A 64038-nucleotide genomic window follows, 5' to 3' on the forward strand; every position below is an offset into this window, starting at 1 on the left:
TCTTTACAAGTTGTACATTATAATTCAAAGAAAAATAAAGTTGTACAATATAATAAGAGAAGAACTTGTTTACCCAAAAATAAATAAATAAATAAATAAAAACTAGTATAAATGATCAAAGTCAAACACAATAAAATCTTCCGCCATGAAAAATAATAGTTCTATTTTTTTTTTTTTTTAGTGCAAAGAAAATAAGTCTTGATTACATCTAAAAAGAATATCATTACTAAATATATATGAAATTTTACTAATTTATACAATCATATTAATGATTACAAAATTTTCTTTCTTAAGTTTAAAATTTTTCATTTTTCTTTCCATTACTTTTCCTTGCAACCAAATGGAGCCCCCATTTGTTGGAGGTCCAAAATGCCCCTCAATGTTCCTTATCACACGTCCAAATGTAATGAAGGTCCTTGCACTCCTTTACCAAAAAAAGATAGGCCCTTGCACTCAATAAAGTGATTGCTCTATCACCATAAGTGAAAGAAAATCTGATTTTAGACCTTATATGTATGAGGCCATGGGCGGGGCAATTAAGCGAATTAAAAGAGAGATGTACCTTGTAATCTCTTTATTTGTGATAGACATGGCAGTTTTTGTACTGCAAGTTTCTTCATGAACGCCCATCACCCTGTCTAAACGACCTTTAATGGATGGAATATCAGCCACACATTTCCTATAGAATGGGTTACCAAATTATCCTCAACTTTTGTTATTAATTCATATTATCTAAGGGGATTACAATGGAATGAGTTTCTCTTAGGTGAAGATATCCTCAATCTTTACTATCATTGGATCGAACTTTAGGAACAAGGTAGATTTCATATGGTAGGAGGGGGGGAGAGATGCTCGTCAATTCTCTTCACTAATAGAAACTTTCTAATGGCGAAAGTTTCTTTTCCCTTGAGAAGGAAAAATCCTATCATCACAAGTGATTTGACATTGTAATTGAACTTATGTGTCAACATACACTCTCACAACCCTCTCTTCAGTTTAATTGGATAAGACCAATAGCAATTGTGAGGCCTTCTTTCTTCACATTGTGGGTGAAGGAAAACTTAGCCCATTAATTATACTTCAAATTTGAATTTATCATACATTATCTGACAATCAAAAAAGTTACATTACCGTTAATCTTAATTAACTCAATGGAGATTGAAATAATCAATCAAACATATGAGAGAGAGAGAGAGAGAGAGAGAGAGAGCAACAATTGGATAAATTAATGCAATAGTAAACTTTCTGTTTGTGATTATAGTGAAGACTCCTGTTTTGAAATGGTTTTACACACTTCCCCTCTCTAAAACCTTACATTTGCCTTGTAAGGTATATAAGTAAAATATTATGTTCTATTCAAGGACCAAGTTTCTCTAAAGCCACAGTGAATGGGAATCTAGGTCATCTACACCATAAGGGAGGGGGACGGGGAGGGGGAGGGGGACGGGATCTCATCCCTTTGATCGTAAGGTGATGTTCACCACACGGTGAAGGAAAACTTCTCCCTCTATTTAATATCTCAAAATAAGGATGGTTAGCTGTTAATTCCTATCTACTTGCTAATTTCCACTTCAACAAAACTAATGAATAAAGAGGATCACTGTATGGTCTCCATGTGATTGTTACATTGGGAGTTACGTTATAAAGAAATTAAGTGGAAATTTTTGTCACTTATAAGATTGGTGGTCCAACTATATTCCATCAGCAATTTTGACTTGGCTATATCCTTAAATAGTATATGAACGATCCAAAACTTGTTTCTCATGTGATATAATAGGTAGCGCCAGCTCGATACGCATTAGTTTTTGGTAAGTTGATTGAACACAATTGATGTGTTCAGACTCAACGACGTCTCTTGATCATACAAAATGAATCAGCAAAGTAAAACAATAATTTTATATGGTCATATACATCAAATTGACTATTGCATTTCTCATGCCATTACTTATAATTAGACTAATCCTTTCAGTGTTCTATATTAAACCTAGCTAAATTAGGGTTTTCTGACTTATGATTATATTATGTACATGAGGAACTTTTATGGATATTGATTAAGAATGTGATTATCCGGTAATTTCATTAAATTTTATAGATTCTAACTATGTGGGATCCCCATCGTTACTATCAATACTCTGACTATAAGAGCCCTCTTATTGTCGAAGTCGTTGCCCATATTATTCTTCCCACACTCACTTTTCTTATGGATATTTCATTTTTGGTGAGTTGGAACGTAGAAGTCAAAGTCATATCCTACTAGAAGGTATAGAATGTGTAAACTATGGTATCGTTTGATAACGTTTTTAAACACTTGTTTTTTTTGTTTTTGTGTGCTTGGAAACGGAAAAACATCTCAAAAATTGTTTGATAAACCTGTTTCGTTTCATCTGTTTTACGAAACTAGTTAGACTTGTTTTTACGTTTCTTGGAACAACTTCTGGGTCAAAAAGTCGGTGGACCCTCGATGAAAAGTCGTACCTCCCAACCCAGCATTTATCTTACCTAATGGCTTTCCAAAGTTTGAAGATTCTCCAGGCAAGTGAGAAAGAATGTACCGAATTTTTGCATTGCTAGTGGAAGCCTTAAATTTACATCTATTCCTTTGTGGATCGTTGCAATTCTCTCCGATCTCTCATGAATTGATTATTGATCATTGTTGAGGATTGAAATTCAAATTCTTCAGCAAAATGCATACTAACATAAGGAATCTACCCAACCTTATTCAATTGGAGAAACAGATTTATCAAACATAAAAAAAATTCGTTTCTATTTCCAAAAATGTGAAAACTCATTTATGCTATTTTTAGACACAGAAATAACAAAAACATAGACAAAGAAACAACAAAAACATTATCGAACGATGCCGGAACATAAGATAAAACATTTTGGAAAACTTAATGGGGGCTGGGTTTAGTAATTTAGCGCTCTTCCCTAACGGACACTTTTATTTTTTTAAATAAAAACAGATCGATGTTTCTCCTTGGGTTAAGGACAAAAGACACGTAAAGCTATCGAGAAATTATGCATATTGCACGTGCTCATTATTAAATTCCATGCCGACTGTCCGATTGAAATTGGCGTATCTATCTGATTAACTATTCTAATCTAACGTCTCACAGATCTTTCTCTACACGTGCTACCTAAATCATTGCCGTTTCTTAAAAAACCGGAGCTTAACGTAAACATGTAACAGTAAACACAATTTACTAATAAATTACAACTTTACGAGTAAAAGGTTTAGTTAATTACTATTTATTAGGGATTAATTATGGGTAGTGATTTAATACGAATAATTGCGGTAACGATTCCAATCTGACGCTCAACTATTCAAGATCACCGTGATCCTTTTTTTTGCTGTTTGATGTGACGTGACAGTGTAAACGCTGTTCATTGGTACTATTATATGACGTCATAATCATGGAATCTAACGGTTTAAATTTAATGTGTCTTATGGAATTACCGTACGGTATATACTTTTTTTTCAGAGAAACCGAAGGAAACGGGAAAGTAAATTCTCTGAAAAGCAAACGCTCGCGCAGGGTTCGGAGTGGACTTTTACAGTGGGTCCACTTTACAGTGGGCCCCATAGGTAAGGAGGTTTCCAGACTCGTGTCGTTTACGTTCATTGAACAAGTAGTCTATTTATTTACCTTTATAAGCAGTTTGGAAAATAGGAAATTTTTTTATTTTAATAATCGGAAATAAGATTTCTCTCCATAGTCTCTAGTCTCTACTCTGTCGCTGTTCTTCGTTACTGTTTCCCCCCCACTTTACTGTTCTTCTCCCCGGAGCTGTTCCACAAGGGTCCTCCAGACTTCAGAATCACAGAACACAGGATTAAGCAAAGCGAGAAAGAGACACTCACAGAGAGAGAGACAGAAATCAAATCTCTCTCATACAATGGGGTGAAAGTTGAGGAAGCAGCTGTTCTCACAGCTGCGTGTAGGAACTCCGAGACCAATTCTTGATTTTATGGTGAGATTTGATCTTTCAGTTCATGAAGACTGGATTTTGATCCCATCTCCATGAAAAAAAGCCACCATTCTGTGTTAATTGGGCGGGGAGTCTCTCTGATCTCAGTTTTTTTTTGGCTGGGTTTTGTTGATCGGTGGTTCCGGTGCTGTTAAGGTTACTCTGGTTTAAGCCCTTTTCTTTCCTGGTTTTGGTGAGTGAGGGAGTGTTAGTGTATTTGGTTCCTGGATTTTTTTTTTTTTTTTTTTAATGTGATTTCGATCCATTTTATATTGTGAAAATCTGCAAATTTTTGTAATGTTTTATCTTCTGAGATTCTTAATTTCAAGATTTTATGCTTTCTAATCTTCTATTTCAGATCTGGTTGTTGATCAGGAAATTTTGACGAGTTTGAAAACAGAGGAAGGAGTTGTGGTTGTCGTATGATTTCTGAACTTGTTCTCTGTTGATCAGGTAGTTCACATTCCTAGTAAGGAATTACAGTCTATGTAGCATGAACTGAAGAAGCTTATTTCATTTTATTCGTGGTTCTGAAATTCATATTTTAGTTCGATCTTGTGTGTTAATTTTTCTTTTTTTCTGTCGGCACTGCAGACACAAGGACTGAGAGATTATATTTCTCTTTTCACTACCAAATCGGGTGTTTAAAGTCCAATCAGGTTTGATTCTGGCTTGGATCTCTTATCTGAGTTTTTATAATTTGTAGAAGGATCGGCCAAAACAGATAGGGTTGGGGGTCTTTGCTGCAGTCATGGCATCCTTGTTACATTCTGAGTCGAGACGCTTGTACTCTTGGTGGTGGGACAGTCATATAAGTCCAAAGAATTCCAAATGGCTTCAGGAAAATCTTACAGGTATTGCTCCCCATTCCGGTTTGGTTGGCAGGTCTTTTTTTGACGAGTTGTGTGTTGCTCAAATCCCTTCCATGTATTTTTCTTGAGATCAAAATAGCATCTGTGGGTCTCAAATGATACTATGGAGTCTGAGCACTGGAATGGAATTAAATTTTGATTTTTCTGATGCTGCATCCTTTGATTTCTGAACTGCAGTTTAGCTATCACTTTGTAAGAGAGAACGACTACCTCTTACAGGCCATGTGCATTAACTTTCCTTGTTCATTAAAGAATAAAGGGAATATAGATAATCTGTCCTTTTTTTAATCCTTTAGATTTTTTTATTTTTTTAGTTTTGGGGGAGGGGGGGGGGGGGGGAGGTTTGGGGGAACAAGTCCATATTTGGTTCAATGTGACAATGTGATTTAGTTCTTCATCAGAGTTTCCATCTGGATGCTCTGTACTTCCTATGTTTGAAGAGAAGGTATGTTGAATGGGCTTTAGCTCACATCAGGTTTGTGGTTTAAGCCCAGGTCTGTTATGATTCATGGAAGCACTCTTGGCCATCAAGTACCCAACCAACCTCCCTCCTCCCCCCAACCCGAACACCCCCCCACCCACCCCCCAAAAAAAAAAAAAAAACAAAAACAAAAACAAAAAGAAAGTTGTGACTATATGGTACTATCATTTTCTTTTGGGGTTCAATTTATTTATTTAGCATGATGTTATAAACCTCTTTTACCTCAACTTAAAATATCATTGGAATGTAACTCTGCTTAATTATATAATGCAATTCTATATGCATATAAGATGCTTAACCAGCCAGAGCTAGCCTACCATTTTTTGCTTCCAAACTTGGTTAGATGAGTTGGGAACTTCCCCTTATTGGTGTTATGAATGATTCCTGGCACAGTTCAATAATTGGTTCATATAGAGGTTCTTGCATTTCCAAGTTGAGTGGGCATGTCAACTTGCTAATTTCTTATATCTTGTCTGTGAACCGAAGTAATAATTACTTGACAAGCTTACGACTTGATTTCCATCAACCATGATGGGGGTATGAGGCATTAATTTGGACAAGTCAAAGTCTTGCTCTTAAAAATGCAGTGCGAGTAACTCGCTTAGCCTTTTCCCCACATACGTAGTTATCAAGATTTGATTTGTCCTTATCAATGGAATATATGTATTTTGAGTTGAAAAGGTGGAACCATTTTGGAACTTCTTGTAAGGAAATGGTCAGCTTCTGTAATTTATGGATAACAACCACTGAATGGGTGGGGGGTGGGGAGTGGGGAGTGGGGAGTGGGGAAGAGGAAGTTTATCTCCATTTCTTAAAGGAAATTCAGTCCATAAAAGTTTCATACAATATGCCTATTAAAAAAACAACATAGGAATCCATAAAATATGCCTTCAAAGTCCTTAAAAAGTCCTCTTCACTGAACTGATCTTATTAGAAATGGTGACTATATTGCAAATTGATTTGCTAATTCTTGACTAACAAGGAAACATTGAAAATTTATGGTGAACTCACAAAAAATCTAATCTCAAAACTAAACCTAATCCCATTTAAATGGGTCGGCTACACAGATTATGTTTCCGATTCAACTCTGGTCAAAACCATGCATGATAACCTATAAGTTCATTCCTATTTTATCATTTTCTAGTTTTTTTTTTTTTTTTTAATCTCTCATCCATCTCAACATCATCATTGGAGCTACAAAACACTTTATTTGTTTGTTGTTTCTTCACTACCCAATATTCTGCTCTATATATCATTGCTAGTCTTATAGCTGTTTTATAACAATTTCCTTGAGTTTTGGTGAAATGCATTGATCACATCACACTTGGAAAGCACCTCTTCACTGCATCCACCTTGCTCTAATTCTATGTGCAACATCATCCTCTATTTCGATTTCTTTGTTAATGATTGAATCCAAGTATCCAAAACCATCACTTTGAGGTGTCTCTTCTTATCATCAATTCTCATCCCCCTACTTTCAGTCTAATTTTTTCTAGAATTACATCCATATGCTCTGTTATTGTTACATCTTATACTCCATTTTTTATCGGCTCATCTTAAAACCTACCATGAGTAAGATGTGATTAGTGTGGTGGCAGACCCTGAAAGTTACAAATTCTATTAATTGGCCACCTCTCTATGTGAATGAATATGTCAGTACTACTAAATTAATACGTGGAAAATAATTTCTATACAATAATGGATTCTTCTAAGGGCTTGTGCTTCCTACATGGGCCGTTCAGGCAACCTTGCCTAAAAAGCCTACATAAATCTGCCACATTGCAGATCAGATAGGGTCCAAATTTTGTAGACAGGTTGACCCTGAGGCCCCATGCCCACTGCTCACATGCCAAGTTTCAGCCCAATTGGACTTTTCTAAGTGAAAAACAGAGCTCCAAAAATCCAGGACTATGGGAGAGTGCACAGGAGTGGTCGGAATACTGTAGAGATGCATGGATATACATGGGGATCCTTGCCAAAACACAGAAAGGTATTTGATTAACTAGGTCTGAAATTGGACATGCACCTAATCCACAACACTTCCTCTCTTTTCAACAGTCAAAATTGCTGCATCATCTGTCCACGTGGCACAATGATGGTGGACTGTGAAGGAAGCGTTTCTTTAAATGCCTATGTAAATGAATTTTTGCCTTTTTCTAGAGCTGATTAGAATTTTCATGATATATCTACCAAAAATAGATGCTGTTATTGATGATTCGACATGATCTTGTAGTGGGTTAGAGATATGGTCTGACCTTGTTAGGGCCTCATAATTATTTAGAAGTCCTTATATCGAAATGCAGATTGGGAAAATGTTGGTGGGCCTCATGTTGTCAACTTTGGTGAGGGGTGGATGACCTAGGCACTGTATGCATAAATGATAGAAAAGGCACCCTCTCGCAGTACTGCTTAACAGGACCCAAACAAAGGAGAAAAAGGAAGATTATTCACGGAGTAGAGAAGAAGCAAAAGGTGTGAGCAATCAAAAGGGTCTACTGTTGATTGGTTTTGAACTTAGATTCTGATAAGTCATTTCTTTAGGTAAATGTAAGGATGCAATCCTGTAGGTGGTTCATCAATTTAAGAATGAGTTTTAGCACCTGAAGTTGGCAGATTATGGCTCTCTTTATATTGTGTTGTTGTTATTATTATTATTTTTTAATTAAGAGTTGTGTTCCTCTCCTTTTATTCTTTTTGGCTTTGCACAGATCCATGTAGCTAGACCCCATTTATCTGGGATAAGGCTGAGTTTTTTGTTGTTGTATTACTTTTTTTTTAATTTTTTTTTTTATAAAAGACATCTGAAAACTTGGTTTATGCTTCTGAGATCCATAGTCAGTACTACAGTTAATTGTGATCATGTATATTCTGTGATTTCTTTGATTAGTTTTTTTCTGATAAGGCACTTGTTGGCCACTGATCAAAGATGTAATGTGTCCATGGTCAGATATGGATACCAAGGTCAAAGCAATGATCAAGCTCATCGAAGAAGATGCAGATTCCTTTGCAAGGAGGGCAGAGATGTACTACAGGAAGCGTCCAGAGCTTATGAAATTGGTTGAGGAGTTCTACCGAGCATATCGTGCTTTGGCAGAAAGATATGACCATGCAACTGGGGCACTTCGTCAAGCACATCATACTATGGCTGAGGCATTTCCAGACCAAGTCCCCTTTGCACTGGCTGATGATTCACCCATTGGCTCTTCCACCATTGAGGCTGAACCTCACACACCTGAGGTGCCACACCCTAAACGTGCATTGTATGAACCAGATGACTTGCATAAGGATGCTCTGGGGCTTTCCTCATCACCAATACATACCATGACTAGGAATGGAGGCCCTTCTGAAGAATTCAATGCTGAAACAATCAAAAAGGGGTTGAAACAGCTCAATGATATGTTTGCATCAAGTGAAGTGTTGCTGAATCATGCAAAGTTTGCAGAAGGAAGGGTGAGAAAAGGCCTGAATTTCCAGGAGGTGGATGGGCAAGAACAAAGGTTGGAGGATGGGATGTCTCATTTATCTACTGAGAACCAGAATCTCAAGACCCAAATTGCATCAGAGTCTGAACGAGCAAGTAAAGCTGTGATGCAGGTTCAAACACTAAAAGAAGCTCTTTCCAAATTGGAAGTTGAAAAGGAAGCAGGCCTTCTTCAGTACCAGCAAAGCTTGGGGAAGATATCTCATTTAGAGACTGAAGTCTTAAATGCCCAAGAAAGTGCAAGAGGGCTCCATGTACAAGCAAGTAAAGCAGAAACAGAAATTCAAACGTTAAAAGAAATGCTTTCTAAGCTAGAAGCTGAAAAGGAAGCTGGGCTTCTTCAATACCATCAGTGCTTGGAGAGGATATCTAGTTTGGAGGCTAAAATTGCTAATGCAGAGGAGGGCGCGAAAAATCTTAACGAGCGAGTGGGTAAAGCTGAAACTGAGGCTCAAAACTTAAAGGAAGCCATTGCCAGATTAGAAAATGAGAAGGAAGCTGCTCTTCTTCAATATAGGGAGTGCTTAGAGATGATATCTAATTTAGAGATCAAAATCTCTTATGCCGAGGAGGAAGCCAAAAAGCTTAATGAACGAGCTGAAAGGGCTGAAACTGAAGCCCAAACCCTAAAGCAAACCCTTGCTAAACTAGAGGAAGAGAAGGAAGCAGCTGGTCTTCAGTATAAGCAGTGCTTGGATAAAATATCTAATCTGGAGAGTGAAGCATCTCGGGCACAAGAGGAGGCCATAAGACTTAATGCTGAGATAGAGACAGGGGTTGCAAAATTACGCAGTTCTGAAGAACATCGTCTTCTATTGGAGAGTATAAATCAATCTTTGCGGTCAGAGCTGGAAGCTTTGGTACGGAAAATGGGGATGCAAACTCAGGAACTTAAAGGGAAGCATGAGGAGTTGCAGAGACTTCTCGCTCACATACAAGAAGAGCACTTGCACTTCTTGCAGGCAGAAGCTGCTCTCAAAACTTTGCAGAGTTTGCACTGCCAATCTGAGGAAGAGCAGAGAACTCTGGCAGTGGAGCTCCAAAAGGCCGTTCAAGTGTTGAAGGATGTGGAGCTTCAGAAGCAGAGTTTGGAGGATGAAGTCCAACAAGTCAAGGAGGACAACAAGATCCTGAAGGACCAGAACTTATCTTCTGCCAGATCGATGAAGAGTCTACAGGACGAGATCTTTGGCTTGAAGGAGACAAAAGGAAACCTTGAAGCAGAGGTTGAACTCCGCTTGGATCAAAGAAATGCTCTTCAACAAGAGATTTACTGTCTGAAAGAGGAAATAAATGACTTGAGTCGGCGCTTCCTGGCTATGATGGAGAAAATTGAGTCAGTGGGTTTGAACCCCGAGTGCTTTTGTTCAGCTGTGAAGAACTTGCAGGATGAGAACTTGAAGCTGAAAGAAATCTGTGACAGTGACAGAGATGAAAAAATAACTCTTTTGGAGAAATTGGAAAACATGGATAAAATTCTGGAGAAAAATGCTCTCTTAGAAAATTCCCTCTCAGATGCAACTGCAGAAATAGAAGGGTTGAGAGAAAAGGTGAAACTTTTAGATGGATCTTGCCAGTCTCTTAGCGAAGAAAAATCTGCTCTTGTTGCTGAGAAGGCTGGCCTGGTTTCCCAGTTGGAGATTATGGCTGAGAAGGTGCAGAAACTCTTAGAGAAGAGCACATTACTCGAGAATTCTCTCTCTGATGTGGTTGCTGAACTTGAAGGGTCAAAGACAAAAGCTAAGAGCCTAGTAGAATCCTGCCAGTCCCTTAATGGTGAGAAGTCTGCCCTCCTCTCTGAAAAAGAATCTCTGGTTTCTCAGCTACAAATTATTCAGCGAAGGCTTGAAGAGCTAGAGAGGAAATGCTCACAATTAGAAGATAAGTACTTGGGCCTGGAGAAGGAGAGAGAAACCACACTTTGTCAATTCAAAGAGTTACGTGTCTCCTTGGACCTAGAAAAACAAGAACGTGCAAATTTTGCAGAGTCAAGTGAAACCAGGCTAGCAGCTCTAGAAAAGCATATCCATGTCCTGCAAGAAGAAGATCATTGGAGGAAGAAAGAGTTTGAGGAAGAACTTGACAGATCCATAAATACTCAGGTTGAGATCTTCATCCTGCAGAGATTTATCCAAGATATGGAAGAAAAGAACTTCTCTCTGTTGATCGAGTGTCAGAAACACTTTGAGGCTTCCAATTTATCAGAGATATTAATTTCTGAACTGGAACAGGAAAATCACAAACTCCATGTAGATACAAAATTCCTCTCTGACCAAATTGAGAAGCTGAGAACAGGGATTAGTGAAATTTTGAATTCCCTTGAAGTTGGCCCAGATTATTGGAGTCCTGATATGATCACAGAAGATCAAATGCTGCTGAAGAATATTTTGAGGAAAATTGAAGATAGAGAATGTTCTTTCTTGAATGCTCAGGATGAGAAGCAACAACTGTCATTTCAGAACTTGGTTCTGGTTACTCTGCTAGAACAAATGAGACTACAGACAGCAAATCTTGAGCGTGAAAGGAACACCATTGATAAGGAGTACAAACTCCAGATGGAGGAGCTATTGATGCTGCAAAATGAGAAACATCAACTTCTGGAGATGAATGTGCAGTTACAATCAGAAATCAGGATAAGAGAGCACAGTGAGGAGGTCCTAAAGGCTGAAATGGAGAAGCTACAGGCTAATTTCTCAGATTTGCAGGAAGCTTACCTAGTATCACAGAACGAAAATTCCAAATTGCTTGAAGAAAATGGAGGTTTGAGGAATGAATTGTCAGACTTGAAGGAGGAGAGACATATGCTAGAAAAGGAAAACAATCTTCTTCTTGGTGAAGCATTTGCTCTGGAAAATCTCTCCTTGATTTTTGAGAGCTTCAACTCTGAGAAAGATGTGAAACTGGAAGGGTTTAGTGAAGATGTGGACTGTCTACGTGGAGTTAACAGTGGCCTCCAGAATGAGATAAGAGTAATAGAGGAAAAATTGGGAATGGTAGAGCGGGAAAAGCTGCATCTCAAGGAGTCTGCTGAGGAATTGGAGACTGAAATGAGTGGAGTTAAGAATGTAAATGATCAGCTGAACCATCAAATTATGACCGGAAAGAATCTACTTTCTGATAAGGAAATGGAGCTTTCAGATGCAGAACAGAAGCTCAGAATTACACAACAAGAGAACAATATGTTATTCAGAGATGTTGAGGATATGAAGAAGGAACTAAATGAGTCTGAGGTGAGAAGACGGGAGCTAGAGAAGCATATCCTTGAGTTGTCAAAGGATAAAAACCGTCAGATCATTGAGATTGGTTGCCTTAATGAAGCAAATTGGAAGTTTGAATCTGAACTGGGAAAATTACGTAAAGAAACCTTAGAACTTAAAAGTGCGAGGGAGAATTTGAGTTATGAGTTGCAAGAGAGCAGAGGTGAAGTCATACTCCTGGAGGCTGATGCTGAAAAATTCTATGGGGACCTCCAGATGTCCTGTGTTTGCGAAGCTGTACTTGAGAAGAAGGTTCATGAGCTTATTGAAGCATTGGAGATCCTTGAAGGTGAAAATGCTTCAAAAACTGTAGAGATTGAACAACTGAGTGGAAAACTATGTGTTTTGGAAGGTGATAATGGAGGACTCAAGGCTGAGCTGGCTGCATATTTGCCTGTCATTGTTTCTTTGAGGGATAGTATCTCATCTCTTGAAGACCGTGCTCTTTTTCAGACAAAGACAGAACCAATGGTATGTTACCTTCTCTGCTTATAGCATATTCAGAACTCCTCTGGACAAAGCTATAATGAGGTTTCAAAACCTTGCGAGGGTTATATATTTTTAAGCTTCAAGAAACAAGGTTGAACATTTCCTTTGACTGATTGAAGTCAATTACATTCCCTGATGTTCATTGTTTGATTTGGACAAGAGGAAAGGAAGGATAAAGGATATTCTCCAACACCTCTTAGATGGCCAGCACGCTGTTTAGTGTTTTTTTTTTTAGTTTAATTTGTGTGGCAAGTGCATCCGAGTGGATTCCTATGTATAGGCTGAAGCATTACTAGGGTGGAGAAATATTGACAAATCAGGGTCCAGGTTGGATATTGTGGCGTATCTCTAGCTTTTAGGCAACCTGGACCCAGTTGAAACCTGGATATTGTTATCGAGTATAATGAAGCATAATTAATGCCACAAAAATGCTACTTAGAACATTTGGACTCAAAACCTAACAGAAAAGTTGAACAATTCTTGCGCACTAGGAAAATACTCAATTACTAAAAAATGACCTCTAATTCTATTTTATCTCATTCTCTCAAATTTGGATAAACTGGATGAATTTGTCTGAATTTCCCAAACCGGGCCCCACCTACTTTTCAATTTGGAAAAATTATTTCTGTCCAGACTCAGGTTTAACCAAGTTAGACAATCAGCTGGATAGGTCAGTCAAAAAAATTTCACTTGTAAGCATGGCCAACTAGGTCCCTTAGCAGTTAGCTTTAGGATCCAGTTGATCACCCAATTATTGAACCATTAGCATGATGGGCCCCTAACTTTAAATTAGTTTGAGAATTGGGGAGAACATTCTTCCCTTGAGTTCTTTATTTAAATTTTTTCCTCGTCCATATTAACTTGGATCTTCAATATGATTTAATGGAAAACATTAAAGGAAATGGCATGATATTGGATTGTTTTTTCTTCATGATTTTAGTATCTTTCAGTTTCACGATTACTTTTGAGATCTTTAGTCCCAGAGCCATTTCCAACCTAATGGAGCTTCTTCTAGCTCTTCCATTCCTTCTATGGTCCCACATCTATTTTATGTGTTTCTTATAGTGATCTTAACTGCATCATATAACTTCATGTGCATGTTTCCAGGATGTGGAATTGGAAAATCGTTATCAAGAGAAGAGCCATGGACTGATGTGTGGAGATCACAGTGCTGTGCGGCCAAACGGAGCTTCTGATTTGCAGGAATTGCTGAATAGGGTCAAAGCTATTGAGAAGGCAGTGGTGGAGAAGGAGAGGCTTGCTGTGCTTGAAAGCTTAGACAAAGTCAAACAAGTGGCTGCGATGAAAGAGATCAAAGAGTTAAAATCTAGGAGGAGCGCTCTCAAAGAAAAAGAAGTTCAAACAAGCAAGGATATTGTTCTGCAAGTAGGAGGCCCAGAACTCAGGAATGAACCAAGTGATGATCATCTACAGAAGACAGAACCTGAAATATCAAAATCAAGGAATGTACTACTGATGAAAGATATTCCACTAGATCAGGTTTCAGAACAATCATTCTATGATCATGGAGTTGGACAATATGGTCTGAACAAGAAAGGAAATGTTGATACAGATAATGAAATGCTTGAGATATGGGAAACTGTTGAACAGGACTACAGCCTAGATCTCAAAGTCAACAAGGGACAGAAGTTGCCATCTCCACCTGCCAAGGGGGAGACTGAAGTAGAGGAGCAGAAGAGCGAATATCCCTCTTCAGAGTTGCAAGTTGAGAAGGAGTTGGGTGTTGACAAACTAGAGGTATCCAGGAGGGTTACAGAGCCACATCAGCAGGGGAACAATAGGAAGATACTATTGAGACTTGCTTCTGATGCTCAGAAGTTGATGAACCTTCAGATAACATTGGAAGAATTGAAAAAGAAAGTGGAAATGCCAGGGAAGAGCAAAAATTCCAAGGATATTGACTATGATAGTGTGAAAGGGCAGTTACAGGAATTTGAAGAGGCCATCATGCAGTTGTCTGATGTTAATGGAAAATTGATGAAGAGTGCTGAGGAGAATATCTTATCCTCTAATGAACAGTCTGTGTTGGAAATGGAGGAGACTGGGAACGTCCGAAGGAAGAGAGTCTCAGAACAAGCACGGCGAGCTTCTGAAAAGATTGGACGGCTGCAAGTTCAGCTTCAGAAAATCCAGTTTGATTTGTTGAAGCTTGATGAGAATAGAAGCAAAGGAAAAACAAAAATCACAGACAGAAGATTGAAAGTTCTCTTGAAGGACTATCTATATGACAGTGGCAAAAGCAGTGGCAAAAGCAGCCCCAGGCGAAAGAAGGCTCCATTTTGTGCATGTGTCAGACCTGCGACTAAAAACTAAAGGATAGAGTGGTAAGCATACTTATGCAATCATATTTATGATAAACTTTGTGAACGGGTTAAACCCTCTATCAATATTGTCTGAAACTACCATTCCTAGAGATGGCATTTACATCTAGAGATACTTCCCTTCCCTTTTTTTTCAGGATTTAGTTTGTAGATGGTTCTCTCTAGTTAATAGAACTGTACATGTGAGACCTGATAATCAAAAGAAGCTGCTCTTATGAGCTTGTTTCCTGAAATTTCGCACAATTTTTTTCTGCTTAGTCATTCCAAGTTTCTCATCTTTCCCCATTGCATTTTCACTGGCTGGCTGCATCTTTATCATCAAATGGGTTTCTTGTTAGTGATAGGGGACGAGTGAGCTAGTGACTTCCAGACACTCAAAACTGTTAATAATTAGCAGGAAGAGAAGAAAGGCGAAGGTCAAGATTATGCCATTATTATTGGATCAACTGCCCTCGCACATGTCAAGCACAATTCTTCGGCCTTTTGAATGGCTCTTTAGGAAAGTGGGAGAGGAGACAAAGGTCTGTGCAAAACCAGAAGACAATTTTAATAGCCAGACTTTCCAAACTTGAAGTTGGAGAGGAATTCAGTGTGAGATCTGCATTTTGGATCTTGACTGGATCTTAACAATAATTATAATTTACATATGAAATTATTATTGTAAAGAGGTTCTGTTATTTTTGCAAATGTCACAAAGTATCTCTTCTACAATGTGGACTGATTATATGTCTATTCTAACTGTTGGATAGAAGAAAATGATCTGGATTAGCCATGTGACAAATTTCAGAGGATAATTCAGCAAATAACTCATATTTTATTTCCAATCGTCCATTCATCTGCACCAGTTTTTAGCCATTATTGTGCACTTTCTCAACTCTAAGTGAGAACAGACTCAACTCAACTTTATTCCAATTAAATAGGGTTGACTAAATGCGATTTAGATTAATAAGAATGTGAGTCTATTTGTAGCCAGACAGAATCTGAAACCATATAATTTTAACCCTATGAAATTTCTTAGAAAGGTTAGAAGCAACATGCTACTTAACGATTGCTTGTAAGTAAGAGGCAAGAATCTTCAGTTCATGATTTCATGCATTTTAGCCTCGTCCTCTCATTTGAATTTTCCCCTCTTCCTCTCTTCTCCCCTGGCCTGCAATTTCTTCAAATTTGGATCCTCTCCATCCGGCTGCACCCTCCAACCCCCACCCTCCCCAGTCCTCAATCGACGGAGTGACCTTCCTGCTAATGCTCCTCCACCAGCGACCTCCCTTCCCGTGATGCTTTCTCCCCCACCCTCCTTCTGACAGGGTAACCTTTTACGTTGCAACTGCCCTCTCCACCAAAGAAAACCAATAATGAAGTGAAACACACCACAGGTTGGGGCTCGAGATCAGGCTCAAAGTGGGTCCCCAAGGGAAGGAGAAGGAAACTGAGAATTTGGTGTTTCTCCAGCAAAAGAAGGCATACTTGTTTTTCTGCAAGAAACTGATTCCGTTATGGGTTTTCCCTTTGGATGAATCTGGGTTAATGCCATTTCTGGGCTACATAGGAATTGTAATTTTATTGGGAATCGATGAACCATGCCTGAAATTTTGCAAGTGAAAACTTTACAATCTTAAAAGAGAGACTCTGAAACGAATTCAGAAAGATCATTGGATAAATTTAACAGCTAAGTACAAGAGTGGTCTTCCATCAAATGAATATGTGAGTTGCAGGTTTAACGCTTACAAGGTTTATTCAGCTCTGGGGTTTAACAACTCCATTGATGAAGCAAGTACCCTCAAAGGATATTACCATCTAGACAAATTTACTCTAATGGTTCCCACTGAACCTCCATATCATGATTTGCTTTTATTTCTGTCGCATCTTGACACACTCAAACTTGGGTTCGCGAGAAAAAGAAAATAGATATCTACTTCATTTTCCACTCAATTCGCTTCTTTTATAAAACCATAGATGTAATTCTACGGCAGGAACAAAGAAGATGGGGTTGTTCTTCAATGGCTATCTTTGTACACTTTGGTGTAAAAAAAAAAAAGGAATCCTTCACTTTCTCTCAGATTCCATGGAAATTATTCAACTTAGGAAGGCAAGAGGGACAGAGTGGTAGCCTGGTGGGTTTTGTGCAGGTTTCAATTCTAAAACAAAGATAGTGAAGGGAAGGAGAAAGGCAAGGAAATTATAAAAATGTCGACACTAAAAAAGAGATTGCAAAGTGTTCAAGGTTGAAGAAAAGAGATTACAAGATTCGGTTCCAACCAATTTTATTTTAAACAGATTTTCAGAAACATCACTTTCCATTGCTGTATAAAATACTTCCGCATTTTCTTTATCAAAAAGATTTCACCTGTCCAATTGCAAGTACACAGAAGGGAAAGAAAGTAAAATCTGTTATAAAAATGAATAAATAAATTTACAATTACATAATTAAATTAAGGGATAAAGTTTTCTGTCCATAAGCTGTCCTTGCTCCACAAACACATGGGCATGCAATAACCCACCATGCCCCTCCTAGGGTCGCCCCTTCATTTATAGGCACAGGGACCGGGACCGATTTCGAACAGAAAACACTTGCCCTTGTGGGATAATGTTCTCGGAGAACTCTCTCCCTATGCCCCTATGCCCCTATTGGCGTATGGGGACAATGGGAACACACATGAAAGTAAAGGTGAAATAGGGTCAGGTTGGGCCGAATTTTTTAAACCCAACCCAACCCTAGGTTCCCGAAAAAACTCAACTGTAGCCCAACCTAAACCTGTGGGGCTCATGCAAAGCCAACCTAGCCCTGATTGACCTTAATTGAGCTGGGTAGGGCCAGGTTAGCTCTGAATTTTTCTAAGGTTGAGCTAACCCACCATGTTTTTGCCATTTGTGCTATATGCATTAAAAAATAAAAAGAAAAGCGAAACACCAATAGATCAAATAATCAATATACAATTAAAATTATGATGTGCAAACACAGTAATAGATGACCCAAATTTCATTAATCTGAATAAAATGATAGGATGACCACCCTAACTCTTTATATTTATATAAATCAAAGCTAAAATCAAGGTTAGGTTGGGCAAGGGGTTTAGACACAACCCAACCTAACTCAAGGTCAGTATTTTTCAACCCTAAGAGACACTTAGGATAAAAAATCTTAATCCAAACCTTGTTCACTACAAGAAAACATCAATAAAAGTAGGATTTCCACCTTCCATAAGAGGCACAGCCGCCATTCCCCTTCGCCCCCAACCCCCCCCCCCTTTGTGATGGAGGGTGATACAGTTTCCAACTTTAAATGAGTTAAGTAACTAAAATTATAAAAAAATTAAAAATAAAAGATAAAATGCTAACTCATCGCACTTTAATGGCAATTTGCTAATTTTGCCCACTCTAAAATCAAAGTTCGAACTACTTGTTTACCTTGGAATAAAATTTTACCATTGAGATATATAAAGGATTCTCTATCACATGGAGTAACCCGTCCTGCCAAATGACAATCCATTCACCTGGCATAATGATGCCTGAAAGGGCCCTTTTTAAATCATACTATTACTAAATACAATAATCATTTTTCAATTATATAAACATTTTATTTTCCAATTCAAAACTAAAAAGAATTGTTGCAAATAAAATAAATTTTACCAACACAATCATTATTGGTAGTAGTTAACAAAAGTGAGTTTATTTTTGTATAAATATCATTTCACATCCACCCAGAGGGAGTCTTCAAGTTCCATGAATTCTAATATTCCACCATAGGTCAAACCAGATTGGCTAAGAAATGGACAAAACCCTATGCCATACTGCTTCGTTATGGCAGTTCAAAACTTCAAATCGAAGAACAGTTCTCAAATCAGAACTCAGAAAAAAAAGTTCTAAAAAAAAATCAGAGCCAACCTTTCCATGCCTAACCGCAACCACACCCCCCACCCCTTTTTTTTTTTTTTTTTTTTTTTTTATCAGAAGGAAATCCCCCCCTCCCCAATCCCATCCTCCACCTCATTTCCCCACCAGAAAAAAAGATGGTCTAGAAAAAAATTTGGAGTGTGGCTCTAGGGGAATGGGGATATGTAATGAAAACTAAAGATAATATGAGAAGATAAAAACATGTTCCTCTTTCTCAAAGTCAATCAACCGTCACAATCTAAGCCAAACAAAATCCTTTACCAAAATACGCTTCTCAATAATAATAATAAATGAATACATTACAATTCCAAAATTTGATTAAAAATTACCAAAGCAAAAATATGCTGAACCTTCATTTATGCTCCAACTACTTCGGTTTCCTCTGCCACTGGTTCCTCTGCTGGCCTGTCAACCTTCACACCAACATCTTCCGAGTAGTCCCCATGAACCTGCAACCAGAGTCCAAAATGACTAAATAACTGAACACTTCGTAACAATAAAATATCACAGTAATGCATCTAGATGTCACCGTGATACATTGTACAAAGACTCTAACCCATTACTGAACACCAAGTAATCTCTTAATCAGATTGTCATGTTCTACACCCAAAAAAAAAAAAAAAAAGATAGTTTAGTCCTATGGTGATTTAGAGCTAAAATATGGAAGGCTGGCCACTAAAATGTGAAGGTCAATCAGTCTTCCGATGATTTAGAGCTCATTTAGTAGGCAGCCCTCTAAACAACAGTCCACTAACCACTTGCACAATTTAGCTCAACTCATTACCCAAGATGAGAGTATCCCTGGTAGAGATTCAATCCAAAGTATAATTGTAAATCACAGGATTCAAGAGCTAAAAGAGCATCTGCCCAAGAAAACCATACCCTAAAATAGGTGCATGTATCAGTTCAGACTACATTCTACAGACTACAGACACTGCAAGATTCAGGGCATATTCCCAAACTTCCGTCCAAGGATAGTTTGCATGCACACCCACCCAGACAATATACTTAATAAGAAGCCAATTATCGACAATAATAACAGGCATTGGTATTTTCTTATCCCAAACAAAAGGGGAAAAATCTACATGCTGGGACCATTGGTGGGTAGAGCAAACAAAATTACTAACCCAAACTAGATGAAGAGACAAGGACGCACGGCTGGGATGCACAAGGTTGAAAAAAACACTACTGTATAGCCAAACTTGGGTTTAAACAAAAGAGCTAAAAAGGGAGTGAAACTTGCCTCCATCAACTTGCCAAGATCGAACTTCGGAGCCTTCAAAATCTTGACTTTTCGGATAAAGACGTTTTGTAAAGGATAAATGCCACAGGTGGACTTCTCAATCTCCTTCCCAATCATCTCTGGGATGAACTTCTGTACCAACTCCTTCAAGTCGCATGACGTCGCCTGGTTTACCATGATCTCTCTCATCTTACGGCGAATCTGAAAAAATAAAAGCATAAAACTGTTCTACATTACACATGTTCAAGCAGAACCCATTTGTTCCACATAGAATTTAAATATATTTTCTATTGTATAAGCACAATAAAGAACCAATACAGCAATAAATACATCAACCAAAAAATAGACTTTCCACCACCCATAATGAAAAAGAAGGGAAATTGTGAGAATCAATTTAACCTGTCGGATTTGGCTTGTTTGAGCATAACAGGTTCGCTTAACCTGGTTTGGTCTCCTCTTGGTGAATCCAATGCAGAACATCCTCAAAGTGTAGTTGTCTGTAGTCTTCACATCTACATGAGCCTCAATCAAAGTCTGCCACTTACGCACCAGGGACCTCAACTTGTCTGTGGTAAAATTCATTCCCTGAACAATCCTAATTGCATTAGCACCTCTTCATATTTCTTTTCAACAACTTCTTAAAACATAAGTGAACATCTAGTTTGAAAACTTAGTATCCTGTAATTACCCAAAAGTTAGTGAGGACATTTTTTCCTTGCACATCCTCAGCTCTCAATCGGATCTTCCTGTAAGACTGATCCTCATCGTTTTGAAGATCAGCAAGGCAGATCTCAAATACTCTGTGCTTGAGTCCTTCAGAAGCAATCTGTGAGAGAATAGAATTAAGTTAATATTATGATTGTCCGAAAAGTATATATATTAAACATTCTATTCCATTTAAATCACAACCCAATCAAAATAAAAGATCTCAAGAAAATCATTAAATATACATCCAGATGAACCAATCTATTGAAACATTTTACATCATAAATTCAATTAACTCAAATCTTATTTTCTTATTTAGGTCAGAATTAATCACCTTTTTAAGGTGAGGGAAAAGAAAACAATTCCAAGACTTTCCGCCATCAAGCTCGTAACTGTAACTAATTATAGGATTTTAAATTTTCTAGAAACTCGAGTTTCAATGACCATGTACATTACGTTCAAACGTCAGCTCCACGATAATGAATCCCTAAGTTCTGGTTCAGCTACCCCGACTCATTCAACTTGTATAGAGATTGCAAAATAAACTGTTCTAGAATTAAAATATCAAGGACGAGAAAGTAATGACCTTGGTTCCCTGCGTTCTTGAAACTAGGGTCTTCCCGACATTCCTATTGTTGAAGATCGATGGCGCCTTGATATCATACCAATCCTTCTTAGAGAAGGGATCAACCCTGCAACATATGGCATTAGAACATTGAGGATCAGCATCTGAAAACAGAATACAAAGATCTCCATTCAGCGTTGTTAAGGGTTTAAAGCAACTCACGCCTTCTTCTTCCCTCCTTTCTTCCCCTTCGAAATTCGCTTATTCTTCCTGTAGAATCCAAAGAAAAAATTCAGCAACCTCGAACAAAAACTGCAGAGGATAGGAAGACATAGAGAGAGATAGAGAGATAGAGAGGAAGAGAGAGAGAGCCACTAACCCAACCGCCATGGTCGACGGAGATGAGGTTCCAAGGGTGTAGCTTCGAAGGCAGACAGCGCAGTCCTCTTGTAGCTAGTAAACCCTAACCCCTCTCACCCTAAAGTACAGAACATTTCGTATATATAGGTGCACCTAGTAAATTACAAAAATGGCCATCAACAAAACGACCAAAGTAGTTTTTTTTTTATTTTTATTTTTTTTTTTTGGGTGGTAGTAAAAATTGTCGTTCCTATGGGACGGTCTGAGAAGTGAACCTTACAACAGAACCCACCTATGGCAAACTTCCAATCTGATGGTCGTGATTTTAAGTCCATGCATTGAACGGTCCATCCATTCATACAAGAGGTATGCGGGCTTCTTACCTCCGTCTAACCCACATGTCCTTCTCGGGCTAGCCAAACAGGTCAATAGCCCCACAATAATCAGAAGTTAAGAACCGATGTGTTCTTCGACCCAGTCAGGTCGGCTAAATTTATGGTAACAATTATGTGCATCTAGGTGTTAAACGGTTCGGTTTTCAGAGTAAATGGTTCAATTTAATTCGGTGCAAGTTTTTTTAGGTAAATCAGAACTAAATATAGTTTAAACAGTTTGATTTCAATTTTGAATGGTTCTATTAGGCATTTTAATGAAATCTAATAAAAAAAAAAAAAAAAAAAAATGATGGTATTACTACATTGTCAGCTTATATTGTCATCTTACATGTCAAAGCAATAGTATAGAATAATTTGACAAGTGTCGATCAATTATGTAAGATAGTTGAGTAATTTATATTCCCTCTTCTGTATTTTGCTTTTATTCTAATCCCTTTCCTTGTGTTTTCAAATATTTCACAGACCTTCCTTGTCAGATAACTCTGTTAGTAGACTGTTAGTTGTAGATGTCAAAATACGATTCTACCCTTTGGCCTTTAACAAATATTTCGTTTTCCAATTTTACCCTTATCCCTATCCTCCTAACCCCTAATATGAAACCCCACATTTCACTCACCCCCATCACTACGACAGGGAGGATTTTGGACTCATCCGGCACGCCCGACGGCGACGGAGATATCGACGGCAACGAAGTGATAGACGGCGAATAAGAGACCAGCCGATCTCCACCGCCCTGTGATGTCTATTTTTTAAAATTTGTGATTGTCAAGCACATTGTCAACTGTATAACTCATTCACATACATACTTCTGGGAAATTCCTTCCCATGCATGAAAGAAGCCTACAGCAATTTTAGTTAAAAGAGAAAAAGAAGAAAACTGGAGGAAAGAGGAGGACTTCTTTCGTCAAATGTTTTGAAATGTGGGAACTTGATTTGGAAGCTCAGGGGTTGTTAGACTTGTCTTGTTTACCCTTGGTTGAACTTGGCTGAGTACCTAGATTTGGGTTCACTGATGGGTTTGGTTCAAGCCTTGGAGTTGTCATACCAAATATAAGTAGTTCAGTGCAGCTTTTGCTTCTCCTATTTGTAGTAGTTCTTCATTTATACAAGTTGAAACAAATATAACTTCATCTTGCTGACTTGAAATCCATTTATGGTGAGGAGATCTAAGACTGATGTTCAAATAACTGTAAGGTAATAGGTAATTCACATTGCCAATCTCTGATGTTATTAATGTGCAGTAGTCACTTGATATGCATGCAACTAAATAAAGCTAAAACATTGGTATTTGACTGCCCATCATGAGCTTATACTTCACAGAAAAATTGAATTCATTATAGTTGGATCCTCGACTTATCTTTGTTAATTCTGTTTTTCCTCTTCAGAATATGTATGGTGGAAATTATGCTCTGAAAGCTAGTGGTGCACTTTCTATAGCAGTTCCAGGGGAACTTGCTGGCCTACACAAAGCTTGGAAACAACATGGGAGGCTTCCATGAAAAAGGCTAATAAGGCCAGCATAATATCTTGCTCGAAAAGGGTTCAAGATGTCTCCATATCTCTACATGCTGATGAATAAATCAAATTAAGGGATCTTCGCTAATAAGGGACTTCGTAATATTTTCACATCAAATGGGAAACTACTTTAGCCAAGATTTATCTGCCACAATAGAAAACTAGCTGAGACACTCTAACACCATTGCAAAATTTGGCCCAAATGCATTCTATAATGGTTCAGTTGGGTACAATTTAGTTAGAGATGTTCAGAAGTTTGGAGGAATACTGACCCTGCAAGACCTAGAAAAGTATCAAGTTCAAGTGAAGAATCCAATCTCTGCAAATATCTTGGGCCTTGAGATACTAAGCATGCCTCCTCCATCCGGTGGTGCTGCAATGATACCTGTAATTTTATCTACATCCTCATTTTCCATATGATTATATGTCTAACTCTTTGGCCTAAATGTCTTCCAAATCTCCTTTCAGGTTTTATACATTCTTGCTCAATATGGATTTTTCCTCTCGGCGTTTCTGGTTCACTGGGGATCCATCGGGAAATTGAAGCTTTGAAACACGCAATCACAGTGAGGATGAATCTTGGTGATCCTGATTTCGTTAATGACTCAAAAATTCTATCTGATATGTTTCTTGCCGCAGGTCTTCCGTCGATTGCAAGTTCTAGTTCGCCGCTCGTCGAGCTGCCGCAAACCTCTCCTATTGAATGTATTTTGAAAAGACAAGGCCGCAGCCTCCAATCATTGTCGCCGTCAATCACTCAAGGTGCTGGTTGACGCTCATCGCTCGTCGTTGCTTCAACCTCACTCTACTTGCAAGTGAGAGACAAAAGCGAAGATTAAGAACTCATCTTCCAATGGGTATAATGGTCCATTTACATTCTAGATGAGTGATTTGGGTATTTAAAAAAGGGTATGTCTAAATCTAACCCACCCGATTAACCCTTGTAACCTAAATTACTGTGTCCCCATTATTTTGTCATTTTGTGATTGCTTTTAAGGTCAAAAAAGTAAATTACTATGTCCCCATTATTTTGTCATTTTGTGATTGCTTTTAAGGTTAACAAAATTAAATTCAACCTCAACTTTTTGGATCATTACTTTGATTTAAACGGCAAAACGAGGGGTAATTTTGAGAATGAATACACTCTTCCCAAACAACCCGAACAATCCCTCGCCCCAACTGATCGTCTTCCTCCTCGCGAGTCTTTCTGTTACCTTGATTGGTTTTTATGGCATAAAGTTTGCGAGATCATCTCCAGTGAGTCAGGTAAGGACTCTCTTTCTTCTCGGCGTGTCCAATGCTTTTCTAGGTTTTAGGATTTAAAACTTTTGGTGGATTTCATTTTTGCTTTTTTAAGTTTAGAAAATAAAACCTCTTTCCGGAAATTCATGTATCAATTATGTTGCAATAATTTCTATTGTTGTGCATTAGAGATGAGGTCGGTAAGATAGTTCTAATCATGTCTCTCTCTCTCTCTCTCTCTCTCTCTCTCTCTCTCTCTCTCTCTCTCTCTCTCTCTCTCTCTCTTCAAAGAAATCAATTGTATTAAACATGCTAGTGTTTTCAAGAAAGGAAAAATCCAGGAAGATGACAAAAAGCAATATTGTAGGCTTTTTTTTTTTTTTGGTAAAGCAATATCGTAGGCTTGGTACTACTATAATGATGACATGTGAAATTTTGTAATTATAATATATTTTATAGGTTGATTCTAAGGGTTTTGGGATTGATTGTAGTCAATTCCAATCTGATTTGGATTTGGATTTGGATTTGGATTGATATTGGATGCTATTGATTTGATCTCTGATTCCGTGTTTAAAATCGATTATAAGGTTTATAGGACTAGATCGTGGGTCTTAAGATTTGAGGGATTCTAGGGTTTTTTTCGGTCCGATTTTGATTCGATTTGGATCAAAATTTATAGGAATCAGTTCCAAGGATGTAGAGGATGGTATCGGTCTCTATCGATGCCGATTCGATACCAATCAGGATCGGATGAAATCGGTGGGTATCGGCCTATTTTACCCCTGATTTTTATAAAATGTACTACTTTTTACCTATTTTACCCTTGAAATGATCCGAATCAAGGATCGATCTCAGCCGATACGATCGATCCCAAACCGATACTTGAAACCATGATCAATTCGATCTCCAATTCCAAGTTTAAAATCCCTAGTTGATTTGGCTAGTTCGGATCAACCCCAATTCCGATTATTATAGAATGGCCATGGTTTTAAGTATCGGTGCGTATCGTGCCGCATCGGCTGATACGTATCCGTATCGGTAGGCATCGGCACGATACATACCGATACGTATCATGAAAATTTTAAAACCCTTATGTATCGATACGTATCCTACGATACACACCGATACGCATCGATACACCACCGATATGCACCGATACTCACCGATACGTACCGATACTCTATGAAAATTCAAAATTGAAGTGAAATGTACGTTTCGGTATGTATTGATATGTATCGGTATGTATCGGTACGTATCGGTGTGTATCGGTATGTATCAACCGATACACACCGATACATACCGATACGGTCATAAAATGGCTAAAATGGGTAATTTTTTAGAAAAACATAATTTTTTGAGGTGTTTTTGTTCCAAAGTTGCTACCAATCATTTTTCTCTGTAACTAAAGTGGAAATCAAGGTTGGGAACTAGGATTTTACATTTATGGGACAATTACAAACCTCTGATTCTTAGTGCGATACTCTCAATTTACTGTTTATGCATAATACATGTTATAGATAACTTTTTTTAACTATTTTTTTATGCAAATGTGTATAAAAAAGTGTTTCCTATCCATTTATGTGCGTATCTTTAGCGTATCTTAGCGTATCTCCAATACGATACTATACCCTCTGATACGTATCTTAATTTTGGTCGACCGATACGATGACCGATACCGATACTTTAATCCTTGAGAATGGCATATCTAGGATTTTGGGGATTGGGTTGTTGGTTTTTAGAATTTAGTGTCAATGCTAGCATTTTTATGGTTGATTCGGATCTGATCTAGACTGGAATCATTAGGGACCAATTTACTCTTTGATTTTGAGTTAAAATTCTGGTATTAGCCAATTTGGATTAGAATTAGCAGTGAACTATCCAACTCCGGCAGTTCTAGAATGGTCAATTTAGAACTGGAATCACTAAAGGGATTGTTTGATACTCAATTTCGAGTTTAAAATCATTGGTTGAATAAACCAATTTCGATCCAAATCGACCATAGTAATACCTATCCAGGCTGTTTCAGAATGGCTGATTATAAAGTTTTTGTGATTGATTCGATCCATTTCCGATCTTAGTCATTTTGATCTGGATTTTATCTAGTATTAGGCCAAACTAAAATCAAAGTTCAATTTCAATTCAGACCGATTCGGTTTTTATTGAGTTGACTTAATAGCCTCTCGTAGGTAATATGTTCTCTTTTAGTAATTTTTTAAAGTTGTTATAAGGTTTTTTACGGTTTCGATTTGCTTAATTTGGTTCAATTTGATTTTTTACCGATTTGATAAAAACTCAAATCGATAAAGGTTTGTTTTACGTTTCACTTGATTAGTCCAACCCGCTCGGACTAAAAATGGACACCCTTACTCAAAGCAATAGACCCAATCACCCAATTGTTAGTATAATTTTTTTTTTTCAATCCCATGTTGGACTTTAGAGAGACGAGGAATTGAGATTTTAGATTTCAAACGTAGTGATGGGTTCTGTTTGAGGATAAAATTCCATTTCTATCATTTTTTAAACACTTTGTCATAAAAAGTGGTGCAACAGCTTTTAAGTTTTTATTGGGAATATAAGCACATGAAATTACATTTTGAATCCCCTTGAACCAATCATTTCTTTTACATTATAGGACTTTTTGGTAATTAGAAGTGGATTACAAGGCTTTTGTAACCTACCTAGGTTACAACTAGACAAACCTTTTAAAAAATATTTGAAATCTTAACGGACATAATATGACAGAGTCACATTTTTTGTCAAATTTGTCAAAATACAGGAGAGGTCTATGGAATACTTGAAAACACAGGGGAGGGGATTGGAATAAAAGCAAAATACAGGAGAGGAGATGTAAATTACTCAAGATAGTTTACCCCTTATTGAGAAGAAAAAAAAGACAATGCCAATCTTTTGTGGAAGAACATATACTTACGCGTGCCTTTCCTTTTCCTTAAAAAGAAAAAGGGAAATAAAATGCTCCCAGGTTGTGTAACACCTGCATCAACACGGGGGGCAATGAGAAAGCACACATAAACATGAATAAGGGGTGGGGGATTCATTTTGCCGACCTCTCTATGTGTGGGTGTTGGTAATCACGCTACATGGAGCACCATTTTCCCAACAAAAATATAAAGGAACCAAGGCGCGTTGATGTGAACTGGTAAAAAAACATATGGTCTCACATTAAGAAGTTTGGAAGTGAAGATAATTTTCAATAATGTTTTTGGTTTGTCAAGACAAAAAAAATCCCATATTTAAGCTCGTTTGGTAAAAGAGAAATGAAATAAAACATTAAAGTGAAATAATATGAGAAATAATAATTCATAAGGAAAGGGTTGTGCGTGCACCGTCTGCTTTCCGCAGGTTGGGTAGCTGCACCCAATGAGGGAGTCATTTCCAAGTTTCAAGAGAGGGAGAGGTGGGAGTGGGGAAGAGAGACGGATACAAGCTCGACACAGCACTGGCAGCCGGCATGCCCAGCCTTTACTAGGGGTGCAAGTTTGGACTTGAGGGCTCGAACCCGCCCTTTGTCAGCCTTGATCCCGAATAAGTATGACTCTGAAATTTCTGACACTGAATCAGAATCATGATCAGGGATGGTAAGGGTTGATGATGTCTTTGGCCGTCCTGAACCCAACCCTGATTTTGGCTTGACCCGACTCTAGTTTTTGCCCCTGATGTTGATTTTGGATTTTTTGCTTTCTTAGATTGTTCTTCTTTTTGTTTAACATGATAAGGGTTTTGAGATCTTCGGATTGTTTACTTTATTAAGATGATCTCTTTGATTATCATGACAAATAATTGAATCTTTTTGGATTATTTACTTTCTTAAGATGATCTCATATTTGTTTACTATAATAGTTGGAGTTGTTTGTATTGTTTAAATGTTTGCTTTAGGATGCTCTCCTCATGACAAGTAATTTGTGACTTTATATTTTTTTTTTTCTTTTTTTTCTCTCCCCTTTATTATGAATATTGTTTAATTTTTAGTTATTCATATTGCGGGGTTAGAATCAGGGTATACCTGACCCTTGATGGCAAACCAAGGTCAATCAGGATCATGGTCAATCAAGATCAGGGTCAAAGTCAATCATGGTCATCCTGGCCCGACTCTCAAAAATCAGAGCCAATCAGAGCGGGTAAGGGTTGGATTGGGCTGAAGTTTTGCACCCCTAGCCTTTAGTTGTATCCCTTTCTCCATATCAAACTTAGCCTTCCACTTCTTTCTCCCCCTCCCAATTTTTCACCCTAAACAAACAGAGCATCCCATATTCTTATAATCCGAAATCTGTTATGAGGTAATTAAAAACTAAAATAAAAAACCCATTTCCACTTTTTCTTAAATAAAGAAAACCTGAAATCTTTGAACAATTCTCAAGCATTGAATTTAACAAATGTGAGTGGCTGCACAATTGAATTAAGACCTCAATCTTGACATCCGACTGATATACAGTGGCCTCTTCTCCTTCAATGACACGGATTTATCCAGTTGGCATGCCACGTGGGAAATTTTGGGGGTGAGGGAAAGAACTGCACACCCATCTGTTCTGTTGAACCTACATCCTTTTTGCCAAAGAATTCAAATCTCCACAGCATTCAGGCCACATGCATTTGATTTGTATCCAACCCTCCCGTCACACCCTTACTTTTAGGCTAGGAAACAAAGCACAAACTTTGGAATACCAAGAATTGGGTTAAAAAATAGAAACCACATACCATATATTCCCAGTGCATAACTTTATGTTTCGAGGAGAAAAATCCCAACACTAAATATTGAGAAGAGATTGACATCAAAAATAAAAAGAAGGGGGGCATCAAAACCAAAACTTATGAGAGATGCTTTTTGGCAATTCACATCCATTTCTGCAACGACTAGTATGTCTCTTTTTAATGTTACTGCAAGCAAGCTAATAAGATGTCCCAGTAGTAGAAACAGGATTAGAGCTTTAAGTTTCTAAGAGTGGCAGTGAGCAGAGGTAGCTTCCCAGGAGCCTTTTGCTTGTAGTGTTTCTCCAAGGCCATTGCAGCAAGAGACTGCAGCTCTGAGCTCTCTTTGTCTTCCTTATTCCTCCCTTTTGTCAACTGACCGATTGCAACACTACACTGAATAATGGAACCAACACCTCTTAGTCATTGCGCTTTTTATTGATGAACAAGAATGGCGTAACAAAATTAAAAAGACAGACAAGCATGCCATGTCATATCCAGCCACATTAGGGTTTATTCCATTGGTAATGATCGAGCAAACCCAACATCGGCAGCCTATTGCTGAAAACTGTGATAAAACAATATAACCAGCTGCTTGACATGTCTTAATTTTCAAGATAGGGGCTAGGGAGGAGGCAGGGAGGAAGCGAAAAAAAGAGAGTAGTCTCACCAAGCAAATGCCGAAAAGTGCCCTGGTGTTCTTACCCCCAGTCAAATCTATGGTGGAGGCATAGTATTTCTTAGCTGTCTGTAGATTTTCTAGCCCACCAAGCGTGTATAGTACCTGTTCAGCCAACAAAAACAAAACAATGAGCTAAATCCAATAATTTTCTTGAAAAATAAATCAACATGTAACTCGAAGAGAAGGATATTTCGTATATATTTCTGGACGACTAGAGAGTTGAAAAGGGAACTCAATCTAAACTGGAAGTGTGAGGATTGATCACAAGAAGCTCTAACATGTGTGCATACATTGTAGACATTTAATTTTCTACAGAAAATTTCATGGACCACTTCAGAATTCAGTTATTCTGAACGCCATATGCAAATGGGATAAAACCTATTTATCTGATTCTCTCTTTTGCTTAATCTAAAAGATTGTGAAACACATAAATACGTGCATCCATACCAATCTCCGCTGCTATGTGCTTTCTGATGTCATACAACTTTCACACATGAGAGAGTGTTGGAGGTTCATAAAGTTGCCATCTCCAAAGCTTATGCCATTTTTCATGCATCTTAGATATCTATCCCAATGTGCTTTGTGGAAGTGCAAAAATATTTTGTTTCATAGATAACAAGCTCTATGAACCTCTCTGCAAATCAGGTGTAACGCTGCGTACATTATGACCCTCCCCAGACCCAGGAGTGACGAGAGCCTTGTGCACTGGATACGCCCTTTTTCTTAACAAGCATTGGAGTTGGCTTGCTTTTGGCCTTCAGAGTCAGTCAAATGACCAGAGGAACAAGAGTTGGGTTTAGGCAATTCTAAGTTTTCCATCTTTCAAACTTACCAGTAAACTTCCTATATTTGAGACTAAAAACAGTGATGCCATGATCATCCTCCCCCATAAAAAGTCATTTGGATTGTTAACAATCAAAAGTACTTACATCAGCATAGGCCAAGTGATACAATGGAACTGTTGGTTGGCATAATATTAGCTCCTCATAACAGAAAGCCGCTTGCTTATACCTGATCAAGAAAAGAAAACAATGATGTTCATAATGTTCAGTACCTGCAAGACATGACAAGCTGAGAAGGTTCTAAACAAAAAAAAAATAACTGCAAAGGTGAAACAATAAAAGAGGCTTCAATTAGTTAACATAGCCACATTAAAGTGGTCCATAGTCGCAATTGCTACAAGCCATCCCTTTAAGACCATCTGTAACAAGCAATTTAATGGTTCAAAATCCCCAATTTGTCAACAGCATTGGAAACCTGAAGGTGCAGAACATTTAATATGGTAGCTCATGAGCTACTTGTTCTATGGTGATATAAGATTTGTATGTCTTACATCTGTAGGAAAACATATATTTCAGCAAGTTCTCTCCAAGCATCATGGTCTGCCATAAATCTAAAACAAAAATGAGACAATATCAGTCACACTAGTACATTCAAACATTGTTAAAAGTAGACCACATATAAATATAACCAAATAAATCCAAAGAACTTACATTTCAAGATATTTATTAAGCCATTCAACAGCACCAGAAATATTTCCCTGTGCCTTTGCCATGGCAATTCTCCTCTTGTGGACTACCTAAAAAATAGTAGAAAACTGAGGTTTCTATTCATCATATTTCCTAAAAAAAGCACACCAATAACATTTCAGGAACATCCTGCTAATGATTTACTTGATCAAGTGGGTTATCCTCTAGAAGGCTTGAGTAAACTGTTTCAGCATCTGTCCATGATTCTTTTGCTTCGAGCAACAGCCCTTCTAACCTACCTGTGGGTTATAGGAAAGCAAGAACCATACATCAACACAAAGATTTCACACACACACACACACACACACATATACATCACACAGGGATTTGGTAAACCCACCAACTCTTGTACTATCAGGGAATTTCTGCTGAAGAGCCTTTACACAATCCTGCAAAAGAGTATCCAAAGTGTAAAATTAAACAGCTTTACTGTATCTAAGATATAACAATTTGAGAAACAACTGAGAATCAAAAGAAGAGCTGAACAAAAAATAAATAAAATCACAAGGACTAAGAAATAAGCTGTCGAGCGGAAAGGATGACCGTTCTGGCTTTTGTGGAAACTTCTGCAACATTAACAGGACAATACTCTTGCTTCCATGAGGTGGACTAGCTCTATAAAAGAACTTGAGTTAAGATGCAGTGACATTTTTGAAACAATCCTACCTGAGGCACCACGGATCAACAAGAAGGAAGGTTTTTTTCCTTTTTTGATAGGTAAGAAGAAGAAAGAAGGTTCTGCTGGCTTTAGGGAAAAATCTCCAACAAAGGGAGTATCCTCCCTTTCATGAGGTAGACTAGAAACTTAAAAGAACTTGGAGGTTGAGAAGCAGTCAGGGAAGCAATTTTTTATCCAATCCAACCCCTAACTGAACCACCAAGTATTTCCAGGTTATGGATTGACTAATCCCAACCTTTTAAATCAGGATCTGTTTCACCCAAGAATTTCATAACACGAACTTAACTTGATCCAATCCAACAGCAATCCTTGACATAATGCTCTGGAACAAAACTACTATCCTTTCCAAGTGGTTCTTCTTCCCTGTGGCATGGTTTTTGCTCCCCTATCCTCGGGATGGATCCATCACAACTCTCTAGCTGCCAAGAAAGCATTCCAATTTGGCCAGTTTGTAAAATTTTAGTGGTAGCCTTATATTTGCTTTAGACGGTTAGACCATATGGTCCCCTTTGTAACTCCCCTGTAAAAAGCGCACTGCCTTACCTAAAGCAAAAGGATACCCAATCCCACATTAACAGAAAAGAAAACATAATGCAACTTGGAATGCCAAGGGACGTCAATCTACAACACAGCCACTTCAAATCAGACAGTACTTTCCCAACAAAATCAATCTCTTGGATTGACACTGTTTACCAAAAATGTTGTCATTGTAAACTATAATAACAATAGCACTGCTGGTACAGCTGGTCATAAAGGTAATGGGTAAACAACCTAACTTGATACAAGGGTTGAATATATATAGCTAGAAGAATGAAGGTGTGATGATACATCATTGTGGAAATTAAGGGTGATTAAAAAGGTCCCCGTACAAGGGTTAAATAAACTAAGGACAAGCGGACAAAATATGATTAATATAGCCAAACAAAAGATCAACTTCTTTATTAATTTTTAAGGCATACTGTTTGGGATGGAAACATGGTAACTTTCGTACAGGTTGGTCTTACTTGAACCAGTGCTACTTGAACCTAACTTCATCCAAAATCAATCTGCAACAGGATATAAAGAAAATTGCAACCTGTGTGTGTGTGTGTGTGAGAGAGAGAGAGAGAGGGCCTCAAGCATGTGAAATCATTCTGTCATTCCCTTGTTGGGGTTCTCCTGAGAAGAACCGCACACATCTCCGTCTATCCATGCTTTATGTGCATATACAAACATGTTTGCATTATTCTGACTGATCTTTTGATTTAAGTGATTGAAGGTCATTCTTTTAATGCTCTTGCTTTGGCTCCAGAAAAAAACCATGGGACCCTGGATGCTTCTCATTGCTATAACCAATTTTTTTTGGATATTATAAATAATTGTGGTATGCATAAAGGAGATGCCATTGACATGTCCTTGTTATAGAGCACCAACATAGGATGTGGTGGTAATTGGTAAATGATAGAGTTTTCTCTATCATCCTATAACTGGTAAATGACAGAGTTCCATCCTATCCTACTACTCTTTTATATTAGTTTCAGAAAGAAATTAAAACAAGATCTGATAACGGAATTAAGTGTCAAATGGTGATTCTTTGGCACTTGGGGGTCAAGGAACAACAAGCATATGCTTTGAGGTTTAGAGTGAAACCTGTAGAAAGTCATAGCTTACACTGAAGCAATATCCCCCACCCCAAAACAAAAAGGGGGTGTGACAGTGATACAATCCTGGGTCCGAAAACCCTGTTTGGGTTCACTACGGGTCATAGTTGTTATGGTGCCAAGGCGAACCAAGGCGTTGGAGGGCTGCCTAAGGCCCTAAGCGCTTAGGCGACAAGGCACCGACCAAGTGTTATATCTGACCAAGTGTTATATTTTATTCACTCTTTTCTAACATTATTTAGTATGCTACATATACCTTGTATAACAAAAAATTAACATTAAGCCACATCAAGTCGTCAAAAATCAACATTAAGCCACATCAAATCATCAAAGATCAACATTAAGTCACATTAAGTCATAAAAAATCAACATTTAGAGAAATGCTCTTGTTCTATATTAAGTTTTACTCGTCAAATGATTTTATTTTTACATGAGAGTTTTTGTATTAGGTATAGCACAAAACCAGCTTTCTAACAAATCTAAGATTACTTAAATCTGAATTGTAATGACAAAGTTATATTCTGGTCAAACTTATTTTAAAATGTGGAAATGTTGTTAAAATCACCTGAATGAAAATAACTTTAAAGACATCAAAACAAAAGATTATTTTACCGGACTTTTGGTTTTTAGTAATTTTTTACCATGATAAGATTTATAAAATTTTCAGAATTGAGAAAAAAAAACCCAGGATTTAAAAGTTGAAAATCGCCCCTACAACAAAAAGTCCAGTTTTTGTTCTTGGACTAGGGGCTAACTTTTTATCCTTTTGGAATTTGATTTTTAAAGTACTTTTATTGGATTCAAATAGGGAGTACTTGCTTATTTATGAATAATACCTTAAGTAAATAATCATTTACTTTAAATGATATTTGGCCTAAATAAGTCTAAAAATATAAGGTGACATGCAGTGTGATAAGGCGATTGTCGCTTAGGACCCAAGCAAACCGCTTGGACGCCAAAGCGGGGCCCAGGCAATGCCTTGACAACTATGCTATGGGCCCACCCATATACCACACAACTCAAATAATCAGTGGATGGCAGTTCTGCAATTAAATGAAATTCAAACTAACAAGAGGAAGGAACTAGTTATGTAATGCACATGGATGGAGGTAGACTTGTAAATGGTGGGGGGTAATTCTGGAATTAAAACAAAATAAGGATAGGTGTTTGAGATAAAAGGAGGGATGTTTTGGGAAGAAGAGAAAAATGTTTTGAATAGAAAAAAGGACACAAGGTCTTCGTCTTCCCTGTGATAAAAGAACCAGAGGCGGTAACCCAGATTCCTTGCAATAAATCCAGCCACCTAACTGAGGCTCCTAATCTCAGAAAATTTCTTAACAGGTTCGTAATCTCCAATTTTATTGAATCCAAGCCAAAGGAACTCCAACAAGCAAGTAATAATTGAACAATAAATTTCTGAAATTGGGACTAATGGCAGTTGCAGGTCATGATTGGAGTTCACGTAAGCAACTCTCAAATTGAAGGGCTTCTGCAACCAGCAACCTAGGGCTAAGGTCGCCTAGGCTAGAGGGACTCCCACCCCAATCCTTAGAAAGAAAATGGGATGAAGTAGATTGATTTGATTCTTTTGGGCTGTAAACTACTGCCAGGAAAACCATCAACCAGTAAAAGAATAATTATATCAATAAATAAAGAAAATAAACTAGGAGGAAGGAAGAGGAAAGAGAGGTTGTACACAAGGGAGAGGAGATGAGACAAAGAAACAGAATGATACCATCAGACAACAGCCCACACTTGCATACGACTGCAACTCAATCACTATTCATTCCATTCCAATTACTATTCACTAGTCACTACTGTACATTACATATAAATTAAGAAACCCAACTCAATATGAAAACCTACTCAAATAGGAAATAAACTCAAAAAAGGAAACTACCAAACAACTCCAACATAATAATAATAATAATAATAATAATAACAAATAAATAAATAAATAAATAATTTACAACGTCAACCCAATTTAATGCCTAAATATCCTAATAGACCCAAATCAGATTTGAACCTGAATCTTGGTCTGGGCTTTCAAACAGTTTTGGGCCGATCCACAGAAGTGCTACTGCATAAAGGTGCTTTCCCTGAAATTAACCAAATATGGTAATGGTTCTTTCATGGCATAAATTGCATCGAATCACAACCTAGGAGATAGGGTGTAGACCTAAAACTCTAAAAGTAATTATGCAGACTCTCTGACCACTAGTAAAATAACTTCCTCCACTAGAATGACTCCTTCGTCTCCATTTACGATGTGGTATTTACACTTCCCGATTGCTAATTGCTAAGCAATGGAAAAAGGTATTTCAATACAAAAGATAGCCATTTCCTACATATATTTTAGTTACAACTCAGAGAATTAACTCAGGGTTCAGACTGGAGCTTAACAATATTATTCAAAGTGTCTTTTATTGTTTTCTTTTTCAAAAAGAAAAAAATAAAGTGAAAATGATCAAGCATGAAAATGATAAGAAAATGATCAAGCATGTCATAAAGTGAGAACCATAAACATCAGTAGCGTATAACAATGGACACAGATAAGAATAATGATTAAGCATGTCATAAAGTGAGAACCATTGACATCAGTAGCCTATAACCAATGGCCTCATAAACCCGTGTATATTAGAAATATGAAATGAAACTGATATGCAACTGCAACTGTGTTTTGAAACCATCAGAATGAACATTCCACCTTTTAATAAGCATTTGAAACCAATTAATCCCAATGGAGAAATTGAACCTTGGAAGCAAAACAATATTAAAAAAAATAATAATAAATAAATAAATAATTTCTAATTTACCTCTGCAATATCAAGGCATTGGCAGTCCATGGCTGCAACAGCCACCTGCTCATAAAGAGTCCACTCTACATTTAAAAGAAAGAGGGGGTAGGGGAGAAGATAAGAATTGGTATGAAATTCTGAAAAGCAAATATATACATCTAAAGATTAGTATAAAATGTGGAGAAGAGAAATATTTATGCACTACCACTGCAAGTACTTCCTCCACAATCCATTCATTTATGTAACAATTCTACAATTCAAGAGAAAAAAGAAAGCTGTCTAGAACAACAAAATCAACTGAAGAGATTACTGATAACTTGACAAGAAAAAGAAATTCCGGAAAATAGAAACATTATGCTAACACTACGATAATACGACCCCCCCCCCCCGGGGGGCTAGTGTGGATAGTAGTTTGGGAGTCTTGGAGCTGATCAGTAGCCTATAAACTGAAACATTATAATTTTTCAGTCCTATTGTTGCAAACAAATGAGACAGCACTGATTCTGATTTACTAGATTTATACACTGGGGCTTAATGTGTTTTGTATTCCTCAAACATGGGCCACCATCGTCCAGCTTGATTGTCACTGGTCAACCACTGGGAGAGTTTTGAGAGTCAATCCAAATTATTCTCACGAGGTAGAAGTGGAATTTCAGAAGACGATAGACTATCGAGGTTATTTCTAAGTGATAATGGATGTAGTTGAAGCATCTATAACATAATTTCTCTACACTAGCTTTGTCTTTACAATCTGCTCATACCAGGAAAAACATAGGATCAATTTTCTCTTTGGTGAGAAAGAAATGAGTTTTCCATATTTCCTCCTGAAAGTGGAAAGAAGCTGAGATGCAGTATTAATCCCCCTTGGCTGACTAGAGATATATCCCCAGTCCTCCTCTCCAGTGATTCAGTAGAAGTTTGGTCTGGTGTACAATGAGTCCAGGTATCGATGTTGAGTTCCAGGACATGTCCAAAAAATAAAGTTCTCCTGAACCAAGTATTCATAAGTGGGACAAAGAATTGATTAAAATTGTGATTTTCAGTTCTAGAACCATAACAGCACGAGCATATTTGTGACAAAGATCTAAAAAATTTCAACCCTTTCCATTATTTATCCAATTTACGAGCAAATAAAGTGGATGTTGAAATTCGATATCCGGTTCCAGGGTTTCAAAGATTTATAAACTTAAAAGGTAATAATTAGAGAAGATCAAACCTAACGTTAAGGACTAAGAAAGAGAACGATACTCACCTTCTCCGCCGAGTTTGGATCGCTTCTTTGGATCCTTCAAAATAGACAAGCCATGCTTCAAAACCTTTTCAGAACGCCGAACCTTAAGCTTCCGAACGAGACAGAGATACTCCCAAGCACCTCCCCCACCATTGTCGACCTGGTTTTCAAGCCTGTTCAATTGAATCTCCTCCGCTGCTCCAACCATCTTCGCGAAAATCACAATAACACCAGTGGAGTCGACAAGACCCGTCCCAGCAAGCCAATGCAAGAGAGGAAGGAATGGATCTTCGCTCGCTCGCTCGCTTGTTCAGCCGCTCCCCAGCTCTGGATCTATTGGTCGATGGTTGACACTGGAGAGATTGTAAACAAACTAATTGAACTATCAGAACTGTTTTTGGGTTAAAACCTGTTCCAGAATTTTGTCAGGTTCAAATTCTAAACGGAGAAAGGATGCCAGTACCACTCCTCCACTGCAACCAGGCTCTAAAAACGCCTAATCGGTGACAGAAACGGTCAGGGCCAATTAATCGGATCGGAATCAGCTTAACTCACTCTGAAAATCCCTACAATCGGAATATTTTCGGAATATTCTAACAATTTTGGTGTTTTTATCTAAAAATCGGCCGTATCAACTCATCAGAAATCACGACCGGTGAATGTCCATCCAAATCGAACGATTCATGATCCGACCCTCTCCACAGATAAAAAAATAAAAGTTAAATTACAATCGAGGTACCCAACATTTAAAAACAGGGAATGAGAAAGCTATTCTCTTACGGTTCTCAGTACCGGATACATGGGGAAGCCGATGTAGGGGTAGGGGTGTCTTCTTATAACTATACCTCCATTTTCTCATGTATTTGGACGTGGACAGCATAAATAGGTGGCATTTTTTTCTCCCTCAAAAAATATAAGTTTAAAGTATTTCATATGGGACAAATGATGTTACTTGGTCACATGGTCCTTTTGTAATTTTTCTTTATCTGACCCAATTATGATTATTTATATAGTCTGCCTTTATCTAGTTCCCAGTGGGGGAACTTAAGGGTATGCTATAGCTTTGGAAGCTTCATAGCAAAGGAGATTGAGAGAGTTATTTCTTCATAGACAGTGATCCTAGGTATTTCCATTGGGGGTGCCAGTAAGGGTGGCAAATGGGAGCCTACACCCAAGGATTCAACGATGAGGGGTTGGATAGTTATTTCACCACCCATGTGTATGGGTACAGGAGCAGAGTATTACATGGCATTCTTTTCTCCATCTTATATTTAAATAAATATAAATATATGGGCAAGAAATCCCTCCCTTAATCAGTGTGAAATCATTGAAAGTTCACTTGAGCGCACCAATATGAATAAAAAAATTTATTTGACATAGAGTGGGCTAATAAATTCACATGCCCTGTGTTTGAGCATAGGGGCCACTCAACCAGTCAATTTTATTTTTCTTTTAAAATAATATTTTTGAGATTATTTATTTGTCAATTTTGTTCAAGATCAAAAATATTACTAACTTTGCCATGGCAAGCTCCCTCAACCCCTCCCCTCCCCTCCCCTCCCCTCCCCTCCCCTCCAACCCTAGGCCCCTTCTCTGCCCCGCAGCCCCCCACCTCCGACCTCACTCCAAGCATTTCTCTCCTCCCTCCCTTGGCCCTATGTTCTTCCTACCCCTACCATCTACTCAACCCTCTCAATTCGTCATGCCCCCTCCTTGCAACTTCCTAACTCCCTCTTCCTCGACAACCCATCTACACACACACACTTGTTTATTTTCTCCTAATGCTTCTTTTACCATATTAAAATCCTCTGTGATGATCATTGAGTGATAGTGAGGACTCAATGGCGGGGGTGCATGTCGGGACCCTCTCAACCATTGGATCATCAATACCACTCACCACATAGGATTTGAGTTTCGATTAATTCGCACCATTTGCAAAATTTCAATTATAGCAAATTAGAGGGACGTCAAAAGTTGTCCCTATCCGGTAGGTACCAACCGGTTGAAAGCCTAGGATCAATCAGTTCAATTACTAAACATTTTAGGGTCAAACATCGACCGATTAATAATCGGACATTCCAGGTGGAAAGTAGTAGCTCGATGGTCGTCCGATTGGGATTGATCTTATATCGTGAGTCTGTGATTGACCAAGAACTAATCATCTATAACCCAATTAGCTCGTGTAATCCCATTTAGCCCGATTATAGATTGTTTATAGATTGATTAGTCCATTTAAAGTCCGATTACCTTGAGTCTGATTATAAACCAATAACTGACCGATTGAATAGAAATGTATCCTTCCCCAAATATGAGGCATGGATGCCAGATTATAGATTGAAACGATGCAAGGTCTTAAATGGTGCGATCAATTAGACCAGACCAATTGACACCCTTGACCAATTACCATATCTTCCCAAGTTGGCACAACTAGCTGGGTGGCCCATGGATACCTTGTAGATAGGCTTTCATACCGATAAAAAAAAGAGAAAGTGTTTATCATGGGGGAGTGCAGTTCTCATTTGTGTGCATAGGCCAAAGAGAATACATGAGGAAGCATCCACGTTAGATTCATTTTCTCTTCCATGGTGGAAGGTCGGTCATTTCACCTTTAATTATACGGGAGCACAAGGCCACACTAACAAAAAAAAAAAAAAATAATTGATATTCCAATCGAGCAGTCGTAGCTATTCAATGGTCTGCTTTGTAAATCAATCGGGACGGTTAGATGATTTCTCAGTAGACCTTATGTGCAGTATAGCATCAAATGCCAAGGAGGTTTTTCGCTGCCCATCCTATCGTCTGCAGTCATCGAGAGAGTACACACTTGCAAAGTTCCTACTTTCGATTCTATTATTACAGGGCTTCACATCATTTGGTTTTATCGATCAAACTGTCGAAGCAAGCGGTGAAGTGAACTGGGAATCCATCAAACCATTACCCATACCCTAGAATCCGGTGGGAAAGGCTAAAATGGCGGAAGCAGAGAAAGTGGTGGTTTCTCTAAAAGATCAGGGCAACGATTTCTTCAAAGCTGGAAACTATCTCAAAGCCGCTGCTCTTTATACACAGGCCTTAAAGAAAGATCCCTCTAACCCTACCCTTTACAGGTACTCTGCTTATCCTTAGTCCCCATTTTTCTCTTTCTAAGTGATTTCGTGTTGGAGCTTTAACTCAACGATGAAATCTTATTATTTTGCTTTGGATTTAATTCATTTTAATTTGGTGAAAACTCATTACAAATTCCTAAAGCTGCTACTTTTAGAACATTGGCTTTCTGCAAATGGGTATGTACGGAATGGGTTGTGAGGTGAAGCAACAAAAATAAGATCATGTGTTCTTAGGTTCATATTAGCCTTGACAGAGTATGTACCAACCAATAAACTTCGGCTAGTTTCTGTTAAATATAGTAAGGAAAGCATGCTTGGAGCTTTCAATTTCGGAACCGAATGTGAAGGAGAAGACTCCCATCGGAATGTTCATATCATTTTTTTTTATGGAGTTTCTGTAATCCTTTTTTATTCTGAACCGAAATTGAAGTTTCAACTTTCAATAATTTTAGTTTGAACTAAGATGAGTCAATGTTTCTCAAGGTGATTCGCCTAGTCAGTATTTGGCATGGGATGCTGTTAACTATATTGAAAGAAGCTGGTTTTAAGAACATATCACCACTTCTTTGTTGGCAGAATGAGACCGACAAGTATTCTTGAATTTAAGTACTTGTAAAAATGCATATGCTTTTTGGGTGGTGTTTATAGGAGAGTTCTGAAATGTCCAAGGATGCTAAAATTTTGCAGGTTTTTGGTGAATTTTATGTTGGAGTTGGGGGCACAAGAAAGATTGACCTAAATGATTGGCTAAACCATCAGAAGTTGTTTAGGAGGTGAATGCAATGCTCCTGGGACCTGAGCCTTTGCAAAATGATCCTTCATGTTGTCTTAAATGTGTAGGTAGGGTATTCTCTTGGGGGGGTGGGGGGAGGTGTGAAAATTGTCTGCAGCCACTGCACCGGTGCAGTGAGCATTGGGTGGATGGGAGCCCCTTGGGGCGCATGCCCAGATGCTCTAAGCCGTCGAATGCTCACTACACCTCACCGCTCGTTGCGGAGGATGACTCGGGGGTGAGGGAGAGAACTTCTAAGATAATAAGGCAGAAACTTCTAAGATTAGAAGGCAGGAAATCCAATTTACTCAGGACCAAATTTATAATGTTTTTTCATTTTTGGAATAATAAAAACGACAATACCTTATTTGATGAAACACACACACACACACACACACACACTCTCACTCACACACACATGAACCCGTTCACTCAAAAGAGCATATTTGGGAGAAATCTCACCTTCAACCTCTTTAGTGGAGAACCTTGAAGCACAACCCTGTAATAAACCTCAAACTTGCGAAAAGGCAGTAATTTTCTTGAACTTGATGCATTGGTTTGCAGAGAAAAAGGTCTTAAGAAGCATCCTGGTAAGGTCTCAGACCTAAAACTTAAATGAGAGTCAGCTTTAGTTTTAATGTCTTGGTCAAGCTGTACGCACTGACCTGATTAACTTGATATTTGCTGGTCCTGTTTATTCAGCTAATCCTGGAGCTTTGCATCTGTTTTGGTCCTTAACACCTTGCATATCATGTTCTCTCAATGTTCTATGTTGTATTGGCATCGTGCATTCTTTTTTTTTTGGATGGGGGGGGGTATTACTATGATCCATTTTGATTACATTTCTCTTGCGATGTTGTGTCAACTCTGACAAGAATCGGTTTTGTCTCTGCTGGTGCTCTTATATCTTTTCTTTCATATGTCCTTTTTTCACAACCAATAAAAAAAGGAGTGATACGATGCAAGTTAAGGCACCAAAAGGTCAATGAAAAGTTCCATGGCATGCTTTTCACTTAATTTATTTATTTTTCAACTTCTACTGTTATTATTGTGCAGCAACCGTGCTGCAGCATTTCTACATCTAGTGAAGCTTAACAAAGCACTTGCTGATGCTGAGACAACAATCTCATTGAATCCTCAATGGGAAAAGGTATATCATTCTTCTTTATTTATAATATTGAATTCTTTACACTCTTCACTTAACGAACTGCTGGATTGCTCTTCTAGGGTTATTTCAGAAAAGGATGTGTGTTAGAGGCAATGGAGAGATACGACGATGTATGTTCATCTCTCTCTCTCTTTTATATATGTATGCATGCATGTATATGTTGTTGCTGATATCTCTGTTCACATAATTTAGGCTTTGGCTGCCTTCCAAGTTGCTTTGCAGCACAATCCTCAGAGCACTGAGGTGTCAAAAAAAATGAAGAAGCTTTCACAGTTGTCCAGAGACAAAAAACGTGTTCAAGAACTGGAGCAAATCCGGACCAATATTGACATACAAAAACACTTGGATCCATTGAAATCTGAACTGGTGGGTGTCAATCGTAAGAAAAAGATATATGCTGTATAAGGACCTACACTTATCTGCATATATATATATATATATATATATAGTTCATATATAAATGATTTGGCTGTCCTCTTATATTCTTGACATTTTTCATATTTGGAGAATTTCGTTCTTTATTCTGCAAGTATCTAGCAAGAAAGTAGTTATCTGTCTTGGTGTCTGCAGTCTCAGAAATATGGAGCAGAAGAAAGTTGGAAGGATATTTTCTCTTTTATTGTTGATATCATGGAGACTGCTATAAAGTCATGGCATGAAACTGCGAAGGTGGAAGCAAGAGTCAATTTCCTTCTTGACAAGGAAAAGACAGATACTGAGAAGTACGCTCCAATTGTCAATATTGATAAGGTATTGAACCTCCTATATTTATTTTTGTCACCCTATTTTATGTTTAGTCTAGCATAGTTTTGTCACGGTGTCTAGGTGAGCCAATGCATTGGAAAGGTTTTTTTTTTTGGGGGGGGGGGGGTGTGGAGGGGGCTGGGCACAAGGCAACACCAACAAGGTGCCCAGCCACCTGCCTAGGCAACACCTTGACAACTATGGTTTTTAGAATAGCATGATTTCTGTATGTTCATTTATTTTATTCTCATTGAGCTTTCTATTGCATATGCTTATCTTTTCAATCACGGCAGGCATTTGAGTCACCTCATACGCACAGCAGTTGCTTTTCATTTCTAAGGCAGTATGCTGAGGATTCTTTCTCTGGAGCAGCTTGCGTAGTGGCACCGAAAAGTATTATTTCTTATCCGCAGGTACCTTTTGAGATCTTATATTTGGTGAGAACAAGCCTGGCTTGTTATTGAGATGCAGATTCCTATACCGTAAATGTGATAATCACTGGGTTGGCAGTTTGACAGGCTGGGCTTTGTTTTGCATGTTAGTGGTTTTAGGTTTAATTTTTTGGCATGGCTTGGATCCTGACTTTGGCTAGAATGATGGCTCATCTTAAGCTGGTGTACCAGCCATGCCAGACAAGCCAACTGAAAATCAGAAAACCTATGATAGCCATGCATTTTTTTCTTAGTTTAACATACTTCAGTGCTATTCCATTGCTCTTTGTATAAAATGGCACATGCATAATGTATTAGACCTATGCTTAAGATAATCTAGTTATATTATGCTTGTTAGCTTATGGATTAATTAGTTTATTTATATTCTACGTCTCACAAGTGTAATCTATTTTAGTTAACGTGTTCTAACTTAACTTTAATATTTGTTGCGTTCGATATAGTGTCTATTGCTATATGTATAGTGTGCTTAATGCTTAATTTATTAAGGTTTAATACAGGTTCAGGCTGGGCTAATTGTGGAGCCTGGGCCCAGCCTGGGAAATTGGACTCTTATCTGAAGCTGCAGGATCCCCTCTAGGTATTTTGGCGGGACCCTTTGCTAGGAGAGATGTGGACATTCCTACAGTCAACAAATAGTGTAGGACTAAACCCATGTTCTAGTGAGTTTGAAACTGCGCATATCTCTCAAGTAAACCATGATTGTGAGCATCCGAGCCATAGGATTATCTGAGATATTGGACACAGAAATACCAATCACTGTGAATATCTTTTGCGGATTAGATTGTTACTACTGTCTGATCCATCTCTTCTGCCTTGAAGGTGTAAACAGCAAATGGTGGATCCAGTGTAGACTACTGTTGGCATCACAGTGGCCGGAAAATATGAGTTTCATAAAATGTGCGTGTCCTCGAAGACTGTGCAGATATGATGGTTACAGTTAAATGACGTGATTCAGATTGGAAAAATATTACAGTTTCTCTGGTATGGCTTAGATCCTATACTAGATATCATAGTTGTCACTGTGCCAAGGCATTAGCTAGGAGCCTAGACACCTAGGTGGTCACGTAGGTGAGGCTTCATTGTTCAAGGGGTGCATAAAACAAGGTTTAGTTTAGGATCTTTCATTTTATGTTAGTACTTAATGCATGCTAATATCCTTACCAAGTTATGTTAATATTTAGTCCACTTGGTATTAACACAAAGTATAAACTAAAAAGGAGGCAGGAAGGGTTCACTAGTCAATCAATGATTATCCAACATCAATCAAAACAAGGCAATAAATGATCAAGGAAGTACTCGTTTCCCAGTTACTTCCAATTTTAGGGATTAGCTATATTCTTCTCCCCCTCCCTCAAGTTTAACCTCCCTTAAGATAAGCTGCAACGAGGTGCACCATAAAAGCAGTATTTAATCATGGATGAATTTAAAAACCTAAAAATGGCATCTGCCTAGGTAAAACCTGGCCACGATGCCTAGGTGTGGCTTTGGCAACCAAGGCGAGGGTCAAGTTGTAAAAAACAAGGTGAGTGGCGCCTTGACCATTTTGAAGGGCCTTGTGCCTAGGTGAGACCTTGAAAATAATGTTAATTATGATATTGCAATGGAACAAAACTTGATGTTTCTACTTGATGTTTCATACTTTTATTTGACAAGCTATTTTTTTATTTAGCGTAGGACTATGATAGACTATGGTAGACAATAGGTATGGTAATGGCACAATCACAAGATATTTCTCCATTTATATGATATAAACCTTTTTTTTTTTGGGGGGGGGGGGTTAATGTCAGACTAATTACCAAGGTAATCAGTCCCAGTAGGATCCATCATAAACTCCAACAAGACTTAGAGTAGATCGGATTCAACAGTAAGAACAGATCCGAAAGCAGACTCAGATTTAGGTCAAAACTCGGGAAATTCGTGACTCACTCAATAGGGCTCCGTTGGCCTTGAAATTTGGACTGATTGTAGGTTCTAGGTAGACACAAACCCTCAACATTTGAGCTGATTCTGCCTGCTGAGTAGTGAGTTATGAAGATAGCATGACAGAGGAAACTTTTGTTCAAGTTGTAGTAGTAGCAGCTGGATGATGCAGTTTGGCGATGGATTTAAAATATCTTTTATTTACTTTCCTTTTTTAGAGTTAGAATTAGTATGGTTGATTTTTATTTGAGTGAGAATTTTATTTATATTTTAATTAGATGCAATATTTGTTTCAAATAGGGAAGTAGGTCTGTTTTCAGTCTTTAAATAGGTTTATTGAACTCAACTGAGATTTAGAATTGAATGAAACTGAAGTTATATTTTGGATGAAATTATGGCTGCCGTGGGCTGCTTTTCTCTTGTTCTCCTTCTCTGAAGTTCTCTCTCTGAACTCTTCTCTTCTTTCCTTCTTCTCTTCTTCTTTTCTCTGATAGTTTCCCTATTTCTTTGCCGATTACTTCCCAAACCTGAGAATACCCTGTTCTGGGCGGTATTTCCAGCCCTAGTATTGGAGATCGATCTCCATGGATACTCCTCAGATGAACCTGAGACTTAGGGTGTGAGAACCTCTATTATAGGTGACCTGAACCCTTGCCCTTCAGCCCCAAAAATCTTTCCAGTCATGAGGAACAAGACCTGCAACAAAGCTGAACCAAAACCTGCCGCCAGTTCTCAGTTGCAGGTGCCATAGTTCCTCTTTGTAAGTTGTTCTGTGGTCCCTACCCGCTGGATTCAAGAGAGCACTGGGTGCTCAGCCTTTGCCTGAAGTTTCATGTTCAGCCGACAAGGTTTGGTGAAGTTCTCTCAAGCTGGTTCTTCCACCACTGCTGGTTGTCTAACGTGAGGAAGAAGAAGACTGGACTTTATTGATTTGCATACTACTGTTTATTACAGATAAGTCCTCCAACTTTAAGTTCTTTATTAAAAGACACCCCCTCTTTACTAGTTGGCAAAATAACCCTCCATTCTTGGTTTTATTTCAGTTTAACCCCACTACTATTTTTATTTCGAGAATTGCTCCTTTCTCTTTGAATTAATTCCTGTTAAGTCCTTAGTCACTTATTTCACTCTATAAAGCTCCTAAATTTTATCAGAAATTACATTATTGCCCCGGTTTGCCTAGAGTGAACTATTTGGTTCTTTATTGGGCCCTAAGCGATTTGATTTCAGTCCTTGGGATCCGGATCCGCATCACTGGAGGCCTTGGGTGGCCTTCAAACTCTGATTGAATCTCTCTGGTCACTAACAAGACCCTTAAATCCTGGAGCATTTGGAGTACAAATCTGGGAGATAGAGGACCTGAAATTTCTTCCTGGGAAAACCCTGTAATTGGAATTTGTAGCCTGGTTGTGTGCTCTTCCGTTCAGCAATGGTTGGAACTTCATTATCGCAATTACAGTGAATAAATAGAAGAAAAGGTAGAAAGTAGAGAATAGAAGTATCAAAGGGATAGATGTGGGTGGGGTGGGCTCTCTCAGTCCTGGTCTCTCACCCACAACTGCCTCAGTTGTTGAACATCTTTCTCATGAACAAACGAGCAAGAAAAAATCACAAAATATTATTAATCAACTTTGTTAATTCTTACAAATAAAGGCCTATTTTATTTATAGCTTTGACCAAACTCATTACAAAATAGAAAGTAGTAGAAAAGGAAACTAATTTCTTGGCAACCAAAACTTCCTATGTTTACTAACTTGTTTGCTAAGAAAGAAGTAAAATAAAAACTTAGAATCTTCTAGAGATAACTAGCTAGTTCTAATTACTTGTCAACTAAGAAAGCATAAAAAGGAAACTCAAATTAAGAAAACAAATACAAGCAACTGTCCAAGACATCAAAACAGTATAAGAAAATAGAAACTAGTATATAATATCCTAACAACTGTTAGCCACATTTCATCCAAGCCAACTGTCAATATTGGTCCCCAAGGTACTGTTCACATGAACCAGAATTGAACGGTTGGCTGGCTCGATTGGAGAAAATAAAGCTGGTTTGATGGCTGACACTGATCCAGAATTGAACACAAAATTGGGCCAGCTTGTGTTTCCTTTTGACACCTCGATCTACATCAGCTGTAAGTTAATAGAAGACTCAGATAGAAGGGGGAAGAGAGAGACTTGGTGCTGCTCAGAAGAGGCTTCTACCAATTATAGAGATTTGGTGAGGTGAGAGAATAGCAGTTCACCCTTTATATGTGTAGCACAATATTAGTTTGCACTACATATAACGGCGAAAAACAAAAATGAGAATTATATCTTCTCGTGCGTGTACATGGGTGATGAATGATTCAGGGTTTAATCAGTTTATCATAAGCTGACATGTACTGTGTCAACTCACTAGTCACAGTTGGGTGCCCATGGAGCACTGATCAAGAGGGCTTTGTTGTGTGACTTTGGTTGTGTTCATGTTCTTTTCGGAAAGGAGTTTAATGCATTGACTGTTCTTAAGAGTAATGTATTCTAAAATTTTAGTATTTCAAAATAAAAAGGTGTAGTTTATGACAGTGTCTCATGTGTTGTCTTTGTAGGTCTGGAAAGGACAAGGGTCAAGGAAGTGGAAGCTTGGGCAAAGTGATGGCTTCTTCGTTCAATTTGAGTCACCTGGTTTGCGGAAACTGTGGTTTATTCCTAGTTCAACCGAAAAAGGGCAGACATTTTGCAGGTCTCTCTCTCTCTCTCTCTCTCTCTCTCTCTCTGTGACCCCCTCTCTCTGAACACACTTGTCCACCCACCCACACACATAAAGTGGAGATTTAGGTGTGTAATTTGTTACAAGAATTAATATCATTTTTGGGCACAATGATTTATGCACACCAGGAGGTTAGATATAATATAGGCCATTTTACCATTGTTTTGAATTCCTTACTCTATGGGTTTTCAGATCGGGTAGTTCTTGGATTCTCTCTTGCATTTCTCATAGTGTGCTTGCATCCCAAATTGCATTGTTTGACCATGTTAAGTGTCCAGTCTATCGTATTCTACGTCTACTCATTATCATTGTGAGAAACTTTTCTTTGGTCATCCAAGGTAGTGCAGTTGTTTGGATTGGTCAATTTGGGATTGATGTGTTTGCAGATTGTATTGTATTTTTATGTTTAGGTGGATGTCATAGTAGCAATTATGGTTTGTTGTTTCGTGCTTTATAGATTGGGTTGATGAGATTAAATCATCCCTTCCATTGAACTCTACAATTTTTTCCTCTCAGGGATCCAGAGGTTTTGGATGTAAGTGCCCATGAAGTGCTTCCTCGTTTGTTCAAAGAGACATTTTCCAATTCCTAAAAGCCCGTTCACTGCTTGGGTTCCATCAGAGAAACAGCAGGCAACCTAAGGATGGATGGCTAAGCCCTCAATTGAAACTAGTGATAATGTGCACAAGTTCTGCCAAATCTCACTTTGTGGTTCCTTGATATGCACTGCATGCAAGATTGCCTTTCAATGTCACCATGCATGGAGTTAGTCATTTTTTGAACTGTATGCGACAGGCTTTTGCAAGCTGGAATTGAGTGATTCTGTTACTTTGCGGGGTTTGGTTTCTTTACCACATGATGATACCTTGTTTGAGAAGTGTTAAGATTTTCCTTTCATATGTTTTTCTTTTGTGGATGGTTGGGAGGGGAGGGGAGGGGAGGGGAGGGGAGTATGTGTTAGATGATTGGCATGGGCCAAGTTCGCCAACAGTAGATCCAATTTCTGGGCTGGGCATGAACGAAAATGTTAGGTTCACAATTTTAAGTTTGTCAATTCCTGGAGTGCTACCTCATGAGTCATGATGTTTTAAGACAGGTTCTTGTTTTCCTACAGTGCATCTAATTTAATTGATGTATACAGGTTGACATGATGTTGGAGATGTAACATATGTTTATGCCTATGCTTTGCTACTGACATTCATCTCTAGTATAGCTCCTTTCAATTGATACTAAAGAAATTGGATTTCTGCGCACATCTCTCAAATTAAATTGATTTCTTGTCCAGTTCTTATTTTCTGTCTTAAAGTTTCTCCAATTATTTTTCCCCGTACTTCGTATAGTCACTCATGAATCTGCTATTAAAGGCAATACAAGCTTTGTAGTACTTTCCCCTTAATAGCACACCTTAATTTATGGTATTTTAGAACTTCATTGCCATTAACATTGTTATCTATGCTCAGAGCACTTTTATCTACTCTTGCCTTGTAAGCTATCCTACTAGCTACTGAAACAGTTCGATTCTCTTTGAGTATAAATATTACATCTGACTTCTGGTCATGTATCCACAGTATTTGAAACACTTACCTAGGCCACCCAGCTTCATTCCCTTGTGTCACACTTGAGCAGATTCTCATGATCAATCCATACTTCCACTCATCTGAAGGGAGCTTCATTGCTATTTGTCACAGGTTTTTCAACACTGCTATGGACAGAAATGGTGGGGGTACGTGTTTGATGAAAGATGATGGTTACCCAAATAAAATATAATGAGATTATAATATAAGAATAATATAATATAATAAATCAGGGAGTGGTCTCTTGGATGACACATCCGATGAACTGCTTGTATCTACCATGTGGCAGATTGGGTGTGGCTGAAATTTGGTAGACAATTTGACCTTGAAGGTTCAGTTCATATGTCAAGTTTCAGCCCAAATAGAGTTGGTCATATGGCTAAATAAAGTTTTTAAAATCAAAGTAATTTTTTTTATCTTTTCAAAATCAAAGTAAAATTAAGTCAAAATAAATGGCCATCAAAAAATACAATGTGAAAAGTGGCAAAACATTGGAAGTTATGATTGAATTTGATTCTTAAATATGACTTGTGGCCAATCCATGGGATCCTGAGATATCAACAGGTCTGGTTCAGTGAAAGAGAGGCAAAAGTGGATAAAGTATTATTCAGAGAGGAGCTTCAGTTCATCAAAATCACAACTTGGGTCTTCTTTCCGCACAGTTACAAACTGAGGAGGCATTTAATACTTTTCTTTTCCCTACCTTCCTTATTTTTTATGGAAACACTTTCCAGGAAGGTTTGGTAATAGGTGGAGATCTTCCTCATACTTGATTTCATTTGAATGTTAATAAACCAGTTATTATAATTGGATCGTGGTCTAATTACTGTGTTACTGCTGCATCCACATAATCAGTGAAAGCCGTGCAGATTATGCATGCTCTAGCGTGGCTAAAGCCGAATTATTCAATCATTTCATTTTACCAAGTTCAACATTAGTCAAATTAGTCGACATTTATATGTTTCGAAGCAACAAGAAGATATGTTTATTACTAAATGGATTGGGGGTGTTAGGTGATTATTGTTTCTTCCTTGTAATTTTGCCTTGTGCCTGTATTAGTATCATTGACTCATGAGCTCTTTCTTCTGAATATTTTCTATATGGTCACCACAAATTAGTGAAATGTATCTCTGTCTCTGGAATTATATTAAGAAATGCCATTTCAAAGTCATGTTTTGTATTTGCTAAATCCAAGCCTGGGATTCCATTACGGTCATGAGAATACCATTTCTTTCAAACGGAATCCTACTTTGGAATTATGTTTAGAGCAGCCAAGAGTACTACCCATGTAAGATTGAGAAATCCATGTTTTGTATCTTTGGATATCAAAATGACCATGCTATGCTCTCTGTTGCTTTCTCCATCTTGGATAGACAAGCAGAAAGAATAACTTTGTTATAAAATTTTCGGTATTACATCCTAATAGCCATTGTCTTCAAAGTTACAAAATGTCAGAAGAGGGAAACCTTTAGATTTGACTTGAGGTGAGGCTTAATTTAATATTTTAACCCACCCCTAAGCCCCTCCCCAAAACAAAACAAAAAAAAAAGGAAAAAGAAAAAGAAGAGGCTTAATTCGGTGATATGTGACACGTCATGCCCTCATTGGTTGGATTTGCTGATTATGCTTGCCAAGTGGACGTAGTAGGACCGGCCAATTCAAAATTAGCATTGGCTCAGAGTCTCAGACATTATTGACATGGGCTGTTTCGAGTGGCACAGGGCCTGACTTGCAGGTATGAAGCATGAAGTTACAACCTCCCACTGCCTCTCCTACTGTTAGATAGATCCACTCTTGTCCCAAGTTCTCTAAGAACTTGGATTTGTCTAGCTTCTTCATCACCTCACTTCCAGGGTTGGCCAACACCATCTATTAGACCCATCAAAGCCAAACAAGTAAAACACTTTAGTTAATTTCCATCATGAAAGGGCATGGTAACTAGTTCATATGCAAGAAAAGAGTAACAGTATCAATACCTTAAGACCCCTTCTGTCCATATTCTTCTTAACTTCTTCAAGCATACTAATCCCACTTGTGTCAATGCTACCTACGGCTGTTCATAGATGGTTTTTCACATGTTAGATGGAAACTGTTAGATCTATAGAACAACTTATACAGAACCAGTTTGTATAGTATATGCCTACTTACGTCCCATGTCGAGTATGACATACTGTAAACTGTTCTCTATTGATGTCTTTACCCTGTCTTCCTCCTCGTCGATCCATCTTGAGATCCTATTGTCAATATGAGTTAGCAATCTCAGTGTTTTTTGATCCTTTTGATCCATTCATTAAGGATTGAAAGTTTTCAATTTTCATTTTCATTTTCATTTGCATTTGCATTGTACCTTTCTCTCAAGTAGCTTGAGTTAGCAAAGTAGATAGGAGCATCAATTTGAAGTATAAGAACTCCAGGAACACTGTTAGCAACTGGGTATTGATCGATGTTTCGATATATCATGGAGTTGGGGATGTTGCCAAGGACTAATGTTCTTGGCCTTGCTATGAACAAAAGAACCCTAATCATAGATATTGCAACCTGCATGCATGAAAAATAGATCATGTAAAGATAAATCAGTAAAGCTAGCTTGAGAAATGAGAAGATTGAAATACACCATCAGTCTAGTTAAACTGTTTATGGGTATAAATGGGCTGGGCCTGAAGTGGGCATTATATGGACTTTGGGGAGTGTTTTTCTGTAATGAGGAACCCATGGCCCACCCTAAGTTTATCATATAGGCCGGGTAAATCCCAGGGTCCATGTAACCCTTGCAATCCTCATGATCCAGGAAAGACTGAGGTCCATGAGGACCCTCAAACCTCATGCAAGTGGCCATAAAGGTGGAGAAGAGTTTTTTTTTTTTTGGCTAAAAGGTGGAGAAGAGTAGAACTCATGATCTCTGCTTCCTTGAGTCTGAGCTACCCCTTAGGGTTGATTTTGGGGAGGTGGTTGTAGTGAGATCTACAATTGCTTCTCCCAAACCCTCTAATAGAGGAAGTCTTGTGCATTGAGTTACTCTTTTTATTTTTTTGTCATTGTAATGAGATCTAAGTACAAACAATTTAAAAAACACATACCGCTATGACTAAGCCAATCTCAACACTGCCAAAGACCACACCGACGTATGCACTCATGCATACAACAAAGTCGAATTTGTCGACCTTCCAGAGATGGAGAGCGGCTTCATAATCAATCAAACCAAGCATTGCAGCGATGATTATGGAAGCAAGCACGACAATGGGAGTGTAGTAAAAAAATGATGTTAGAAACAACAATGTTATCATCACTGCAGTTGCCATCACAATGTTTGAGACTGCAGTCTTGCATCCAGCATTGAAGTTCACCGCCGATCGCGAAAATGGACCTGAAATTGAAATTCCCAATTCCATAATTAGTCACTCACTAAGTCACTCCAACTCCCAAGTAAACTTAAGTAGCATTCAAATCAACACTCAAAACTAGATTACTAGAGGTTGAGCAGTAAGGCATAATGGTAATTGGTAATTTTGATAGGGGAGAAGGGCATTGTGGTAATAATGATGTGAACCATGATCACCTGTGGTCAAGTAGCAAGAAGTGAAAGAGCCAGCGATGTTCATCATCCCAAAGGCGATCATCTCTTTGTTGCCATCAATATGGTAGTTCTTAAACATGGCGAAACTCCTCCCGACCGCAATCCCTTCCTGCAATTACAATTTTACACCTATTAGATCGCCAATTTTAGTCAAATCAGATCTAACCATTGAGCTTCTAAGTGGAGAGTACACCCTTGTTTTTTCAGACACTACCCGACCAATGTGGGACTAAAATCCATTTCATTACCGATCATGAAACACACCCATTGCATCACGTGGCAATTAATTTTTGTCTTGTGGGGACCCTCCACTAAGACACCAAGTGTGAGGCTAACCTTAAGCTATGTCTCAAGATGATAGGGTGAAGAGGGAGGTTCTAAGGGGTAAAAACTTACGGCGAGAGCGATGACACCAGTGATGATTCCAACTTTAATGGCTAGCATCAGATGCTCTGGACCTAATTCCAAAGAGGTCAAAGATGGTGGGTTCAAGCCTTTCTTCAAGTGTCCAATCTGTAACACAGAAATATATGTATAGGAAGATTGTTCAGAAAACTGAAAATGAAGGAAGAACAGTGCTATAAACTCATCATTAAGATATAAAACCCCATAAAGTGGGAAAAAAGTGGTGGTAGTGGGTAGGTGAAGGGGGCTATCAGGTCCTTGTATAAGAATTATCTTCATACATAATTGATCTACACATATAGAATCCAATCAAAGAAAAATCACAGATGTCAATGTTCTTCGTACAGAATTAATTCATATGAATTTTTTTATTTTTATTTTGAATTCCATCTAAGTGGATCAGACCGCTAAAATACCTAATCACACTGGTGTGGGGAAAGCTTACTTACCACTTGAACGCCATGTTTCTCAGCTTGGGTGAGATACACAAGGAGGCTTCCAAGAATCACAGATGTCAATGGTGCCATGGCTGCTATCCAGAAGAACTTTGGTCGTCTCTTACTCTGTTTGTCGAGTCAAACAATTAATACGCATCACCATTATCCGTTTTTGAACAAGTAAAGATTTATCCAAAACTCCTGCTAAACCAGGAGAAATGATCAAGAATAGGCATCAAAGATACAACATCAAGGGTCTATGGGTTATTGGGGTAGGTTCTAGACCCTGGACGGCTGGACCTATCCAATTAAAGGTACTTAAGAACAAACTTTCCATTCGGTACTATCTAGGGCACTTATATGTGAAGTGATTGGTGTGACATTTCAGCTAGCACTGAACTGATGAGAGAGTGACACCAGTAAAGAAGATGCTTTTGTGTTTCCTTTTTTGAAAAATTTCCTCCACCCGTGGTGGAAAAGGAGTAGGGTTCGGTTCACCCACCTATTTAAAATTTAAAAAATGGTTATATTTTAGTTTAGATAAATTGATATTTTGATTAATAAAAAAATTTCATCCATATTGATAACCTACACATGTTTTCATTAGTTTCTGCATTGACATGGGATCATATAATGAGGTAACGATCCTTTGCCTTCAATTTATAATTTATCAAAATTATAAAACATGGTATTAAGTATTATATAATCAATTGTATTGGATTGTTCAAAAAACATTTTCTTTTAAAATAATAATTTTTTTGATCAATACAATCAACCCATATTAGTATTCATGTTGATATTAATCTTCGGTTGATACAGATGATGTGATGATACCGATACAATACAGATATTATAAAACTTTATAAGTGCTTGAACTTGGATTTTGTAGTGAGTTAGACTTAAAAGATAAGAAAGAAACATTAGAAAATTTGGTTGAAGACAATTTACCAATTTTGGTTGAAAGAAACTCATTTAAAATATATAATAATTATTGTTGTTAAATTGGGTTGAAGAAGATTGCCCATTTTTGTTGATTTGGGGTTTCTTGAGGGAAACCCATTTGAAAAGTATAACAATTATTGAAGTTGTTTGAACCTTTATGGTGGCAAGTACCACAAGTAGGTATAAGAAGACAAAATGAGCTTGGAGAGAAATGGTTGTATTTTGGTTATTTTTTATGAACTTTGAGAATATGTATATATATATATATATATATATAGAGAGAGAGAGAGAGAGAGAGAGAGAGAGTTAGTGCAACTTTTATGAAGCTATTGTTTCATGGATTATGACTGCCAAGGGGTTAAGCACAGAGAAGTAAAAAAGATGAAGCCTTAAGATTTTTACTTACAAAGTATTTGGTGAGGATGAGAAAGAAGAGGAACACACAGCCCAATACACCGCTTTCCCATCTCCACTGCAATCCACCACCAATTCAAACACAACTCTAGAGTTAGAAATAATAATACTTGTAGAACTAATTAAGAAGAAGAACAACACAGAGGTTCAACTTGGGCGAGCTTTTCAAGAAATTGGAAAAAAAATATTAGTTTTTGTGGATACATATGTAGTCATGGACACATTAGCAGTAGAAAGAGAGAGAGAGAGAGAGAGAGAGAGAGAGAGAGAGAGAGAGAGAGAGAGAGAGAGAGAGAGACAGAAGTGTGAGTCTGTGACTTTAGTGGTTCAGAAGAGGTGAATAAGTTTCAGAATCACGGGAAGAAAAAGGAGAAAAAGAGAGGAGTAGCACCTGATGTGTTTGGGTGAAGATGGAACGCAGAACAGAGACAAGATCAGTCCCGTGAGTGAAGTGTTCCAAACCTAGGATCCCTTTCAGCTGTTGCAGACACACAACTGTAGCTGCTCCGGCCATGAACCCTACTATGGTTGCATGTGATAGAAAATCCACAATAAACCCAAGTCTGCAATTATCCCAATAAATTAGAACAAATTTGAAAAAAAGTTTAATCTCTAAAGGACCAAAGCAATAATTATCAAAGTCAGATGAGACCAACCTTAAGAATCCCAAAGCAGCTTGGAAAACTCCGGCAAAGAATGTAGCAGTGAAAGCTAAGTGAAGATACAGCTCCGGTTGCACATTCGCATTCACTTCTTTCCCCAGCATCGACGCCGTCAACAGCGAAGCAACCGCCACAGTCCCAACCGCCAAATCTCTCGAACTACCCATCATGGCATATACCAAAGGTGGTACAAAGCTGGAATCTGCATTACCCATTTCAAAACATTTCATTAAAGTGGTAATTCTTACTCTAAAATTAATCTAAACCCATATTTAAAAAAGTAGCAATTAATTAAGAACTCACATAGCCCAAGGATGGGAGGGAGATTGGCTAGCTTGGCATAACTGATACCCTGAGGGATGGCAAGGCTTGCAATAGTGATACCAGCAATAAGGTCGGCTTTAAAGAAGTGGAAACTATAACGAGGAGCCCATTCTAAGATGGGTAGAAAGTATTGTAAAGCTAAGACAAACTTCCTAGCTGATGGCTGGTTCTTGAACTGCCGAAGTGGGTCATCCGGGAAGAAGGTCTCCTTTAGGTTACCCTTGAGGGACTTGAAGAAGGGTTGTGAAGGTGGGATTTCCACGCGATGTGCGCAGCCCACGTCGTTCGTCGTCGTAGACTGGTACATGTAATCGGCGTTACCCATAACTCTGGTAGTCTCGTCAAATTTAGCAGAAATGTGTTTGGAGTGAAGGTAGGAAGGAAATGGAGGAGGAAGAGAGGAAGAAGAGGTGAAGAGTGGAGAAAGGGAAGGTTTGTGTGAGTGGAGGAAGGAGGGACGTTGGGGGGTTATAAAGAGGGAAAAGGCTTATGAATGGTGGGACCAGCTTAGGTCAGGTTGGGGGTTCAATTGAGGTCGAGTGCGGTGTGGTCCCAAAATTTCGTGAATAACATGTGGTAAATACACGTGGCATGATCTAAAGTGTTGAACGACCAAATTATTATGATGCCTTCCTCTCGGCTTTCTTTGGAATCAATTACGAGGCAAAAAATCGTGGGTTCTCTCGGATCACGTATATTCTGGACGGCTGCTTTACTGCCAACGTGGCGTTCTCACACGTGGTGTGCCCTGATTTCACCGCGTAGTAATAGTAGTAGGTTCGATATGAAATAATCCTTTACGTGTTCACCTGTTTGTATGGGTCAACTGTTAAGAACGTAGCTGAGCGAGTTCGGTTCCTCTGCACGAATGACAGATGGGTGGGGTGGATTTTGGAACGGATCGGATCGGATCTGATTTGTACGTCTCTTCCTTTTGCAAAGATCCTTTATTGGATCACCGGCCATACGGAGATCGTGGGTGATTCTGATCCGAAACCCGGAAGCCAATGGAAAGCTCATTTATTGAGTTGTTAATGGTGTGGTGATGTGGGTGTGTACCCGACGGCAGAGGGCAGTCCTAGCAATAATTGTGGTCTCCAATCATTGTCTCCATTAGAAAAGAGAGGTTCTTAGAAGGTTAAGATCCGGGATGAGGGACCCGGAATCCGAAATTTCAATCCAAATCTATCTATTTGCACATTTCAATACGAATTGACTCTTGCCTATGGTAAAAACTCTATGAACAATAGGAAGTTAAAAAGTCAAAATACAATGAAGATAACATATTTTTGCCCAAGCAATGGTTAATACAGTCAGATGTACTAAAAATAAAATAAAATATGCATAACAGTAATATCTTTTGATAATGATATAATAAAATATTATTTTTTAAAATCTTTCTATACTTTTATTTAAAGTATAAATTTTTTTGGGAATAAAACAGTAAATAATTAAAGAAGACATAAATTCTAAACATGCTTATAAAAGTGACATTTAGATAGTCCTCTTATATTATTAATAGATCTATTTACCCATGACTGTTTAAAGAGAAAGATATGATTTGCTCCTAAGTTTAGGCATCTACAGAACCAATCACATCTTCTCGAACTATTTAATTGACCAGAACCTACCCCCACTCCATCCCCCCTTCCCCCCCACCCCCCCCACCCCCCCACCGCCCCACCCCACACCCACCAAAAAAAAAAAAAAAAAGAAGAAAGATTTTTTTTCCTTGACCTCTAACCCATTATATGAATCCTAATCTTGCCAATTTAAGGGATTGATTGGTATGATCCATTATGAGGACATGTTCAACTAATGTGTCAATTAAATCCTAAGGAAACTAATACAATATCAAGTTAAATCACTTTTAAAAATTATCTTACTAGGAAAAGAAAAATAAAGGAGTCAATTCTAACAAGGAGTAGAAATACGAAGTTCGATAACCATATCAATTTGAGGACAGAGATAGGTTTTGAGATAATATCATTATGATTGAGCAAACGGCAAAAAGAATATATAAAAGGAAACCGACAATGGTTCATATATAGAAGGATGGAAAAATTATTTCATGTGAAGAGAGAGATAAAGAAAAATAGGATGAAAAGTTACTTATCATTTTAGGTGTGATAAGACACTCTAAGTCACCTATCATGTGGCTCGAATGTACCCATTTGTATTTGATATTCAGTACCATATATGAATCTAATTTTTAAAAGTTAAAGACATATTGGTATCAATACTGGTCATCAGGACCACTCTTCTAAATTTATTTTAATGAAGGCAAAGAACTGATTCTCTATGTCAGGCAATGATCTGAGACAACCTCTTCTTTCTTGTTTGATCAGAATAAAGTAATGGGTCCCACTTAGTGAATCCATCAATCCAAATCCTTATTCGCCAGAGAGTAGTTGAAATTTTCCCACTAATTAGAAAGTGTATCAGGTATGAATCTAATTGGGGTTTTCGGTGGTGGAAGAACCAGATCAGAAAAAAAGAGAGATTCTAATCATAAGGTATCTAATGATATCATATCAAATAACTGGAATTTTATTAAAGATATGCCGATTGTCTATTGGGAATTTGGAAGGTATCTTGAAGCTGTGATCTGATCAAACGGTAGTGGTAATCTAGACCCCACCTTAACCACTATTAGGCACTTAGATTTCAGTCATTATCTAAAGTGTCAAACCTATTGCTCATAACTAACAGAAATAATTTAATTATCTCTGTTACCCTAACACATTTTAACTGGAAATGTTTGACCACATGTAGGCCCCCCATCTAAATACTTTCCGAGTGGAATGTACTGATAACGATCGGATGGAGATACGTGTCAGAAATCGGTCCCGTGTTTTGGATATTGATCATAATGGATTTGGGTGCAACATTTTTTACTACTTTTGGGTATACGGTAGAAGCTTCGAATCCCTACCACTCCGACCCATCCTCCACCTCTATTAAAAGACTAAAACCAACCACTAAATAAGGAAAGCTGAGAAACACATCTCTGGAAAAGGAGTCGGATCAGTTTTGTCCCAACTTCTCCAAAATGGTCTAGCTCTAACCCTGGTTTACCCATCGGTTGTTCTATCTTCACACATGTTAAATTTAGTATCAAATAAATTTGTCAAATGGCAAAATGGATCATCATAAAATTTATAACTATAAAGAGAATGGTGATTATAGGTTTGCTTGAACATTTTTGGCATTTCTTTAATTCGAGTTTGTAGGTTCTGCTGATGATCATATCGAAGGTGGAGAGGTTTCGTTCATTTTTTGTTTTGATATTTGGTCTTGTAGAAACGCAACCCTAAAACGATGCAGAAGATAATGGAAAAACAAAACAAACAATACACACGGATTTTACGAGGCTCGGCAAGGTTGCCTACGTCCTCGGTGAGATGAGATCCTGCTTCACTATCAATGGAGAATAGGGTTACAGTGCTCGTCCTCACACCTCTTAGTATTGCTTGCATTATAAAAAAAGAAACCCTCGCTACAAATATATAGCGAAAAAACCCTAATCTGGATTAAACTACAATTGCCCTCAAATAAAAAAATTCGAGCGGGACCGCCGTCCTGCCTGTCTAGGTGCTGCACCAGTACTCCCTCGATTAAACTGCGACGGAATACAAGGCATCATACACCAACAATCTCTACCTTGGCTTGAATTCTGTCGAGCCTCCTGTAAAGATAACTTGTAAACGTCTTCATTATTGTACCTCATTAGAGGTACAAACCCGCACCTGTTTGGTGCGTCCGTCATCTTTAACAATGAGTAATATTAATCAAGTCCAAACAGGACTCGAACTTCTCTGTAGTAACTAACTTTATAAACATATCTGCAGGATTGAGATCTGTATGAATTTTTTTCAAGTGAATACTGCCTTCTGACACAAGCTCCCTGATCTTGTGAAATCTCACATCAATATGCTTTGTCCTTGCATGAAACATCTTATTCTTTCACATCAATATGCTTTATCCTTGCATGAAACACCTGATTCTTTGTAAGATGTATGGCACTCTGACTGTCACAATGTAACACTATACCTCCTTGCTCCAACTCCAACTCACGAACCAATCCAGCCAACCAGACTCCTTCCTTAGCAGCCTCAACTGCTGCCATGTACTCTGCCTCTGTAGTGGACAATGCAATTGTAGACTGAAGCATCACCCTCCATGATATAGGTCCACCAGCCCATGTAAACACATACCCTGTAGTAGACCTCCTCTTGTCTAAATCACCAGCATAGTCAGAATCAATATAACCTGCCAATTTTGTAGAACTTCCCTTGCCATTGAACATAACACCTATATCTTTAGTCTTGCTCAAATATCTGAAGATCCACTTAATTGCATTCCAATACTCCTTCCCTGGATTACTCATGTATCTGCTAACAACACTGACAGAATGAGACATATCTGGCCTGCTACAAACCATAGCATACATGAGACTCCCAACTACGCTAGTATAAGGGACTTGAGACATCTGCTCCACCTCCTCATGTGTTGTAGGGCGTTCCCTTTCAGATAACTTGAAGTGGTCAGCCAACGGAGTGCTAATCGGCTTAACATTTTTCATATTGAAACGCTCTAGCACCTTTTCAATATACCTTTTTTGAGTTACCCAAATTTTACCTGCATTTCTATCTCTAAGGATTTCCATGCCAAGGATCTTCTTAGCGGCACCAAGATCCTTTATCTCAAATTCAACACTCAACAAAGACTTCAAAGAGATTATATCATGTTTGTTCTTTGCAACAATGAGCATGTCGTCAACATAAAGCATCAAAAAAATAATGGAATTATCACTTGATACTTTATAATAAACACAACTATCATACTCACTTCTGGTGTAGTCATTCTTCATAATGTGGGAATCAAAACACTTGTACCACTGCCTAGGAGATTGCTTAGGGCCATAAAGCAACCTCTTAAGCAGACAAACATGGTCCTACTTTCCCTGCACCTTGAAACCTTCAGGCTGCTCCATGTAAATCTGTTCCTCCCAGTCACCATGAAGAAATACAGTTTTCATATCAAGTTGTTCAAGCTCTAAATCATACATGGCCACCAAAGCAAGTAGTACCCTGATCGAAGTGTGTTTCACCACTGGAGAGAATATTTCATTGTAGTCTATCCCCTCCTTCTGTGCATAGCCCTTGGCTATAAGTCTGGTCTTATACCTTTCACGTTCCTTCTCAGATGCTGCCTCTTTCTTACGAAAGACCCATTTACACCCAATGATTTATCTTCTCTTGGATTTTTCCACAATCTCCCAAGTCTTGTTCTTCTGTAGAGATTCCATTTCCTCCATCATAGCTGTCATCCATTTATCATGTTGTGCATCACTCAAAGCATCATGGTAGGAAGATGGATCACCTATACCTACAGTGAGGGCATAAGCAATCATGTCCTCAAACTCGTATCTCATAGGTGCTTTGTGAGTACACTTCCCTTTACCCTTTGCCATAGTATAGGAAACTTCTATTGCTTCCTGTTGTCCTGGTAAGTCACTTGATGACTCATTCTCTCTTGTTGTTTTTAACTCACCTAACTCTACCTGCACAGTAGAACCTTCTTTATTTTCATCAACTGCTTGTGAATTGTAATTTGACTTCACTATATAAGACTCATCAAACACAACGTTTCTGCTAACCACAATTTTCTGTGAACTTGGATCCCACAACTTGAATCCCTTTACACCTTGTTTAAAACCAAGAAAGATACACTGCTTAGACTTTGAGTCTAACTTGGAACGCTGCTCACTCTCAACATGCGCATAGGCTGGACAACCAAATATTTTTAGAATAGAATAATCTATTGGTTTTCCTGTCCATACCTCTTCAGGAATTTTACAATCAATTGCCTTTGATGGAGACCTATTGATGAGGAAACATACCATGTTCACTGCTTCTGCCCAAAATCTCTTGCTCAACCCTGCATTCAGCCTCATACTTCGAGCTCTTTCTAGAAGTGTTCTGTTCATCCTTTCAGCTACACCATTTTGCTGTGGTGTCTTTGGAACTGTGAAGTGACGTGTAATCCCTTCAGCTTTGCATAATTCTAGAAACGGCTTGTATGTGTACTGTAATATCCCGCTTCTTAAACCCGGTCTGATTTCGTGGTTGAACTGGTTTAACCATGCAGGAACCGAGCCAGAGGATGTTAGAGCGGGTTCCTTATGGGCTATGATGGCACGGGTGACCTTAAACACCGGCTGGCCCGACAAGTCCGAGCCAGTGCCAGAAGAGACGGGAGTGCCCAAACCGTGTACGTGCACCTACCATAAGGCTATGTACGGATAGAACAGGTATTATATCCGTATTTTAAGGTTATATACGTATGCTACATTGTATGCTTGGGGTAGGGTTCGAGCCGAGGTCCGAGCCCGGTCAAAATCCCAAGTTTTGACTCTCGGATGGGTATGTCAGGTGGGTACACCCACCCACCTGAGTGACCCATCCATCACTATTCACTTAAGTAGGAATAGTATATAAAGCTTTATGACTTCTTTTCTTTCCATTTATTGCCCTCGTACGTTTGGGGAGAAAAGTAAAGAGGAGAGAGAAAAAGAAAGGGAAGAAGAAAGGAAGAAGAAGAAAGGAAGGATTTCAGTGGCGCCGAAGCTTGATCTTGCCATTCCGGTGCCGGGAGAGTAATCCTCAACTTGAGATCTACGATTGGAGGTAAGAAAGGCTGGGTTTTATGAACATTGACC

General features: G+C 38.3%; 5 protein-coding genes across 13 annotated transcripts; 2 read left to right on the forward strand and 3 right to left on the reverse strand.

The window, feature by feature from the left end:
* Window positions 1-3694: 3694 nt before the first annotated feature.
* On the forward strand, window positions 3695-15722 carry LOC122089231 (protein NETWORKED 1D-like). Of its 9 annotated transcripts, none has more exons than XM_042658798.1 (6): window positions 3695-3972; window positions 4328-4422; window positions 4564-4823; window positions 8270-12531; window positions 13657-14894; window positions 15230-15722. In XM_042658798.1, the coding sequence occupies exons 3-5, from the start codon at window positions 4721-4723 to the stop codon at window positions 14881-14883; spliced, it is 5592 nt and encodes a 1863-aa protein (XP_042514732.1). In that variant the 5' UTR covers window positions 3695-3972; window positions 4328-4422; window positions 4564-4720; the 3' UTR covers window positions 14884-14894; window positions 15230-15722. The 9 variants fall into 9 exon arrangements, with proteins under 9 accessions (XP_042514732.1, XP_042514734.1, XP_042514735.1 ...); XM_042658800.1 differs by having other exon boundaries at window positions 15236-15722; XM_042658801.1 differs by having other exon boundaries at window positions 15286-15722.
* Window positions 15723-18971: 3249 nt separating this feature from the next.
* LOC122088423 (40S ribosomal protein S3a-like) lies at window positions 18972-21782 on the reverse strand. Its single transcript, XM_042657691.1, has 7 exons — window positions 21678-21782; window positions 21521-21568; window positions 21320-21425; window positions 20717-20854; window positions 20428-20613; window positions 20029-20229; window positions 18972-19234 (listed from the first exon to the last, which is right to left on the reverse strand). The coding sequence occupies exons 1-7, from the start codon at window positions 21686-21688 to the stop codon at window positions 19142-19144; spliced, it is 783 nt and encodes a 260-aa protein (XP_042513625.1). The 5' UTR covers window positions 21689-21782; the 3' UTR covers window positions 18972-19141.
* A 7714-nt stretch (window positions 21783-29496) lies between these two features.
* Window positions 29497-38564, reverse strand: LOC122089931 (ER membrane protein complex subunit 2). The gene is made up of 9 exons (XM_042659704.1): window positions 38095-38564; window positions 36861-36925; window positions 32066-32114; window positions 31870-31964; window positions 31690-31775; window positions 31530-31589; window positions 31126-31207; window positions 30185-30298; window positions 29497-29910 (listed from the first exon to the last, which is right to left on the reverse strand). Exons 1-9 carry the CDS (start codon window positions 38279-38281, stop codon window positions 29746-29748), a joined length of 903 nt encoding a protein of 300 aa, XP_042515638.1. The 5' UTR covers window positions 38282-38564; the 3' UTR covers window positions 29497-29745.
* A 2214-nt stretch (window positions 38565-40778) lies between these two features.
* Window positions 40779-50133, forward strand: LOC122089177 (U-box domain-containing protein 70). Its single transcript, XM_042658695.1, has 8 exons — window positions 40779-41180; window positions 43009-43102; window positions 43180-43230; window positions 43313-43486; window positions 43691-43870; window positions 44158-44277; window positions 48822-48955; window positions 49499-50133. The coding sequence occupies exons 1-8, from the start codon at window positions 41044-41046 to the stop codon at window positions 49572-49574; spliced, it is 966 nt and encodes a 321-aa protein (XP_042514629.1). The 5' UTR covers window positions 40779-41043; the 3' UTR covers window positions 49575-50133.
* Window positions 50134-51879: 1746 nt separating this feature from the next.
* LOC122089176 (sulfate transporter 3.1-like) lies at window positions 51880-57749 on the reverse strand. The gene is made up of 12 exons (XM_042658694.1): window positions 57294-57749; window positions 56985-57192; window positions 56720-56891; window positions 56321-56386; window positions 54985-55098; window positions 54527-54643; window positions 54113-54239; window positions 53634-53920; window positions 52904-53094; window positions 52705-52790; window positions 52533-52609; window positions 51880-52425 (listed from the first exon to the last, which is right to left on the reverse strand). The coding sequence occupies exons 1-12, from the start codon at window positions 57637-57639 to the stop codon at window positions 52240-52242; spliced, it is 1977 nt and encodes a 658-aa protein (XP_042514628.1). The 5' UTR covers window positions 57640-57749; the 3' UTR covers window positions 51880-52239.
* Between the last annotated feature and the right edge of the window lie 6289 nt (window positions 57750-64038).

The sequence above is a fragment of the Macadamia integrifolia genome, chromosome 9, assembly GCF_013358625.1.
Source record: "Macadamia integrifolia cultivar HAES 741 chromosome 9, SCU_Mint_v3, whole genome shotgun sequence".
NCBI lineage: Eukaryota > Viridiplantae > Streptophyta > Magnoliopsida > Proteales > Proteaceae > Macadamia > Macadamia integrifolia.

Coding starts and splice junctions, on each gene's coding strand:
- LOC122089931 (XM_042659704.1), bottom strand. CDS start 38,281: ATGGTTGGAGCAGCGGAGGAGATTCAATTGAACAGGCTTGAAAACCAG. Junction 32,115..36,860: donor AATGCCTTGATATTGCAGAG/GTAAATTAGAAA, acceptor ACTCTTTTGCAG/GATTGTGTAAAGGCTCTTCA. Junction 31,965..32,065: donor CCCTGATAGTACAAGAGTTG/GTGGGTTTACCA, acceptor TATAACCCACAG/GTAGGTTAGAAGGGCTGTTG.
- LOC122089176 (XM_042658694.1), bottom strand. CDS start 57,639: ATGGGTAACGCCGATTACATGTACCAGTCTACGACGACGAACGACGTG. Junction 53,095..53,633: donor AGATTGGCTTAGTCATAGCG/GTATGTGTTTTT, acceptor TCATGCATGCAG/GTTGCAATATCTATGATTAG. Junction 52,426..52,532: donor TGGACAGAAGGGGTCTTAAG/GTATTGATACTG, acceptor TGGGTCTAATAG/ATGGTGTTGGCCAACCCTGG.
- LOC122088423 (XM_042657691.1), bottom strand. Junction 20,230..20,427: donor AAACAAGCCAAATCCGACAG/GTTAAATTGATT, acceptor TTATTTTTTCAG/ATTCGCCGTAAGATGAGAGA. Junction 19,235..20,028: donor ATCTTGGCAAGTTGATGGAG/GCAAGTTTCACT, acceptor CTCTGGTTGCAG/GTTCATGGGGACTACTCGGA.
- LOC122089177 (XM_042658695.1), top strand. CDS start 41,044: ATGGCGGAAGCAGAGAAAGTGGTGGTTTCTCTAAAAGATCAGGGCAAC. Junction 43,871..44,157: donor CAATTGTCAATATTGATAAG/GTATTGAACCTC, acceptor CAATCACGGCAG/GCATTTGAGTCACCTCATAC. Junction 44,278..48,821: donor GTATTATTTCTTATCCGCAG/GTACCTTTTGAG, acceptor TTGTCTTTGTAG/GTCTGGAAAGGACAAGGGTC.
- LOC122089231 (XM_042658798.1), top strand. CDS start 4,721: ATGGCATCCTTGTTACATTCTGAGTCGAGACGCTTGTACTCTTGGTGG. Junction 4,824..8,269: donor GCTTCAGGAAAATCTTACAG/GTATTGCTCCCC, acceptor GTCCATGGTCAG/ATATGGATACCAAGGTCAAA. Junction 12,532..13,656: donor AGACAAAGACAGAACCAATG/GTATGTTACCTT, acceptor GCATGTTTCCAG/GATGTGGAATTGGAAAATCG.